At 43.8% G+C, this 60,948-nt stretch overlaps 3 protein-coding genes across 3 annotated transcripts; 1 reads left to right on the top strand and 2 right to left on the bottom strand.

Moving 5' to 3' along the window:
• Nucleotides 1-883: 883 nt before the first annotated feature.
• Nucleotides 884-20,880, bottom strand: SRPX2 (sushi repeat containing protein X-linked 2; the record flags this gene model as incomplete). The annotated part of the gene is made up of 11 exons (XM_081336425.1): nt 884-2,143; nt 3,035-3,156; nt 3,279-3,412; nt 4,782-4,961; nt 5,544-5,665; nt 5,753-5,879; nt 6,958-7,134; nt 8,153-8,344; nt 9,930-10,016; nt 18,120-18,290; nt 20,865-20,880. The coding sequence occupies 11 exons, from the start codon at nt 20,878-20,880 to the stop codon at nt 1,963-1,965; spliced, it is 1,509 nt and encodes a 502-aa protein (XP_081192551.1). The 3' UTR covers nt 884-1,962.
• Nucleotides 20,881-21,398: 518 nt separating this feature from the next.
• On the top strand, nt 21,399-34,402 carry TSPAN6 (tetraspanin 6). Its single transcript, XM_081336562.1, has 8 exons — nt 21,399-21,566; nt 25,304-25,492; nt 26,188-26,262; nt 27,116-27,214; nt 28,357-28,512; nt 29,486-29,569; nt 30,514-30,616; nt 31,403-34,402. Exons 1-7 carry the CDS (start codon nt 21,480-21,482, stop codon nt 30,580-30,582), a joined length of 759 nt encoding a protein of 252 aa, XP_081192688.1. The 5' UTR covers nt 21,399-21,479; the 3' UTR covers nt 30,583-30,616; nt 31,403-34,402.
• A 1,151-nt stretch (nt 34,403-35,553) lies between these two features.
• TNMD (tenomodulin) lies at nt 35,554-48,288 on the bottom strand. The gene is made up of 7 exons (XM_081336857.1): nt 48,231-48,288; nt 47,732-47,869; nt 43,256-43,396; nt 42,075-42,176; nt 39,442-39,595; nt 37,394-37,563; nt 35,554-36,164 (listed from the first exon to the last, which is right to left on the bottom strand). Exons 1-7 carry the CDS (start codon nt 48,276-48,278, stop codon nt 35,955-35,957), a joined length of 963 nt encoding a protein of 320 aa, XP_081192983.1. The 5' UTR covers nt 48,279-48,288; the 3' UTR covers nt 35,554-35,954.
• Nucleotides 48,289-60,948: the final 12,660 nt, after the last annotated feature.

Raw genomic sequence — 60,948 nt, 5'->3', positions numbered from 1 at the left:
TTGTATTGTGGTTGCTAAGTCGTGTTTGACTCTTTGCAAACCGAGGGACCACAGCATGCCAGTCCCCCCCTGCCCCCCCGCCCCTCCCCCCCCCCGTCCTCCACTGTCTTCCAGAGTTTGTCCAGATTTATATTCAGTGTCAGTGACACTATCTAACCATCTCACCCTCTGCCATCCCCGTCTCCTTTCGCCTTCCCTCTTTTCCCAACATCAGGGACTTTTTCCAAGGAGTCCTCTCTTCCCATTTTGGTGGCCAAAGTACTTGAGCTTCAGCTTCAGGATCTGCCCTTCCAAAGGGTTGATTTCCTTGAGAAAGTTTGTAGGAACACAAAACCCCCTTCTTAATATGTAGATATTTTCCTTGAAGTGGCCTTCTGGCCCAGACGGTTTTTAATCTAGGATTAAAGGATGCCGGGGAGGCATCCTCTGCTTTCCACATGTTAGTCTTCCAGTGTCTTCAAACCCAGACAATGTGACAGAAGTTGAAGACTTAAAGAGGCAGAGTCGCCTGTAAGAGCAGAAGGGCCCCAGTTGTCCCTTTTGTGCTTTAAAATAGCAATAACACATAGTCTTATATGCTGCTTCCCAATGCTTTACAGCCCTCTCTAAGCGGTTTACAGAGTCAGCATATGGCCCCCAACAATTCGGGTCCTCATTTTATTGACCTCAGAAGGATGGAAGAGCGAGTCAACCTTGAGCCCTGTCAGGATTGAACTCCAGACTGCGGGCAAAGTTTGCCTGCAATATTTCACATAACCCCTGTACCACCGGGCCTCCTACTGCTCTTAAAAGCCAGCACTCTTACAAATTCATGGGTTTACCTGATTTTTAACCTCCTTCAATCTTGTGATGCTCAACAATCGCAACGTCGGAATAAGAACAACCACATTTTTAAAAAAGCATACAATCCAACTCTCCCAAACAATGAGAAATCATAACAAGAGGCACAGGTGAAGCTATTGAAATGTGCTTTTAAAAAGCTCTTGTTTTTGATAACTTCCTAAAAATTAGCTGGGGCGGGGGAAATCAGTCTGGGCTCTGGGAAGTCCATGCTATGTTGTCAGTACTGCTATGGAGAAGCATGTTGGAAAGGTCAGGCTAAAAGAGCCTCTCTTTCGCACTGGTTTTCTTCTGCCTGTAGCCTTGATGTTCTCATAGCAAAATAAGCTCCTGTAACTAGATTTGCTTCCTTGGTTTCCACTCGCTCTGTCTCTTGGAAGGTCTCTTCCCCTGACATCATATCCAAGTTGCAAAATCTTCTTTTTTTATAGTAGTAGTAAGCTCGACTACTTTAAGAAGCTGGAAAGCCCTGTGATTTTTAGCCTTGGTTCATCTCTGATTGAAGAGCCCCAAACTCAGGAACGTTGGCTTATAATTGACCAGGATGCTAGGTTAAAAAAAATGTAGTTCATGAGTTTGTAATTAAACTCAATTTTTGGTGAGCCCTACCTTTGGGGCATGTGCCCAAAGAAGAGCTGAGCTAAGAAGAGAGCAGAAAGGACAATTCAGAAGATCTTGTTCTTCACCAGTTATCTTGGTTATCTCATTGCTAGAGCTGGTCTTGCACTGAAGTGCTCTAGATGTGAAACCACAACTCTGGAAATCCTTGCTCATGCTGGCTGAGGTTGATGGGAAATGGAAACTACACCCATCAACGTCCGCCCATCAACTTCCTACTTTACGAGGGGAAGAGAATTATCATCCAGGCAAGAAGAGCCTTTATGGGGGAAAAAATGTAGATTTGAGAAAGCATCTCCTTTGAAACAGTCCCTCCAAGATTGATAGATATTAACCAGGCATGAGAACGCTGCTTTCCTGCTGACAGGATCAGAGAAGAAACGTCTGCTGCCACCTTGACTGAAATCCAACTGCTGCTTTTCGGTTTCACCCCTAACCAAGGCCAATGGGAAACAAGGCCACCTGGCTGAAGTTGGTGGCCGAAGGCAACCAGGCAGTTCCTTGTCACTCGCACGTGTCCCTGTTCTGTTCTTGCTGTAGCAGTTCTTGAGTGCTCAGCAGGTACATATCCACAAAGGAGAACAGCTCGTCAGGCGTCACTGGCTGAATGTAGCGGTCACGGTCTACGCCGTATTTGTCAATCAACACTACGTTGAAGCGAGAATGAGTGAGGTGCAGGAGCTGCCTGCAAGAAAAAAAAAAGTGTTTTGCAGAAATATCGATGAGGTCAGCTGCTCTTTTGCTCAACCGACACTTAGAGAAGATAGCAAACCATCAAGAGAAGATGTTGCTGGAGAAATTCAGTTGCTGGGGGCAGGAGGGGGAAGTGTCAGACCTGCCTATTTTGTTCCTCTTGTCCTTCCTCAAGCAGCGCCTGCAGGCTGAGCCAAATCTGTGCCTTATCCTCCACAAATCTGCCTTGCCCCCCCCCTTTTTTTTTTTAGATTAAAGGCAAATTGATTCCCCGGATGGGCTGCTCTCTCAAACAGGGTTTCTTAACCTCGGCAACTTAAAAGATGTATGGACAGCTCAGAACATGTGGACATCATAGACATGCTGGCTGGGGCAATCTGGGACTTGAAGTCCACATCTCTTAAAGTCGCCAAGGCTGAGAAATGCTCCTTGAGCTGGACGGGAACAAAAATAGACTGCACCCTTTTGGAGAGCCAGATGTGGTTCTTGAGTGGTCTTCAACCTTTCTCACTATACCTAGTGGGAGGGAGTTCCATAAGTTGATTGTACCATATGTGTTGGAGTCCCTGATGATCTCTGAGCTTGGTTGTTTTCCTGCAGGCCCTTCATTTCTCAACTAGGGAACATCTGAAGATGTTACCTAGCTGCATAATGAAACATCTGCAAGAAAACAACCAAGCTCAGAGAGCACCAAGAACCCAATTTAACCCTGAGCTGCAAATATTCTCTTCTGCTGGTACCATCTCATTTTTTTTTAAAAAAAAAAGCTTTTTTTTTAATAAGTTCTCACTTTTCTGATAACTCGCAAGAGGGCAAATGAGATTTCTAATTGGTTCCTGTGGCTACGCAGGACATATTTTGTCGTAGTTTGGTTCCCACTCACCTCAGTTCTTCAACTATCTTTTTGGAGAGTTGGAGCTCCCGGATCCTCCCCACGTCATGAGGTGGCAAGCCCACCAGTTCGATCACAGTCACGTGACGCACCTCCAGCCCACAGGTCGCTTGCTGCAATGGAGAAACAAGCGAAATAGCAGCTCAGAGCCTTGGGGCTCTGGAAGGCAGCAGGGACCTGGGGAAGATCATAGACTCATAGGGCTGGAAGGGACCAACTCCTTGGTCAGCCTTACTTGCAACATGGCATTCTGCATCTTGTAGTAGCGGTCCGAGGCGTCAGGAGCCGAGACAACCAGCAGCCGGCGCTTTTCATAAAACTGATCCAAAAGTCCTGTGACCGAGTTGACGTCCACGTTGATTTGCATGGCTTGGAGGGGGGGGTGTAAAAAGGACAAAGTAGAGCAGGGGTGTCAAACTCAATTTCATTGAGGGCCGCATCAGCACTGCGGTTGCCCTCAGGGGGCCGGGTGGGTATGGCCAGGGTGGGCGTGGCCTACTGGGTGGGCGTGGCTAGTGCGTATGGCCTACTGGGTGGGCGTGGCCAGCTCTACATGGTTGGCATCAAGGGTGCCTATGGGGGCCTGGGCAGGAGTGGGACAGATCTGAGGGTCTCTGGCAGAAGGAGGGTCTCTGGGCCAGGGCCAAGGCAGTGGGGGCCGTTCCCTCACTGTTTCCAGGATGGCTTCGCGGGCCGCATGAAACCACTTCACGGGCCGGATCTGGCCCCCGGGCCTTGTGTTTGACATGTCTGAAGTAGAGGTTGATTCTTTTGTTCCTTTCATTTTTCCTTCCTCTGCTCCATCTCAAGTTACCTGAGCGGCTCTAATCCAAATGGCACCCAAAAATGTTTGACTAGCTGGGCCGTGTTGGAAGGGAAAGCTTTTGTGGGAAAGCAAACCAAAAGCCACTGTTGTTTGCTAGCGGTGGTTTAGTGTTGAGTTGTCCAACAAACCATTTTTATTTTTTTATTTTTTTAACAAAAGAGCACAAGCTGGCAGGATGGATGAAATTGGACCCTTTTGATGCCATCAATTTTGGCTTGGCTTAATTTCTATGGAGAGTCTCAGTCCTCCAGGTCGTGGTTGTCCCAAAGGTGGTATTTTTTTCAGGAGGCAACTGGACTTTCTCGTTTTTCTTGGAAGACATTTCGCTTCTCATCCAAGAAGCTTCTGAACCTTTGAACTGAAAAAAGCTTCTTGGATGAGAAGTGAATGGTCTTCCAAGAAAAGGAGCCTTGGTGGCGCAGTGGGCTGATGCCTCCTTAAGTAACACCAGCTGCCTGCAATTAGTGCAGGTTCGCATCCCACCAGGCTCAGCCTTCCATCCTTCCGAGGTAGGTAAAATGAGGACCCAGGTTGTTGGGGGCAATAAGCTGACTTTGTAATAATGCCTCTGGGGGGGGGGGGCAAAAGCCCTAATAAGCAGGCATATACATAGAATGAAGGCTATTGCTAAGCACATTAATTTGTGCTTTAAAATTGTAAGCCGCCCTGAGTCTTCGGAGAAGGGCGGGATATAAATGGGATTAAAATTTGAAATTTAAAATTTAAAAACAAGTCCAGTTGCCTCCCTTTGGGGGCATGGCTTGATTGTTTTTCCTGCTGCCAGGACTTCTGCAACAGACTGAAGTTGAGAGCAGGATCAGAGCTGAATTCAGGCTCTTAAAATTGAATCACCAAGAATCCTTTGTGTTGTTCTGCACGGCCCCCTTTGTCTCAAATCCTAGATTTACTCACGGGTGCAGCTGGGCTGAGAACCAGACCACTGGCGGCTGGACAGGCAGACCCGTGAACGGGTACCCTCTAGTTCGTAGCCTCCATCACACTGGTATTCGCAGACGGCACCATAATTGTTCCCTGCTGAAGTGCAGCTGAGATAGGCATGTTCGGGCGCCTTCAAGGTGGGACAGCGACTCACTGGAGAAGGGAAAGTCAGTGGCCTCAAATGAGAAGGACTCCTGGGCTCAACAAAAACCCAACCCTTCAGAAGATCCCTGGAGAAGCTGTAGAGATGCCTGCCCGGATGGTTACAGGCAACTCCCTCTAGTCGTGCTCTATCTCTTACGGAAAGTGTAATCAAGGAAGCTACCAATGCCAGGTTGGGTTCCTATTGGGTGGGCCAAAACCAAATCAACCATTTTATTAGCATCTTCGTTCTCAAGACAGACATACCCTTTCCCATAGGAGGTGGTGTTTAAAGCACTCTCTCTCCCATTTTTTCCCCTGATAGTGACAATCCTATGAGATACAGGCTAAGTTCTTGAGAAGCTTAAAGTCACCATCCGTGAGATGGACCTGTTAGCTGGATTTCCTACTCCAGTATCTTCACTGTACCCTACTAGTAGGCTATTCTATCATGCTATACCTTAACACGGTGTACGAATCCAACTATGGGACCCCACAAAACACATGACCACAGGCATGTTGGTAATGATAGCAGCCTGAAGGAAAAAGGGATGTCCTGTCAAATTTTAGACCATTGCCCTCTCGTGTCCTCACCTCGGACCCTCACCAAAAACTTGCAGGTGGCTCGATTGTGCGCCCGGTCATAGACAGCATAGCGAATAAGATGGTCTCCTTCTGAAAACTCAGATCCTGGTTCTGGGCCCCGGCGTTTCAGTCTGGACTCCAACGACAGAAAGGCTTTTAGCATAGGGTCACCACAAAGCAGACTTCCTTGAACCCTTTAGTGTCCCCACTGAGCTCACTTTTTGATGACGCCGTCAGCCGAATCCTTCGCGCGGGGTGGATCCCAATAAACTGTGGTGGTCAATTTGCCAGGCTCTGCTGTTCGTTCTCGAGAATCTGGGCACCGGATTTGAGGGGGGTCTATGTCTATTTTGGAAGAATGGGAGAAGAATTTCATGGAAAGAGGCAGGCAACAGAATTGCTAATTATTTCCCTGCTGTTTCAATCCAAAGACACCTCATTTAACAACTGCCTGTTTAGCAGTAAAAATGGCAAGTTGCGATCAAATGACCTCTCGGTGAATGATCCGCAGTGACTTGCTTAACAACTGAATGGGAAGTGGAGTCAGTCTATCATAATCACAGGATGTTTTGCTTAGTGACTGCATCACTGGTGCCAAAATGGTTGTTGAGTTAGGATTGCCTTTACACGGAACAACGGAATCATGTCATGATGGTTTTGCAGCTCTCCCCAATGACCAACACTCAGGTATTTTAAGGATTAAAAAAACAAAAAAAAATTAGAATAGATATTGCTAGGCAGGACAATGTGAATGTTGTGCCTCTTGGATCAGTGAGCGAGCCCACCAATTGTTTCATATGGTGTTTCTGTTTTGAGGATGACCATGACCAACTCAAAGCTGTTTTTGTGGATTTGGAGAAGAGAAGAGAATGATACGGTAGATATTCAGCATCCTCCCAAATACCCCATACCCCAGCAGTCACCATTGTTGTCTTTTATATACTAGAATCTGGGGAGATTCTCAATCATCCAAGTCGTGGTTGTCCCAAAGGTGCTTTTCCAAAAGGCAACTGGTGTAGATGACCAGGCTGAGCCTGAGGGAGGGGGTCAAACGTGTCAGCAGTCTCGAATCTCTTCATGCCTACAAGAGATCTAAGCTCCACCCACATTGAATTCAACTGACTCTTACCTAGCATCAATTTGTTTGGACCATTAGTAATTCAGATTCTTGTAGAGAGCTTAAGTTTGCAACAAATCTTTATATTCATTTGAGGAGCAAAATATTTTCAAGGAAAACGCCCAAGAAAGTCCAGTTGCCTTCAGAAAAGCACCTTTGAGACAAGGGTGGCTTTGGAGAAATAAAGATGCTCGGCTCCAGTTTGGAGCAACTGTTTCACATTTATGAGCCGTAGGTGGGCCAAGCCGACTTCTCCTTTTGGACTTAGGCTGGAAGGAGGACAGCCCTGGAAGGGTGAGAATTTACCTACACAAATTGGCACGCTACCGCTCCAGCGCCCGTCTTCCATGCACGTACGCCTGTGGTCACCTTCCAGATGATACCCCAGTTGGCAACTGTAGTCACAGTGAGAATCAACCTTCACTCCATTGGAGCAGTGGTATGACCCATGCTGAAGTGCTGGCAATGTGTGACACCGCAACTCTGCAAAGAGATAGAATCTAAACATTATTTACTGAGTTATATCCCACTTTATAAGCAATTCCGTAATCTCCTCTCCAATTGCTATAAAACAGACTGCATTGAGACTGAACAATTGAGCCAGCATCGCTCAATGAATGTCGGGTGCAAAGAAATCAGAAACCAGGATAGAATTAAAAAGTACTGCAAGTTTATTTCATACAACCATAAACAAGAATCTGAACTGCTAATGGTGAAGGCGAATTGGTGCCAGAAAAAAAAAACAACGGATTTTGGGGTGGGGCTGGACTTAAGGGGGCGTAGAGACTCCAGACTGATGGTGCATTTGACCCCACCCTCAGGCTCAACTTGTTCATCTCCTATAATGAACTTGAACTGGGTCCTAATTTTTTGTTGGAATACCTCCTTGATTGTTTCTTCCCTGCTTTTCAGGATGCTTTGCACCCAGAGCTAATGCCTTCACTTTGTAATGAAAATGTAGTATCAATTCAAGGTTGTTTAGCACTTCACTCTATAGTTGGAAGAGAGACCATTATTAGAGAAATTTCTTCCAGGAGTTAGGCAAAATGGACTGGCTGAAATTTTCATCCAGTTGCATAGTGCTTAAATCTTGTCCTTTAAGAGTCTGGTGGCATGGTTCTGTAAATGGGGGCTCTAATCCAATTTTCCAAAAAGGCCAAGAGACTACTAGTCCTTCTACAGTGAAAATTTAGGCCAACGTATTCCTGGAAAGATTGGAAAAAGGACGAGTTCAAGTATTTTTTCTAAAGAAATCTTGTCCAGACATTGCACTATAGTATGATTTTAGATATCCATTGTGATATCGTAGTGTGTGAATCTGGGCTATTTTCCCAACCTCTCATGTGGCATAAATTATGGGCTATTATAATCCATAAGCCAAACTCTTGTCTGCTTGATTTGCAAAACCTCAAACTTTGGATACATATACAGCCAACTGATCATGGGTTATTTTGGTTTTGGTGGGGACTGTTTTCAGAGGGGAATTTCAGTGAATACTCACGTCTACAGTAGATAATCCCAGACCAGTGGCGGTTCAATAAGCATTGCACAGACCTCGGACCGATCAGGCGATACCCACGGTTGCAGGAGAGGGCACAGCGTGTCCCCAGGCTACTGCGGTAATTTCCTCCACGGGGTGAATAGCAGGTGGCCTCCCCATTGTAAATGATTAATGGATGACACCACTGAGGAACTAGAGAGAGGAAAAGTGAAGCTAATAAAGAAGATCTCTTTATGATCTCAGGCAGGGGTAGGCAACCTTGGCTCTTTTATGAAAGAGCCAAGGTTGGCTACCCCTGATCTCAGGCATCACTTGCTTCTGTAGAATTATCTGTTCCAGTTTTGACAATAAGATGGAGGTGAAAAACGAGGCCGCCTTTACAGTAGTGGCCATCCCGTGTGGGTCCATTGTGTCCCATGTTGTCAACTAATATTAATAATGGCTTGTTGTTTGGTTCTTTGTCTGGCATAGCTTCATTTCATTGCAACTTATGGATGGAACGAAAATTGGAAAAGGTAGCATGTAGTGTATATAAAATTAAGTAGATCAGACATGTCAAACACAAGGCCCGAGGGCCGGATCCGTCCCGCGAAGTGGTTTCATGCGGCCCGCGAAGCCATCCTGGAAACAGTGAGGGAACGGCCCCCACTGCCTTGGCCCTGGCCCAGAGACCCTCCTTCTGCCAGAGACCCTCAGATCTGTCCCACTCCTGCCCAGGCCCCCATAGGCACCCTCAATGCGAACGATGTAGAGCTGGCCATGCCCACCTAGTAGGCCATATGCACTCTAGCCACGCCCACCCAGTAGGCCACGCCCACCCTGGCCATACCCACCCGGCCCCCTGAGGGCAACCGCAATGCTGATGCGGCCCTCAATGAAATTGAGTTTGACACCCCTGAAGTAGATAATGGTTTCACCATAACACTAGAAAAAGAGAGGAAGGATTGCCATCATCATAATTTCCTTGCACTCTGTTTGGTTTATTGTCTATTCTGAACAGAAATTCCTGCAAGAGGAGATAGTGGATTTGACTGAGTCTATGAATCATGCCTATAGGCTAATCAAGGAGCAAACTCCTGACCACAATATGTGGAGACATGTTGTGATGTAATGATAAGTGGAAGGTGCTCCCTGCCTGTTAAATAGATTTCTCTTCTTCTTTAAAAATGTCCCTGGTCTGAAAATAAAGATCTACAGAAGTGGCTATAGCTTTGACATTTCCCCAACCATCTGTCCCTAATTAGACATTTCATCCTGAATTTGAGAACCACAGTAAATGACTTTTGTCTGGATTATTAGTTTCTCCTCTGAAGATCAGTTCTACTTTTCTGCTGGAGCTTCCCAGTCACAAATTGTAGCTACTAATGGTCCCCACAGGATCCCATGGGTGGCCAGGGGGTTAGTCTTTTGGGGGAAAGAAGGAAGTCTACTGATGGTGGTTTTGAGCAACCGTCCTATTTTGGTCTTCCAAGAAGGAAATTCCAAGTGAGAACTTACATCATCAACAGCTATAAGAGAAAGTCACCCCAACACTGTAAACTTGGGGATAAGACCAGCTTCACGTTTTCAGGAGCCTAAATCATGTGTCCCCTAATAGATCTACTTGATTGGCACAATGTTGCAAAGAACTTTAAATGGCCAAGTCTACGTGCAATTTAGTTCCTTGCAAGCATCTCTTGATGACACCACAAAGAAGGTACACTCCAGCCAGGTGGAAGGACCAGATCTGACCCTGTTGGGGTCTCAGGACAATAAAGCTCAGAATGGCAGTGGGTACCTTGATGATCTGGAGCAGGAACATTGGCGGCTTCTGTAAGATACACGTTGTCGTCCGTTTGACTTTCTGTAGGGGCATACCTAGACCCTGGGGGAGAAAAGTAAACCATTAAAACCTACGGAAAGATCTTCGTCAAAATAGTCCATGTCCAATAACCACGTATGATTGAATGCTACTGGGGATCTGTGTCACTGGAATGTCTCACTACTCAGAGGAAAGACATAATTTATGAGTCTTGCTGAATAAATGAATTTAACAGATTGAAGACCAACCATCAGCAGTCAATATCTGGGAACCAGGAGATGCTATCCTGAAGGGAGAGAGCAAGGCAGGCTGTCTCCCTTCGGATATTCACAATGACTATCTCCCATCAGAACAGTGGTAAATAATAGGATGGAGCTGAACTGGGTAACGAGCAACAGAATGTGGCCAGACCAGATGTGAAAAATGCATTTTTTTAAAAAAATTAACTGGTTTTGAATTGGAACTGTTGTTAGTTTGAGGACCTCCGTTCTTGATTTTTTGTTTAGTTTCCCCCCTTTTCAAAACCAAAGGAAAGGAACATAACCCAAAGTCTTTTACTTTTACTTTTCAACATTTTGTGCCGTAATCAAGGTGACTTTGTAAAGTTACGTTTTTGACCACCCAAGGCAATTGAGTAAATTTCATATTAGAGAGCCAAAATGAATATGTTGCATGTATTGGTGTACTAGTTTCAAAAAGGGAAAACAGTTCAGAACAGTTTTTGCTGTTGCATATCTATGCAGACAAAACTCAAATACTTTGGCCACCTAATGAGAAGGAAGGACTCACTGGAGAAGAGCCTCATGCTGGGAAAGTTTGAGCGCAAGAGAAGAAGGGGACAACAAAGAATGAGGTTGCTGGATGGAGTCACTGAAGCAGGAGGCGTGAGCTTAAATGGACTCCAGAAGATGGTAGAGGACAGGAAGGCCTGGAGGAACGTTGTCCATAGGGTCACGATGAGTTGGACACGACTTCGCAGCTAACAACAACAACAATCTACGCAGAAAAGGAGGAATACCATTTTCCCCATCAGCAACCGTAGATTAAGCGCATTCTTATCTATGAAGCCGCAGGAGTCACTTGGAAACAGAGTTAGCCAAGGCAGAACTTAAATCTATTCATGGAGCTCACATTGTGGGCCCATGACTTTCCAAATGGACTTCTTCCAATGCCTGGAACTGCTTGCTGTGCCAAGGTGTGGTTTGCTTAACCATGGCTGATTGATCCAGTAGGCTGGATTCATACATTACGCAAAGCCACAAACCACGAAGGGGTTAGCATGTTCTGCAAAACCAGCTAACAGGAGGAGAGCTTTTTATTCATGGATAAGGAAGTCCCAGTAGGATCCTTTGCTCCTCTAGATGACTCCACAGTGTTGTGGTGGTCAGCACAGTTAGCCCAAGGCATTTCTCTTGTATGACTATAAACTCCATCCATGGAAGACCTGAAAATACTGTAGCAATAGAAAATACCCCCCCTCACCCTCATTAGTTTAAAACTCAGTACTAAAGCAATTTCTGGTATTGTCTGCATAGATGAAGTACCTTCAAACTTCTCTTAGTCTGGGAAAACTGTGGTCCTACTTAATGGGATTTCAGTTTGGGGGGAAAAGAGAAGCTATAGCTGACACACACACCCGGTCTTTTCCCAGAGTGTTCATCCCATCACTAAAAGAAGGAACACTCCTAAGAATGTCCCAGGATTGATCTGAAGCCCGTTTCTTTATTGTTTCCTTTGCCACTTTTGTGAAGTTTCAGCAGAACACGAGGGAGAGAAATAATTTCAGTGGCAAACTGCAGAAAACTGATTTGGACCCTGAGTGGATTAGGAAGCACCGGTCGATGGAATTTAACCCAAGGAGGTGACGCTTCTTTTGGGTTACTTCCCATTCTACGTGATACAAGTCATCTTTTCCATGGCTGGTTCTATTTTCTGAGTCATTGCGATTCCCTCTTGCAAGTAATCCTGTGCTTTTTCATCTAATTTTAGTTACACGTGATTGAAATGAGGCCTGTTTTATTTTTGTCCTGAAACTCTGTGTCTGCTAAGCCAAATGCCAGATGTTTGGCTTGCTTTGAGAGTAGTCTCATTGTGCTCCTAAGTGGAAGGACGCGGAGGCTCGGTGTGGGCTGGATGCCACAAACCCTAGGGTGAGCATCACAGTGCAATTCCACAAGGGCTACAAAGCATGCTACTCAGACCCCCTAAAAACGGTTTGGAAACTCTTGAAAACAGGCCATCTTGCTTCATCTGAATAAAAGTATTATTTTATTGTTTGGGGAATCTGACTGGAATGGGCAGTTTTGTTTTTCTAGATTGTTCTGGTTAAGATGTTCTCCGTGGCTCTGAGAGAGAAGCAGATGAACCCAGGGCTTTTTTTCTCATAGAACGCTCAGAACGGAGTTCTGGTAGCTTTTTTGAATGGAAACGTGTAGGGTAGGCAAGGCGGGTTGTATGACATGTGTGAGTTCCGGCACCTTTTTCTTTTACAAAAAAAGCACTGGATGAACCAGTTCTACTCTAGATACTAAGAGGATCAAAGACCTTAAAAAGTGCACGGCTTATTCGTTTCCCACTCAAAATTCCTCTGGCATTCAATTTCCAGGCCACCAGCCTCAAGGGGATGTCTGATGTCTGCTTTACCACCTTCTGCAAGGAAAGGGTTGAGTCAGCCTTCTTGAGAAATACAGTCGTTGTGTTTGTAGAATTCATAAATACGGTTGTCACAGAGCCGCCTCTGTGGAATGCAGAAATTGTTCTCTCCTATTCGGCTCCAGCTTAGCGTTGGAAATCTGTGCACAGTGCTGAATTGGTCCAGGCTAAAAGCAGGATCTCTTCCTTAAGGTTGCAACGAGCAGACTCAGCTTGCTACGACAATAGACCATCAGCTGTTTGTAATGCAACTTCGGCTAAGAAGAGGACACAAAAGTCAACATCCCCAAATGTCAGGGATGTCCCTAGCACACAATGCTGGCAAACTCTGCTCTCACCACCTAGACTTTATGCACTACTATTGAAGCAGTGGTACCAGGGCTTATGCTCTCATGGGTGAACTGGGTCAGTGTCGGATTCAGAGACCAGTCATCGCAGGGTGTCCCAAAATGTCTGTCTGCCTGCGCAGAGTTTATTGTCTTTTATACAGTTTTAACAAGCAGGAAATAACGCACAGCAAAAGCATTGTTTATTGGTGTACTCCCTAGTCAATCTTAGAGAACATCTGAACATCCCAGCCAGGGCAGAGTCTCTCATATCTAGCTGGTTCCTGGCAGTCCTTGGCAAATTGGAATGAGCTCATAGACATGCGGATAACAGGATACTAAGGCAGGCAGTTTGCTGCACACGGTCCCTTCATATCCTTGACCTCCATCTCTACAGGTCAGAACACTTTTTTTTAAAGTCCACTCCTTAAAGCAGCGGCAACTTTTCTGGCATCAGAGACCGGTTTCATGGAAGACACTTTTTCCACAGATGGGAGGGGAGGGACAAGGAGCATGCCACCTAGATCCCTCACCTGCTCAGTGTCCAGTAGGGTTTGCGCTCCTATGATAATCTAATGCCTGATGATCTGAGGTGGAGCTGGGGCAGTGATGTTTTCATCAAGATGGCGGCGCCTGGAATGGCTGCGGCTGCATTGGCTCTTGAAGGCAAATAGTTTTGGGAGGGATAGTAAGGGCTATAGGCCACATGATCAGGAAGATTTTAATGTGTTTGAGCAACATGGTGGAACTAAGGTAACATACGACATACGACCGACAATCTTTTCTGGCATGGTGAGTTTCCAGTTGTTTTGGAACTGTTGGTGAGACCGTTAAAAGTCGTTGGCGCTGTTTGAATTTGTTCTACCAGCAGCAAGATCTGACTGCTGGCCTAGTGATGGATTGTATTGCAAATCAGGGCTGTTTCCAGAGGAGGCAGAGGAGGAGAGGACCTGGAGCTTATGGAGCGAAGGAACTGGATGAGGCTGTCGGCAGGCCCAGAGGAAGAGAGAGAGGCTTTTGGAGGAGTTGGTGGTGGCGGCAGCGTGCTCCAGGGGTGAAAAGAAGCAAGGCCTCTTAAAGGAAAAGGTGGAAGAGTCAGCATCAGAAAAAGGAAAGAAGGCGAGGTTGTCAGAATACAAGCGAATTTGAGGGCTAATCCACATGGAGCCCCATTTCCATCTGTCCTGTTTGCCATCGTTCACTCCCTAGAGACTAAAATGGACAATGTGAAATTTGAGCGGGCCACGAACAAGGAGTATATATCGGAGGTGGTGACCCTTTGAGAGCTGTATGCAACGAAATTTCATTTTGATGTATGCCGATTGGTGTACATTCAAAGTGACAATAAAGTTATCATCATCAACTGGGGAGAAGCTGTAAATAGAGACGAACAACAGCTGTGTGGCCCAGGGGTTCGGGACTCCTGGTTTAGAGTCAAAGAAAGGGACAAATATTGTGCCAGATCTGAGGCTAGCTAGACTAAAGGTTTGTTGACAATTGTCAGGTGGCATATTTGGAATGACCGTGCTCTTTGCAGTGACTCAGAAATTCTGTTTTAAAGTATCTCGGGCTATCCTACTTACTTGGCAGAGTTTCTACTGAATTCCACAGCCATGGTCGAATTTCATCCAGCTTCATTTGAATATTCAGTGAATTGATTAAGGATCATTATTTCATCATTAGTCAGTGAACTGATTAATCATCATCAAGAATCAATGGATGGACACTCATCAAGGAGAGAAGCAGCCTAGAACTAAGGGGACATTTCCTGACAGTCAGAACAATTAATCAGCGGAACGACTCGCCTCCAGAAGTTGTGGGTGCGCCATCACTGGAGGCCTTTAAGAAGAGACTGGACAGTCACTTGTCTGGAATGGTACAGTGTCTCCTGCTTATGCAGTGGGTTGGACTAGAAGACCTCCAAGGTCCCTCCCAACTCTGTTATTTTGTTATATTCTGTTATTTAACCAGCTCTCTGTTAATCAAAAGAACACAGCTTGGATACAGAGTATGACGGAGCTGCTTTGACCCAGCAAACTCTTTCTCAGTCTAGAAAACTGGGACTTAAAAGAAGAGGCAAGGTCTTTTAAGCCTCATGTACAATGAGCCAAACACATCGGCAGCAATGTTTCCAAAACCTTGAAATCCACCGAAGAGGGAAAAAGGGCGCCCCTGAGAATATTTGCTTGTTAGCTGTTGCGAGCAAGCAATGGATGGATTTTTAATAAGGCATACAGGCAAAATTTGCTAAGGAAGGGGAAATGAGCGATTCCCCCTACACACACACACACACACACACACTTGTGTCTAACCGCTGTAGACTGGCCATTTGCCAAAAACTCTCCCATTGGCCTGAAGTGAGGCATGGAAACTTTTACAAAAATATAGCATCTGATCCTGTGACCACAGGAAAGCTGTGGCGTGGGAAGAACTATATTTACTCATCTGAAGAGATGGCCCCAGACCCATATGCTTACGTGTTTCTGTCTCTCTTATCCTGTCAGAGTAGTATTCCAGATTTAGTTTGGGGGCTAAAGAATGTGTGATGCCTATTTGAAGCTACCCTTCCATTGCTTAACTTCTCGAATTTCTTTGACTAGCTCCTTTGGAGCAGAAATACATCCCAGGTGTTCTCCAGGTAGATGTGGCTTTGCCAAGACCAGACAGAGTTGGGTCATATATATACTTTTGTCCCATTGTAAAATTGGACAATTGATTCATTTGGTTAATCTTGACCTATTATCCAGCAGGGAGAGACTACCATGTGGTCATCTTATTTATACATGACTGGTTTGTACATCATGCTAAGCTAGGATTCGTTATAACCATGCTTTGTTAAAATTTACGTTGCAATAAGTGTTCCCCATGCCGCCAAACAACCAAAATTGCACTGCTGTTTCATTGTTATCAGTAGCATTATTTCAAGAGGCTTGGGGTGTTGGTGGTTGCAGAAATGAGACTGAGGCTCACGTGTGGTCCAGTTTGTCCACCCTTGGTCTCTGCATCTGCAGCCGTAAGAGAATTGAAAGGGACCTTGGAGGTCTTCTAGTCCAACCCCCTGCTAAGCAGGAGACCCAATACCATTCCAGACAAATGGCTGTCCAATCTCTTTTCAAAAATTTCCAGTGATGGACCAACCACAACGTCTGAAGGCAAGCCATTCCACTGGTTAATTGTTTCTCACTGTTAGGAAATTTCTCCTTAGCCTTAAAGATGGCATCTCTGTACATAACAGAAACAGCGCCAGGATTGATCTGAATATGTTATCATGGACTCCCCCAAGACATTGGGCTGTTGTAGTCCTCCATCTCCCTCCACAGTTGTGGCTACTCAGTACTCGCCTGCATGCCATGTGGAGGACACCAATTTGGGCCAGAGAAGCAGGAAGACGAGCGATGCCTCTTGAAACATCTCTGCGTTCAGAGGAAGGTTGCAGCCAGCATAGAAATATCAGCATGCCTTTGTAGTTGGTAAGTCAATCTAAAACCAAGGAAAAAAAAGGCTTGAGGTTACTACAAGAGAGGGGCAAGGAGAATGACTGTGTAAAAGATGTAAATTCGCTCTGCACATTTACTCATGTGACAGAGGGAGAAGGGAGGGAGACACGCAAAACCAAGGATCTTTCCTGAACTTTTTAATAGTTTACCTTTTCAAGTTCTGAATTTCAGATCTCGGCTAGGTGGGTATTGAAAACAAATCCCAACAGGTTCTGTTGGAGAGACTCCATCAAGCTGATCCCCTCCTGAGAAAGTAGGAAACCCACCCAGGACCGAAGAGTTACCCACCCAAATGGTAGATCATTACCGCAAGTTAAAGCACATGCTTACTCCATGCTTAAGGGGGCAGCACACAAGCAATTGCATTAAATAAATACTTGCACGTAAAGAGGAAGGCAGTTTGAAAGGACTTCTCCTATAAAGAGGCTGCAGGAAAAATTAAAGGGCAGAAACTCAAATGGATAAAAAAAAACGCCACACACAATAGCTCATGATTCACATTATTATCCAAAGAGGAAATGCTCCATGAGAATATTAAATCCACTTTCTAAGTTAGCTAGAACCAACTAACTCTTTGCCTAAATTCTGGGATTGTTGGTGAGGAACAGGGCAGAGAACACAAATCTAAACACGTTTGTTTTCCTGCAAAGCCTTTGATCTGCTCCAGAAGACATAATTGATTTTAACTTCCAATTGTTTTTCTTTTTTTAAAAACAAAAAAACCGTTGCTCCTTCTGATTGCCTTACTGTGAGTAACAAGAGTATTTTCCTGTCCACCGCAAAGCTCATATTAAGCTGCATTGCGAAACGGACTTGGAAAGCACCATTTGTCCCATTGCATAAATAAACCAGCCTGTCTGGACTCCAAGCCCTTTATTTATTTTATTTTTATTACATTTATATCCCGCCCTTCTCCGAAGACTCAGGGCAGCTTACAAGCTTAGCAGTAGCCTTCATTCTATGTATATGCCTGCTTGTTAGGGCTTTCACACACCCCCAAGCGGCATTATTACAAAGTCAGCTTATTGCCCCCAACAATCTGGGTCCTTTAGTTGGATTGTACCAAATGGGCTGGACTGTACTCGGACATTTAGAGAATCCAAGTTGGGGAAAGGAGAAACAAAGACTCCAGCATTTTCTAATCCAAGGTGATAAACCCATTCAGCATCACTACACACCCGCACCTCAAAATGGGTAACACCCACCAAACTCACACTAAAAAAAAATGACACTATCACATAATTCTGAACAATTCTCTAACCAGCCTCACTAGGTCAGCGAGTCTTACAGGATACAGAAGAACAGTGTTGGAAGGGACCTTGGAGGTCTTCCAGTCCATCCCCCCTGCTCAAAGAAGGAAACTCTAACCCTATTCCGGACAAATGGCAGTCCAGCCTCTTCTTAAAAAACCTCCAGTGTGGGAGCACCCACAACTTCTGAAGGCAAGTCGTCCCACTGATTAATTGTTCTCACTGGTAGGAAATTTCTCCTTAATTTTAGGTCGGGTGTCTCTCTGTTAAGCTTCCATCCCTAATACTGCCATAGGTTAAATACTGCCTTCTTTCTGATTTTAACCACGCCGCCTCTTCCGAAAAACGTCTGAATGATGGACGGCTTTCTTAAACAAAACAAAACAAAACTTTGACTGCAGAACTTTGTACAGGAAGAAAAGTCACCCCCACCACCCTTACCCGTCTCCTGTAGCGATCTTTCCTCGTTCCTTTCTCTCACGCCATCCAGGAAATCCGTCTTAACTCTCTGCAAACTCGCCTGCAAAGCAAGCAGCAGCCTGTTCTTTGACAGGTCAGAGGCTGGGCTAATGCTGCCCAGATGTGGGGGCAGCCGAGGCTGTCCAGAGTCTGCTTTAAGGAGAGGTGGGGGGGGGGGGCGAAAGAGCGAAGTGGCGGCGCGGTGGCTGAAAAACACACTTCCTAAAGAGGCTCAAACAGCTGCAGGGTTGCAAAGGCAGGCAAGGACCGGTCGGGAGTCTTTCCAGATGTGCAGCCCGGAAGATGTCTTGACGTGTGCCAAGGGATGGTTGCAAGATCAAAGCGGCCAGCCGGGCGTGCTTCTTCTTTGAACTTTTTAAGTACAACAGCGTGGGAAGCTTGACAGCTCAGCTTTCACGTTTGGGAGAAACTCTAAGCGCCGAATGGGATAATAATAATAATAATAATAATAATAATAATAATAATAATAATAATAATAATAATAATAATAATAATAATAATAATAATAATAATAATAATAATAATAATAATAAGTTGGAAGGGACCTTGGAGGTCATCTAGTCCAACCCCCTGCTCAGGCAGGAAACCCTATACCAGGGGTAGGCAACCTTGGCTCTTTCATGACCCGTGGACTTCAACTCCCAGAATTCCTCAGCCAGCATGCTGGCTGAGGAATTCTGGGAGTTGAAGTCCACGGGTCATGAAAGAGCCAAGGTTGCCTACCCCTGCCCTATACCATTTCAGACAAATGGCTGTCCAGTCTCTTCTTAAAAACCTCCAGTGTTGGAGCATTCACAGCTTCTGGAGGCAAGTCGTTCCACTGGTTAATTGTTAGTTGTTCTAACTGTCAGGAAGTTTCTCCTTAGGGTTGCTTTCAGATGGTATGGGTGCTCCAACACTGGAGGTTTTTAAGAAGACACTGGACAATTATTTGTCCAAAATGGTATAGACTAGAGACTGTCTCCCGTTTGGGGGGGGGGTTGGACTAGAAGACCTCTAAGGTCCCTTCCCATTCGGTTATTCTGTGACGAAACCACCGCCTCCAACCTTAAGAGGCAGAAGGACGGAGGAAGCCCGGGAGGAAATCTTTATTTATTTGTTCGCTCGCTTGTTTATTTAAACGTACGGGCTGCCCAACTCATCCTGGACGGCGTACAAAACGACAAAGGGGGGTGGGTGGGAGAAACTAGCTAAAAGCAATAAACAAAACAAGTAGCCCGGACTACTGTAAGATGATCTAATCAAGAACAAAATAAAGAAGACGGCTCATGAGACGAATAATTGCAAAAAAATGCCTGGGAATCAGGTCGGGACAGGCGCTCTTTTGAAATTTTAAAGGAGGAGCTGGATTCTGCCAAGAGGGGGGAAAACTCGGCAGACCCGAGAGGAATTTTTGCAGCTGTTGATGCAAAATACCTTGCTCAATAGTAGGAACTGTGAGAGGGATCTTAGAGTCCTAGTAGACAATCACTTCAATATGATCCAGCAGTGTGTTGCAGCTGCCAAAAAAGCCAACACGGTGCTAGGCTGCATTAACAGAGGGATAGAATCAAGATCACGTGAAGTACTAATACCACTTTACAATGCTTTGGTAAGGCCACACCTGGAATACTGCACCCAGTTTTGGTCACCACGATGTAAAAAAGATGTCGAGACTCTGGAAAGGGTACAGAGAAGAGCAACAAAGATGATCAGGGGGACTGGAGGCTAAAACATACAAGGAACGGTTGCTGGAATTGGGTATGTCTAGTTTAAGGGAAGCGGTGGCTCAGTGGGTTAGGACGCTGAGCTTGTCGATCGGAAGGTCGGCAGTTTGGCGGGTCGAATCCCGAGTGCCGCGTAGCAGTGAGTGCCTGTTACTCGTCCCAGCTTCTGCCAACCTAGCAGTTCGAAAGCACGTAAAAATGCAAGTAGAAAAATAGGGACCACTACGGTGGGAAGGTAACAGCGTTCTGTGCGCCTTTGGCGTCTAGTCATGCCGGCCACATGACCACGGAGACGTCCTCGGACAAGCGTTGGCTCTTCGGCTATGAAATGGAGATGAGCACCGGCCCCTAGAGTCGGAAACGACTAGCACGCATGTGCGGGGGAACCTTTACCTTTTTAGTTTAACGAAGAGTAGGGCGAGGGGTGACATGATAGCAGTGTTCCAATATCTCAGGGGCTGCCCCAAAGAAGAGGGAGTCAAGCTGTTTTCCAAAGCTCCTGAAGGCAGGACAAAAAGCAACGGATGGAAACTAGTCAAGGAGAGAAGCAAACTTAGAACTAAGGAGAAACTTCCTGACATTTAGAACAATTAACCAGTGGAACAACCTGCCTCCAGAAACTGTGAATGCTCCAACCCTGGAAGTTTTTAAGAAGAGGCTGGCCAGCCATTTGTCTGAAATGGTATAAGGTTTCCTCCCTGAGCAGGGGGTTGGACTAGATGACCTCCAAGGTCCCTTCCAACTTCTTCTTCTTCTTCTTCTTCTTCTTCTTCTTCTTCTTCTTCTTCTTCTTCTTCTTCTTCTTATTATTATTATTATTATTATTATTATTATTATTATTATTATTATTATTATTATCGAGCCCCGTTTGGAAAACAAAACAAAACAAAACAAAACCGAGACAAAACTGGTCTCCCTTGGGGTCCCTGAGCCCGTTTTGAACTTTTAAAGCGCCGAAACTCTGAAATCCGCCGCTGCTGGTGGACTGGCGCCATCTCACGGTGCAAGCAAAGCATCCTCGCCTTTTTTTTCCCCCGCAAACCAGCCTCGGGCAGCTGCTAAAACACGTTAAAAAAAAAAGGCAGGCGAGACGTCGGAAAAAGCCGAAGGAGGCTCCTGCCTCCTTTCGGGATGTCCCGGAAAGGCCCGGATGGTTCCGATTGGGCTCGCGAAAGGAGCGTAGCCTTTCGGAATCCTCCGGAAAAAGAAAAAAAAAACCACTCGCCACGCTCGAGGTTGGACCGACGTTGGCTTACCCTACGTCAGGGGTAGGCAACCTCGGCTCTTTTATGACTCATGGACTTCAACTCCCAGAATTCCTGAGCCAGCTATGCTGGCTCAGGAATTCTGGGAGTTGAAGTCCATGAATCATAAAAGAGCCGAGGTTGCCTACCCCGGCCCTACGTGGTGGGGGGGGGGGTTGTCCCTCTTTCGGCAATTTCCGGAGAGCTTCGGCAAGTCCGCCCGGATTTGCGATTGGCCGGGAAGAAGACGCCTCTCGGTTTCGGCCTTTTCCGGAAAGGCTCGGCTTGTTCCGCTCAGGCTGGCGGCTGGAACAAGTTGGGAGTCTTGGCTTCGTCTGGGCGAGCGGCGGAGCGCCTGGTCCGGGTCGGGGATGGCATCCCCATCGCGGAGGCTGCAGACCAAGCCGGTCATCACCTGCCTGAAGAGCGTCCTCCTCATCTACACCTTCATCTTCTGGGTGAGGAAGGGTCTAGGGAACAATGGGGGGCGGAGAAGGGGGGTCTCTTCCCCACCCCCCACCCGCCCCTCCACCCGCCCTGGACAGAGGGACAGGGTTTCTTGGCGTTTCTCACCCCCAAAAGTTGCCTCTTGCAAAGAAAGGGGCGCCGTTTGCAAAAAGAAGGGGTGAGGGGGGGGAAGACTACAAGCCCCATCATGTAGCACAGCCCGTGATGGGGCCTCTGGTCCCACCTGCCTGGAGGTGAGCTTTGCCAATAGCTTACAGCTTGTGCAAAGACGATGTACAGTTCTACCCCGGCAGTTTTTCCAAACTTGGAAACTTTAAGATACGTAGACTTCAATTCCCAGGATTCCTCAGCCAGCATTGGCTTAGTAGTTGTTTAGGCCGGGGGGGGGGGGGTAGGCAACCTTGGCTCTTTTATGACTCGTGGACTGCTGGCTCAGGAATTCTGGGAGTTGAAGTCCACGCAAGTCATGAAAGAGCCAAGGTTGCCTACCCCCGGTTTAGGCGTTGCATGTGATGGGAATGCAGTAGCCGAGTTTTTCCTTGCATGAATGCAACACTGCACCTAATATTGTTGGACGGAGGGAGGCTGTTCTTCCCATTGCCCTCCAGTACTTTGCAATTCCCTGCCACGCCTACGAGCTTGCTGCATTTAACCAAAGCTCATTTAACCGTAATACTTGAGGTTGTGCGAACGGGACCCAGCCACTGTGGCTCGTGGCTTCAACGAGTGTCAGCACTCAGCCATTGTAGCTTCAGAGCTTCCTTATTCTGCCAACTTTGAAGTTTGAGAATTCTTTCCAAACAGGAAAAAAAAATAAGAGGAAAGGTGATTGATCTCAGGTGAAGGTGGGGCTGTTTTAGTTCTCTATCTACTGATGAGATAATCTGGTTGTAATCAGGGTGCCAAGTTCAGTCTCTTATTTTTCCTCTGCCCTTGTGCCTTGATCAAGAGTCGTTGGAAAGTTATTTAAGTTGCAGTGAGCTTTGTAAACTTGTGAACACAAGGAGAGACTCTTGCAACTCCTTTTTCTACACAGCAGGAAGAACCATCTCCTTCCTCTTGCAGAATTGGTCTCTAAAGACATTCAGAGAACAGAAGCAAAGTCTCGAAGGAATGTGCGTCCATGCGTCCTCTTTCTTTTCCTACCTCTTCTGGGATCAGTAACAAAGGCATTTCTTGCAGATGCAATACAGCCTGATGAAATAGACACCCCAAAAGAACAGAGCATCCCCTTGTCTCTCAACATTCCCCCCCTCCCCATCTAAAGAGGACACATTGAAATCAAATCAAATCAGTTTTTATTACAGCCATATGGCCAGAAACAGTAAAATATCCAATTGTCGGCTACTAAACATACATCATGCATATATAAAAGTGCACTGAGCATGATCTAATGATGAATAAGAACACAGATAATAAAGTTAATTTTAAGAAGCATTATTTAAAAAGATGAATGTGTCCAAACAAATGATGGTACAGTGTCCTTGACCTATAGCCATTTGCCACTTCATTTGTATTACATCTACAGTATATTTTGCTGTTAACCAGCAAAATACAATGCCTCATCAGTAGTTAATACAGTCCTAGTAAAGTCTGGATATTTTCCACCGACATCGAGTAAAGAGTGGCATCAGGACTTTTTGCAATCTCCTGTAAGTTAGGTTATAAGTTATTAAATGATTAAACAGATGTTACTGCATTGAGGGTACAGAAACGTGTTCCTTCTTACTGATAAGAGAGGAAAAGAATAAAATAGATCCAAATGGTTTGTAAATTTTGATAGAATTTGAAACAAAGTCTTTAGACACAACTACCTCTATAAAAATCACCATATACAAAATCTAAAGACAATACTTTCAAACATGCTTGTCTTATTTCTGTTTCCGACGAATCCCCAGTGAAATATATTTTCTCTCCCAACTACCAAAACTCCTCCATATTGTAATCAAATAACATTGCTTGGATAAGGTAGAGAACCCCTTCCTTCAAGGAAAGGGGTCAGAGAATATGGTAAGGAATATAGTAAGAATATAGTAAGGAATGTAGTAAGAATATAGTAAAGAATATTGATGTTCTCTGGTAGGTGCCAGGCCTAAGGTCTTGAGTCTTTCTGCTTTTTTCTTTAAAAAAAAAGTTGCCAGTTTGCTTTTCAGGATTTTTTTTTTGCTCTGTGTGTGTGTGTGTGTGTGAATAGCAATGTATGGAATGCAGTTAGTAACCGTGTCTTTTCCTTTCAACTCTGCTGCTCCAGGCTTTGGATTCAGGTGAGTGTGGTTTTTTCCCCCCAAGGGAGTTGCAGAATTGGTCTTTTGAATGCAGGTATTGTTGTTTTTATTTGTCTCTTTCTACAGAAGAGAAATGGAAGGGGATCTGTGAACGTGGGGGTGGGTGGAGAAGTGGGATCTGGGGTGGGAGGGAAAATTCCCAAGGGCTCACTTCTGAAGGACGTGGTGGAAGCTGGTTGTAGAGTGAGAAAAATACCTGCTTCTGAGATAAAGAGGCTCAGTGTGCAGTGGGAAGTAAAAGAGAAAACAAAACTTCACAGAGGCTGGATAAATCCTTACTTTGGTGGAATGATCTATTGTGCCGTTCAGCTGCACATGTCCTATAGCATGGTGAGCATTGTTTGTCAAAAACTTCTAAAAAGAGTTTTAAAAAGTACAGCCTCATTCTGAACCCTTAAAGCAAGATGATGGGCTGCATAATTTTAGGAGGAAAGACCATCGTGGATCATCAGTCAGTTTGGTCTACTTCAGGGGTAGGCAACCTTGCCTCTTTTATGACTCGTGGACTTCAACTCCCAGAATTCCTGAGCCAGCTGGAAGGTTGCCTACCCCTGGTCTACTGGTTAAGGCACTAGGTGAGAAACCAGGAGACCTGAGATTTCTAGTTTCCACTTTAGGCATAAAAAACCATCTGGATGATTTTGGGCCAATTATCAGGAAACAGTGAGTTCTAGTCTCGCCTTAGCCACGAAAGCCGGTTGGGTGACTTTGGCCCAATGACCAGGAGATGGTGAGTTGTAGTCCCGCCTTATACATGAAAGCTGGCTGGGTGACTTTGGGGCAATCACCAGGAGACAGTGAGTTATAGTCCTGTCGTAACCACGAAAGCCAATTGGGTGACCTTGGGCCATTCTCTCTCAGTCCAATCCCCCCCCATTGGATTGTTGTGGGGAAAATAGGCGGAGGGTGGAGTATTACGTATATTTGCCACATTGAGTTATTTATAAAATAATAAAGGCGGGATATAAGTAAATACTAAACAAATTGTACGCAGCCACAAATCGTGAGCAGGGATACACCTTTTTGCTTTCTCTTATGCCGTCTCCCTCTTTTTCAGCCCTTTTGGGGGAAAAAATTGACGGTTTCCCTTTGCTAGTAATCTGAACCAATCCTTGCAACCCATGTTTGGAATTCGTTTTGGGGAACTGTAAAATTTGATTCCTCTCCCCCAATAAGGAAAGGTGGGTCTCCCATCCCTCAAACATTTCTACATGCATGCTTGAGGAGCCCAGCAGTGATTCCGAATGAAAGGGGTTATATGTACTCTTGACCTAAATGTGAATGAAATCGGCTCAAAGCGGAGTTGGCCTGCATCAGTGCAACGGAGGCACAGAACCACGGAGAAGTCTTGAGTACGAGGAACGGCTCGTTTGCAGGGGAACGTCTTCTGAGATGTTACCTTTTGACTTATGCATTTTTTTCTTCTTCTTCTATTCTTCCAGTTCTCCGGCATCCTCCTCCTGGGCGTTGGCATTTGGGGCAAGGTGAGCCTGGAAGTCTACTTCTTCCTGCTGAACGAGAAGGCCAGCAATGTTCCTTACGTCCTGATTGGGGCGGGGCTGGTGGTCGCCCTGCTAGGCACCTTTGGCTGTTTTGCAACCTGTCGCGGAAGCACATGGATGCTGAAACTGGTAATTGTTCCAACAAATGGCCTTTGTTTGAACTGCAAGAAGCTTGGCTGGGATTTGCGATTTCAGTCCGTGCGGAACACCTTCAGGCTATCCTGTTGGTTTCTTTGATTAGCAATAGAAAATGTATATTCTGTTTTTTATCTAAATACAGGACAGAATTTTAACTCAACTAGACCATACTTTATGATTTGGCACTTTCCGCCCCCCCCCCCCCTGCAAAGCGTCTTGTTATAGCTGGGGTACAGGTTCTCCTTGACTTACGACAATTCTTTAACCACTGAAGTTATGACAGTACTGGGAAAAAAAGACTCGTGGCTAGTGTTCCCCCCAAATGACCGTCGCGGTGTCCTTACAATCACTTGATTGAAATTTGGGCGCTTGGCAACTGGCATGTATTTATGATGGTTGCACTATCCTGGGGTTATGTGACCCCCCGCTTTTGCAACCTTCCCAGCCGGCTTTTGTCAATCAGAGTCAACGGGGAAGCCAGATTCGCTTAACGGATGCGTGACTTGCTTAACAACTGCAGCATTACAAGTTGTAAAATCAGGATTGGCTCAACAACCGTAGCGCTGAGTGACAGAAGTTCTGGTTCCAATTGTCATAAATTAAGGACTACCTGTATAATATTGTTTACTCTTGTACCACAAGCAATGAGGGTCATTTTGATATTCATTCCTGTTTTCTGTTCACAGTATGCTATGTTCTTAACCCTCATTTTCCTTGTGGTGCTGGTCGCTGCCATTCTGGGTTTTGTCTTCAGACATGAGGTGCGTGCTGTATCTTCGATAATTTGCTGTTTTAATGGAGTAAAAATGGAACTTCCTGTTGTTTTTCCTCAGGAAGTTTGCAGTATGTTCCCTTTTTGCTTTCATTGAAAGCTGGAGCTGGCCAAACAGCAAAGATTCCTGAAAAATCCTTCCAGCAAAGGTTATTTCGTTCATATTCGATCTCCATTTTTTAAACACAGTTTCCTAAGAAACTCCATTCATTTATCCAGAGTCCAGCTGGATTGAGATGGTATGTAATTTCCTAGTAAAGACCTTTGGGGATAGTGTGTGTAAAATTGCCCTTAAGTTGTTCAAAGCTTCTCTTATGTTCTGTAAAACTTTGGAATTTCTTTCCAAACGAGCTTGTCTGACTTTTGATTGAAATTTTGCATAGCCAATGTAGGGTAGGATTGTGTGTAGAAGCCGTTTGAATCCAAAGCAAAATGTGGATTGTAATGTAAATCCTTCCAATTCTGAGTTCTTTATATTTTTAGCATCCACGGTGGCTTAATGTGCCAAAATGCATTTGAAAACATCTGCTCTGCCATTTTTTGCTGTATAAAAATATGCGTGGATTCTCAGTTTTTTTAAGAATACAATTTAACACGCTTTGAAACTGACAGAAAATTACACCTCTCATTTGAACGATATCTTGAAAGTGGTGCGTTTCTATTTTCCACAAAGTCTTTTCTAAAAATCCACCATACTGATATGTTGTTAGGCCTTGTCATTTCCCTGCTTTTATTCCTCGGCATCTCTCATTACTTTTAACTCATTCAACTGGCTGGAGGTGTCTTTTGATTATGTGACAGCCGCACTTGTGTATAATGGAACTTTCTCCCTTTCCCTACAGATAAAGGATAGTTTTAAGAAAAACTATGAAAATGCTGTGAAGCGTTACAATGGGACCAAAGACGATCCTAGCAAAGCAATTGATGACATCCAGAAAACAGTGAGTGGAAACCTTGTATTTTTCTGTGTGTTTTTTTATAGCTTATATACTTATGGTTTGTTGTAATGTATAAACCCATAGCTTGTTTGTCCCTGAAACACCTTTGAGCTGGAGTCCAGTGTACTCCCTAAATTAATCTTGAAAAGTAGGAGAACCAAGGTTATGAACTCTGGTAAAATTGGACCTTTACCTATGGCAGGGGTAGGCAACCTTGGCTCTTTTATGACTCGTGGACTTCAACTCCCAGAATTCCTGAGCCAGCATGACTCAGCTCCGAAACCTCTCCCTTTCCCCTCAGCGTGGCTGGCTCAGGAATTCTGGGAGTTGAAGTCCATGAGTCATAAAAGAGCCAAGGTTGCCTACCCCTGACTATGGAAACCAGGGAATGGGATCTTACCAGATGAATTTTAAAAAAAACACCCCAAAAACATTTATTGGCTTCTGGCCCGTCACACTTGGCATCTGAAAAGATCCCATACTCCTATTGACCAAAATATTTTAAATGCATCGTTCAGTATATTGTGTGATTTTCCATTTAGTAAGAAAACCGGGAATTTAAGATAGGTCCCTGTACTTCCAACCGCCTGCTACAGGATGTGCCAGCTTGGCGTTGTGGAAGTTAATAATAATCTGATTAATCTGGGATATAAAATTATAAGCAGAGGACAGGCTGACAAAGACTGGAGTGAAGTCTTGATGGGAAGACACATTGTCGATCCTGTGGTTTGGTCCTGGAGTGGTAATAATAGAATAATAGAGTTGGAAGGGACCTTGGAGGTCATCTAGTCCAACCCCCTGCTCAAGAAGGAGAACCTAGAGCAGGGGTAGGCAACCTCAGCTCTTTTATGACTCATGGACTTCAGCTCCTAGAATTCCTGAGTCAGCTACCCTCCAGTGATGCAGGACCCACAAGTTCTGGGCACAAGCCATTCCGCATCCGAGACTCTGAAATGGGCTTCTCAAAGGTATTGGATGTCAGTGTAGACTACTTCCAAGCCAGTTCTAGAAAAGATCCCTTTCAAAGTTAGAGCACTGGAAGACCTGCAATAGGCTGTTTGGACCCAAGAGTGTCCCATTTTAGGGTGGTGGTACAGTTTGTGTGTCTTGCCGTGGTCATCAAGCGCTCATTCGGTTTTGCACAGTTGCACTGCTGCGGTGTAGAGAATTTCATGGACTGGAAAATGAGTGACTACTTCAAACAAAAAGGCATCCCCATCAGTTGCTGCAAGCCTTTGGAGAACTGTACCGACGATGACTTGAGGAATGTCACCAAAGCAGAAGGCAAAGTTTATGAGCACGTAAGTGAAGGCCTGCTGACCTTTCTAGATTTTTCTAGAATCTGGAAATTGGCCAATGCCAATTTGCTAGCAAACCGCTTAGTGGTAGTTTGTTGCTGTTGTTGTTTTACTACCTTTTACTGAGAAATAGATGAAAATAACTAGATTAAGCCACTCACAAAGTTAACCAATTTTTCGGTGAGAGAAATAAGGTGGCAAATCGGTTCCCCGTTTCACCTTTTGTCTCTCGTTGACATCACGATGTTGCCATTTTGACCTTTTTTCCTGGGCTGCAACGAAGGTGCCCACCCTTGCATGAAGACATGGCTGGTCTTAACAGAGTTTATTGATAAGCCATGATGGATGGTTCACCTGATGCTGTGCCATAAGACAACATCTGTTGGTCCAAGGGCCACGTTAGGCTTTGCTTGGGCCAACAGAAGGTCTGTACTCCCAAGAGGGAATGAGGGAGGATGTGTTAGGGAGTTTTCAAAGCTGTTAAAGCAGAACATGGGAGTCTTGGGTAGAAGGAATGAAGCTGGAACTTCCCTAAGCCTCAACCTCACCTTTTCATTGTTTCCATGTCTATGAAATTAGTTTAGCTCAAGTCACAGTGATTTTTGAGTGTCCACGATCGTGATATGGAGCACGGTGTGAGATAACAAGGAGTGTGTGGCGTGGAACGCAAACACCAGATTGTGAAGAGGTCCTGGCTTTTATTCTCTGAATCTCCCTACTTCCTGTTGGGCTGAAATAAAGAGCAGGTCTTGGTTATTAATCCTTGCAAAGTCCACGGCAATAAAGCAAGAGCGCAGATTGTGCTGCACAAATATTGACACATGCTGGAGGGTCTTTGCAAGTCTTCCATCCGGTTGAAAGAAATCGGCATGCGGTCTTTTGATTACAAGGTTAAAGTCAAGTCGAGGTTGAAATGGACTGGGTGTGGGTGTTTTTTGGTTCCTTGTGAAAAGGCGTCTCTCGTTTGTCTCTGAAGGGTTGTTTTAGCCTGGTGATACAAACCATGGACTCCGAGATGAGCATCGTGGCTGGGATCTCCTTTGGCACGGCTTGTTTCCAGGTGAGCCTTCCTTGAGGATCTTCCTCTGTCCTAACGCCTGTGATTTCCCCCCCCTCCTCTCTATTTGATCTTTGATTACCTTGTTAGCAAAGGCACTTGGGGACCCCTGGCCAGCTGTGGCTGAGTTAAGACTCTCTTTCTCCTTGAGCAGTGCCAACAGCTGGCTCCTGTCCAGGAACCCCTTTTGTTTGTCCAGATGCCCTCCAGCCCCCAAATGATTTTTGGACGGAGAGGGATTCTCACCTTAACACACATCAGGCCTTACAGAAGATGCCTAGAAGTTGTTGGGACCAATTTTACAGTAAAACCTTGTTGGTTATGCGGTAATGGGGGAAATAGGGGGTGCATCGGAGCTAGAAGTCCATTCGAGGAAATTAATTAATGATCAGTGCAAAGATTAATGACCATTTGTGTAACTTTAGAATAGTTGCAGAAGTGTGCTATTAATGTCATTGATAGATGATTTGATGGAAATGGCAGGGATCACTGGAGTGATATGGAAGTACATACCTCCAGCCCCAAAGTCCCCAAGCTTAAAAGTAGCTAAGTGAGACATTCATTGTGAGATTTGCCCTTTTTTAAACCACCTTTCTTGCCACACTTATTAAGGGAATCGCCGCAGTTGTTAGTAATATGGTTGTTAAGTAGATCTGGCTTCCCCATTGATTTTGCTCATCAGAAGGTTACAAAATGGGATGACACAATGCTGGGAAACTGCAACCATGTTATATATGAACCGGTTGCGAACTACCTAAATTTGGATCACGTGACCGTGGGGATGCTGGAACAGTTGTAAATGTGAAAAATTGTCATCAGTCCCTTTTTAGTGCCGTTGTAACTTGGAATGGTCACTAAACGGAAAGGTTGTAAGCCGAGGATTTATCTGTACAGATAATTTAGCTTGATGCCATCCGGTTAATCCCGTCTTTCCCTCTCTCTCATAGTTGATTGGCATTTTCTTGGCCTGCTGCCTTTCCCGATCTATCACAAGTAACCAGTATGAGATGGTGTAACGCTGCAAGACAGGAATTTGCCCAACACTCCAAGGTATAAATACATTGCAATAAAGAGCACTTGCAGCTTGCATTGCCCTGTGTTGGAAAGGAGCCTTTCCTTTTTTGAAATCAAAGAAATGGCCCAAATCCAGGTAAATTAATGGAACATCTTCAATGTTTTTAAGTGGACATATTATTTAAATTCATATTAGCCTATTCTTGCTATTGTAGTATAACTTAACCAACAGCTGCCTCTTTTAGTTAAAGGCCCTTTTTTTCAAGCTTGGCAACCTGGATTTCAAACTCCCAGAATTCCCCAACCAGCATAAACACTGATTTAAATGATCTGAAGTGCTTCTTTTTGGGGTTTCTCTCCACTGGGTTGAGTTGCAGTTTGTGAGATGAGATGCCAAGGATTGGCCTAGGGCAGGGGTCTTCAAACGTGGCCCTTTTATGACTTGTGGACTTCAACTCCCAGAATTCCTCAGCCAACGTGCCTGGCTGAGGAATTCTGGGAGTTGAAATCCACAAGTCATAAAAGGGCCAAGTTTGAAGACCCTTGCTTTAGACATATCAATGGTAGACGTCCTTTTTGATACCTGCTTTTTCTTCAGAAATGATGATTGCAGATTTGGGAAATAATAGGAGGGATGGTCATCAGCCGGATGTGCACGTTGCACTAAGCCTGACACATAACAATAAGGTGTAAACCATTTTTACAAACTATGATGATTGGTTTGTGTAGCAAGGCCCAGACCAATTATGGCTTAATGTGTAATTTCTTGGCATTTAAAAACAGCTGTCTCTTAATCTCTTATTTTCTGTTCTTCATTTGCAGGGTTTATTTAAACAAATAAAAATAACAAAAACAGAAGATTTTTAGGAGCCACCTCCCTGACGACTTGAGCTTTGGAAAACCAGTTTGATTTGACTGCTGTCTTAGGGATTTTATTTGAATTTTGTTTGAAAATAAGGAGCTTTTCCTTTTGAGATTTGAAACTACTAAGGACCAGTAGTTTTAAAATAGATTTTTTTTAAAAAGGGAGGCTATTCATAGTACTATTTACTGTTAGTTTCATTATCTTTATTTGTGTCATTAATCGTCAATCTATTTAAGTGGACATATTATTTAAATTCATATTAGCCTATTCTTGCTATTGTAGTATAACCAACAGCTGCCTCTTTTAGTTAAAGGCCATTCCCCCCCCCCTTGAATAATGCTTCTCATTCTGGATTATTAGATCCTACCCAGAACTTTCCAAAAATACATTTGAGTGATTTCAATCCAGAGTTCCATAGCTCTTTAGCCTGGGGCTCAAATACTATATTTTGTTTCAGTTGGATCCATATCTGGAGGCTCCAGCTAAGGATTTTTTTTCTCTTCAAACTTGGCATCTTGAAGATGTGTGGACTTTTAACTTCCAGAATCCTGGAAGTTGAAGTCTGCAAATCTTAACGCTGCCTAATTTGAAAAAAAAAAACTCTTCCAATTTTTAAAGCTTTCCAAGACTTGCTTGTTGGAAAAGCTCATCCGTAACCAGTTCTCCATCTTGGATCAAAGGGCAATGAAGATCTTAGTAGCCTGTACCAAACTCGCATCTGGAGTTGCCTTTTGACCTTTAGACTTGGCCCCAAGGGATTCTCAAATGCATTTTGTGTGGTTTAATCCCAAATTCCGATGAGAAGTCAAAAATGTTCAGAGGACACCTCTTTTCTTTTGCATCCTCTTCCTTTGGGGTCATCAGCGGACCCTACTTTTTTTTGGTAAAGAGATAAACGTTCTTTCTTTCTGGACCCTTGCTTTTAATGGATAGGGACGGGATAAAATAGTAAGGTCCTGATATAAGCCCCCAATGAGACTGTAGCTTGCGGGGGCGGGGGGGGGGGAGAGGGAGCAGATGTTTTGTGTTGTCAAATGGCCTCTGGTCCAATTCACAGGATCTCCAAATATGGTGGAACATGTTTTTTTTTTTTAAAAAAAGCTTTTGGTAACGTTAATCTAGATGGACAGATATTACGAGTTTGTATAAGCTAGTTTCCTGTGCAGTGGAATGGAATTGTAGCCCCCGTCACCAAACAGGATAGATTAACTAAAAAATAAATAAATGTGCTGATTTGCAACAGCAGGAAATTGATCGCCCTATCTTTGAGATTTCTGTGGGAGAATCGGATTCGGCAGTAGATAGGACACTAAGGCCCTCTTTGAAGAGGCTTCACATATCGTGCCAAGACAGATCTAGTATATGAATAGTAAATGGCTGGCTCACACTACGTGCTAAGCTATAAAGCTGTGGTTATGCAAGGGGTGGAATTTGCACACTATGCAAAGCTGAAGCCCAGCCATCTTGTTGCTTAATGCTATATGTGAACCCCAGCCTGTGCAATGAGCACTCCAAAATCTCTTTTATCAGACAGTTACTGTCTTTATGTGATATTTACCCAGCAGTTTGGACCATGGTTGGTCAAGCAATAAGGGTCCTGATTTGTCCTTAACACCAAAACATGACAATTGGGTACCTGCCTCATAAAAAACCTTCAACGAAAAAATTATGACTTGGATATGACTTGTGTTCCAGGCTTCTTACTATAGGTAGTCCTCGGCTTACAACAGATCGTTTAGTGACCATTTGAAGTCACAGTGACGCTGAAAAGGTGACTTAGGACTGTTTTTCACACTTAAAGACCGTTCCAGCATCCCCAGGGTCACGTGATCAAAATTTGGACGCTTGGCAACTGGCTCATATTTATGACGGTTGCAGCATCCTGGGGTCACGTGATCCCTTTTTGCGACCTTCTGTGAAGCAGAGTCAATAAAGGGAGCCAGATTGACTTAACCACCGTGTTGCTAACTCAGCAACCGCACTGATTCCTTTATCAACGGTGGCGAGAAAGGTCGTACGATGGGGCAAAGCTCAGTTAACAAATGTCTCGCTTAGCAACGGAAATGTTGGCCTCAGTTGTGGTCGTAAGCCGAGGACTGCCTGTATAGTCTTCTGAAAGACACTCCTGATGATTGTGCAGTGTTACTTCGGTACTCGTTAATGACTGTAGTTCCGGAAGGTGCAAGGAATACTTTAAAAATGAGTACCAAAGAAACCACGTGACTTATCCACTGATGCTTTCTTTCTGCTGGGAATGACTTCCTGTCTGCTCTTCCCGAGCTGTCCCCGCTTTTCCTATGTCGGCAACCTTCCCAGCCTGGCTGACTTCCCATCTGCCCTCTGTGGCTGTCCCCGTCTTCCTATCGCAGCGCATCGAGAACCAGACGACGAGGACCGAAACGACCTTTTTGTGTCAAAATGCATCAAGTACCAAATTTGACAAGTTTTAGAAGTAGTCGGGTACCGAGGTACCGCTGGATGTTTTATGTACCACTGTGCATAAATAAGTACATACGTGGACAACACCTTGGCTTGAATCAAAGTCGAGTTGTGGTCTGAAAAATAAATCTCTTCTTGGACTCCTTTCCGCTTTCTTCGGCCCGCCTCTGCCCTTCCACCCCAAAACTGAATGGTATTTGGTGCTAATTCCTTGCATTCGGAAAATCCCTGGTATTCTTTGGAAAGGAAGGTGTTTTTGTCGGCGTTGCTTGTCTGGGGAAACACACTGAAAACAAGCTCAGATTTCAGCGATCCTTTTGAAGTTGTGTCGTAGTGATTTTTGTGTCTCTGTGTGTATTTTTAAGACTCAGTGGGAGCGTCCTTAATCTTAGCTGTCGCTCTGCATCCGTTCGAGTATGGTTTTTATCATCAGTATTATGTGATGCTTTGAATATATATATTTTTTGTATTCAATAGAGGAATCTGCCTGGACCCATAATAAACCTTTATACATTTTTTATTCTGAAAGCTCTTTAAATACATCACTCGGGTTGTCCTGATTTCTTGAGAACAGTTGTAATGAAGCAAATATTTGATTTCTCTGGCTATTAACGACTTAACAGTGTGATGTGTGTCTGGGGACGAATTGCTTCTTTTGTTGATGTTAGAAATATATACAGCCTTATTTCTAACCTTCCTCCAAATTAACATACAGATAGTCCTCAACTTACAACTATAATTGAGCCCGCAATTTGGGTCATAAGCCATGATGTTTGGAAAGAGGGCCACATGGTGACTATACCTGATTTTATGATCTTTTTTTTGCAGCAGTGAAGAGAACACCATGGTCAGAAGCAAACTCTGGCTGTTAAATAAGTCCATCGTTTGCCATGGGGCAATTTTTGCTAGAAACTGGAAATTTCCTTGCTTAAGGGAATTCTTAAGCACAGTTGTGGTCTTACTTAGCCACACTTTGCTTCCTGACTGATTTGCCGGCCCAAATATGGGCTCCAAAGGAGGATTGCCTAAATATATTTGGGTGTACACCCTGAGTTGCTGAAATTAATTTGCAAATCTCGTGTGTGTGGGGGGGTGTTATACGCAGTTTTGGGGTTTGGGGCAAAATAAGATCCCATTGAAACTGCAAAAGCACAGTTTGGGGCATACTTTGCAAAATGTACTTCTAGCTTTTTCTGATATTGAGCCAACCCTGTTTATTTCCAGTTAAAGAATGCCCTCTTGCGGCTTTTTAGGAGAATGCTGGCGTAAGATACTTGTTCTTTTCAGCTATGGCAGGGGTAGGCAACCTCGGTTCTTTTATGACTCATGGACTTCAATTCCCAGAATTCCTGATCCAGCTTGGCTGGCTCAGGAATTCTGGGAGTTGAAGTCCATGAGTCATAAAAGAGCCGAGGTTGCCTACCCCTGAGCTATGGGATGGCCATGCTTGGTTCTAGTTTGGCAACATCAGCAGACCCTGAATGGCCTTTAATTTTCCCTTTTGTGTAGGGATCAATCTGATTTGCAGTTTGTGAACCAGCAGACTAAAATGAGCTAATGCTTGCATTCCAAAAAACAAACAAACAAACCCCTTCACTTAGATTGCAGTGCACTTTTTGCTGCTTAAAAAACAGTCACCCACTTGAGTACTTTGCAGAAAGGTTTACACCGAACAATATATCCGAGGGGCAAAGGCACAGGGGAAAAAAAAATGATCTGGAGAAATGGCTTGCGTAAAGCATACAGTTTGGGAAAAATGCAAGAGAGGATTATCAGGAGATAATTGCATCTGGGCCACCCAGGTGGTTGTAGCAGAAACGTACACATACATTATGCTAATGGCCTTTAAGAGAATTACAAGAGAATTCTACAGGGAGACGGCCAGAATGGACCTGGGACTGCACTAAGCTTATTTTTATTACTTTTATTTTTTTATTTTTATTTTAATTCCATTTATATCCCGCCCTTCTCCGAAGACTCAGGGCGGCTTACAAGCTTAGCAGTAGCCTTCATTCTATGTATATGCCTGCTTATTAGGGCTTTCATACACCCACCAAGCGGCATTATTGCTTACACTCGCCCTAACATCCGCGCTATCCACCAGTTGCAAGGCATGATTGTACGGCAGATCACCCGCCCTCCCTGATAGCAGTAGGGATATGGGTAGTATCCTAGTAGCGGCTCGCATATCCTGCGACAGTAGCGGTGGGCTCGGCGGCAGCGGGCGCAGCAGTATCCTCTCTCATCCCAAAGGGGGTGGAACTCGAGGCCGTTCTCGGTCTAGGGATGGTAAAGGAGGAAGGTTCATGCGTTAGGAACAATGGCCTGAACTTGTTGACCAGCCACAAGCTAGAAGCCGGCTTGCCTAGGAAAAGTTAGAAGTGGGGCCACAATGATCTACGGCAGGGCTCTGCAACTTGTAAGACTTGTTGACTTGCAACTCCGAGAGTTCCTCAGCCAGCCACGGATTTGCACTTTGTGGGAATCCATCGGCACATCCCAAAGGACAGGGGTCTCCAACCTTGGCAACTTTTAAGACTTGTGGACTTCAAGTCCCAGAATTCTGCAGCCAACACGGCTGACTGAGGAACTTTGGGAGTTGAAGTCCACAAATCTTAAAAGTAAGTCTCCAAGGACATCCCTGTCCTGTGCGACGTGCTGATGGATTCCCACCAAGTCCAAATCTGTCAGAAAGTCTTTGGTTGAGGTTACACAAGGGGCTAAGCCAATCAACAAATACACTGTGGCTAAAGAAACGCACCGAATGTGAATCGGAATATAGTGCTAAACTTCACATCATGCTACTTTTTTGATTCTTGCTTTGGTGTCTTACATTCACTAGTTGCTCACTGCTGAAGCCAAGCAGATTTCACAATGATTTAACTGCCGTCTGTAAACCCAGTTATTGGGACGACATCGTAATTGTTGCTCCTGTTCTGTGGGCAGGAGGACCAAGATGATGGATTATATCTACCCTCTCCAAGATTAGCTAGAGAGTCCCAGCTAGTCAAAATAGGGAAAGACTGAGCTTGCGAGGTAGATAATTGGATCTGCTCTAAGGCTGCTTCCTTTATTCCTTACGAGAGTCGTGTCCTTGTATGTCACCGCAATGCTGCATCTGTTCTTTCACCTTTCCCCCCTCCATGTCAGTAGTTTCTGGAAAGGGAAAGATGCAACATACCCCTCCCTCTCCATCGCAACAACTCTCTTACTCGTCCCTTTGTTACTTCCTTCCCCTACTCTTGCTTTCTGGTGCAAATTCATAGCGCTCATCTTTTGCTATTCTGGCCTCTCCCGATGGCTGCGTTCTTTCAGATTTCACAATGCTTTGAAGCAAGGAATTTTGAGCATACTTTCCAAGGATTGTTGGTGGTGGTGGCGGGGAGGACTGCTTAACTGAAGGAGCGGGACCTTCTAGCTCTGCAGAAAAGATTGCTAAAAATTCCACTTGGCTGGAGGCTGGGCACAAATTGTGACAATGCCTGTTTTTTTTTATGCCAAAGACTTACATAGTCGTTCACTGGTAAGTCTTCTTCAGTCAGCTGCCGAGTGTGGCGTTTGGGGCCTTGGCTTTCTTCCTTGCGCGATGACTGGCGTCCCTGCTGACCCTCCACTTGGTTTTGCTCATTCATGGGAATCGGATCCTCATTTCCTTTTTCAAAGTCAACAAGGTCTGGATCTAAGTGTGAGAGATCCATAATCAGAATAACAAAATAGCAGTGTTGGAAAAGGACCTTGGAGGTCATCTAGTCCAACCCCCTGCTTAGGCAGGAGACCCTATAACATTTCAGACAAATCCTTGTCCAGTCTCCTTCTTAAAACCTTCCAGTGTGGGAGCACCCACAACTTCTGGAGGCAGGTTGTTCCACTGATTAATTGTTCTCACTGCCAAGAAATTTCTCCTTAGTTCTAGGTTGCTTCTCTCCTTGGTTAGTTTCCATCCATTGATTCCAAGCCTTTGGGTGCTGAATAGAATAGAATAGAATAGAATAGAATAGAATAGAATAGAATAGAATAGAATAGAATAGAATAGAATAGAATAGTGGAATGGAATGGAATAATGCAATGGAATAATAAGAATAAGAATAAGAATAGAATAGAATAGAATAGAATAGAATAGAATAGAATAGAATAATCACTGCTGCTGCTCATAGGCTGGTCAGTTTCTTAATCCAGAGCATCTCTGCTGTTCTGGATTTAATTTTCGCCTTGACTAAGCTCATCCAGCCCTCCATGATTCCAAACGCCACTTCAGAATATGATGGAAAGCATTGTTGGCTTAATGATGCAAAGCCTTGCTGCATTTAAAATATTTCTGGCAGCTTTGTTGCTTAAATTTTTTCCAAGCAATTTACAGAAATCATCAGAGAGCCACCAAGGGTGGCTGGACGTGTCTGTCTCTGCTCTTGTCAGTTTCAAATCTTTCAAATTACCTTAAACTTGGTGATTTAAGGTGATTAGGTGGTGTTTGAACCCCACAATTTACCCAGCAAGTAATATGAATTCATCTGTGATAGTACTTTACGATTCAGTGTGTTAGGCAACCCTAGGAAATAGGATTAAACAATGAGAGGTCCTTGGTGCTGTCTGAATTTGGTTGTTTTCTTGCAGTTGTTTCATAACCCAAACTAGGTAACATCAGAGCTAATAGGTACCTTAGCAGCACTGATGATGTTCCCTAGTTTGGGTAATGAAACATCTGCAAGAAAAGAACTAAGTTCAGAGAGCACCAAGGATCCCATAGTCCTCCTCCTCCTCCCCCAAACCACACTCCCTTCTAGCACTGATGATGTTCCCTAGTTGGGTAATGCAATATCTGCAAGTTCAGAGAGCACCAAGGACCCCCCATTTCAACGCTGAGCTACAAATATTTTCCTTTATAGGGTTAAACGAATAAAATATAGTCCGCTTAAAAAGGAAAAGGTAAAGGTTCCCCCGCACATGCGTGCTAGTCGTTTCCGACTCTAGGGGCCGGTGCTCATCTCCGTTTCAAAGCCGAAGAGCCAGCGCTTGTCCGAGGACGTCTCCGTGGTCATGTGGCTGGCATGACTAGACGCCAAAGGCACACGGAACGCTGTTACCTTCCCACCGTAGTGGTCCCTATTTTTCTACTTGCATTTTTACGTGCTTTCGAACTGCTTAGGTTGGCAGAAGCTGGGACGAGTAACAGGCGCTCACTCTGTTACGTGGCACTCGGGATTTGACCCGCCAAACTGCCGACCTTCTGATCGACAAGCTCAGCGTCCTAACCCACTGAGCCACCGCGTCCCTTAGCCATGCTTAAATGTGTTCTGCAAAAAATATCCATAAGGTGGGTGAGAGGGGAGGAAGGAAAGCTACAGATAGTCCTTGACTTATGACCAGTTGCTTAGGGATGTTTGAAGTTATGACAGACCTCCCAGGGCGCCTTATGACCGGCTTCCAAAGCTCTGACAGCTGGCCCCTCCATGCGGTCACATGACCACATTTTCCTACCCTTTAGAAAGAAAGGTCTAGTGGTGAAGGTACCAAGCTAGAAACCAAGAGACGGTGAGTTCTAGTCATGCCTTAGCCTTACGTCTTAGCAGAGTTGGATGGATCCAATATGCAGTAACGTTTTTGCAGAGGTCAAACATCTTGGAATCCTTCAGAAAATCTTTATTTTCAATGGCTTTCTCTCCTGGAACCCAGAGCACCGACTGGTCAAAATAGGTGGCTGCTATTTCTTCTGCCTGCAAGACAGGACATAATTCTCATGCCAAATGTATTACGCTGGTGCAGCGCTTCGGCCAGATCTTTCCTCTCCAGGATATTCTTTCTTTTTTTTTTGTCTGGAGTACCATTCCTTCTTCCTGGACTAAAAACAGAAGTATGCCACACTCACAAAAGATGATGGCGTGCTTTCTTCATCCATTAGCTCCCAAACAAGAAAGACAGAATGAAACAAGCCGTATTCTCTAGGTAAGGCAGCCCAGCGATTCTGGCTTAATCCTCAGCAAAATGAGAATGGAAGACACATCTAACGAAGTGTCTCAGAGCCAGCCAGATTATTGCAGGAATGCAAAGATATTCTTTTCTTTTCTTTTCTTTTCCTGACCCCCCCTCAATTTGCTGTGTGATGCCAGAAACATGAAACCCTTTGCGATTCGACACACCAGTTTGAGTGTGAAATAGGATGTTTGGTTCACCGTTGGAGGCGTTTTTGAGATTGGAAAAGAGGAATTTTTTTTTTCCACCTCAAAACGCTTCTGATGGAAGCAACCCACCGGAAGGGCTGTTTTGCTCTCACAAGGTTGTCGCTTTGAACTCTGAACGGGGATTCAACTTTTTTTTTTTTTAAAAAGGTGGGATCCTTAAAATCTTTGCACATTTTTGAAAATAGAGAGGTTGCATTTTAACTAGCGTGCCTACTTATTGGTGGACGTAAGGAAAAGTTCCATTGTATCTTCCCTTTCCTAAAAGTTCTCTTCTTGTGTTGTTTGCAGTGAGACACCATTATGGCTAGGACTGAGTTTACTATCGGAATAAAATAATTAATAATAATAATAATTTAAAAAACAGGAGAGAATATCCAGCCTTGTAAATCTGAGTTATCTTTGAGGCATCTTGTGTGTCTCAAAGCATTCATCCTGGGAAGAAAATAAACTCAGACTAACAAATGTTGCCCGCGCTAAGAACCAGATTGGGGGAGGCTGGGAAAAGAATGGAAGGGAGAATACACATGAAAGGATCAAGGGACAGGTGAGTCTCCTAAATGGCAACTCAGCCCAGGTGACAGGTAACCTGGGTGGAAGCATTTCAAATTCTTCAAAAAGATTCATACGGCCTTCCTAACTCACTATAAGGCTGGGGAAATTCTCTTTTCCTTTCCTTACTGAACTGTGTATAATTCTTGCTTTCTGATCTGGCTCAACTTCGTATCTGCCTTGTGAAAGGCATGTAGGGAATTGCAGTCTCAAACCTGGGGCCAGGCCAGTAAATAAATTTCATTTTAAGTCGATTCATTGCAGAAATGAAATGAATTCAAGGCGGATAACACAGATCAACAAACGATTAAAGGAACGGAGGCATCACACTGACAACAAAGGTCGAGGCCACGGTTTTCCCTGTTGTCACACGTGTCTGTGCAAACTGAACGATCAAAAAGGCTGAAAGAAATGAGAAATGACCACAGATGTTGGAAGAAATGGTTGACAGGCCAGCCCTAGCTGAAATGAAAGCAGACTGTTCACCGGGAGACCAATTAAGCTAAAGTTTAGATGTTTTTGATGCTCTCTGAGCTTGCTTGTTTTCTTGCAGACATTTCACTACCAAATTAGGTAATGTCATCAGTGCAAGTAGGGAGTGGGGTTTGTTCTTGGTTTGTAGTGGTGTGCCCTGTCAGTATTGGTGGGAATGATCTTGGAGGGCTTTTTACTGTTAGCTTGTTTGAAACGTCCTTGATAGGGGTATTTTTTAATTTTTGATTGTTAGCCTAATGTTAATCTTGGTGTTATACCCAACACTCTCACCAACACTGACAGGGCAAGCCACTAGAACAGGGGTCTTCAAACGTGGCCCTTTTATGACTTGTGGACTTCAACTCCCAGAATTCCTCAGCCAGTGTGCCTGGCTGAGGAATTCTGGGAGTTGAAGTCCACCAATCACAAACAGGCCACGTTTGAAGACCCCTGCACTAGAATATGAGAGCAAACCCTGCTCCATACGAGCACGGATGGCGTTACCTAGTTGGGTAATGAAACGTCTCCAGAAATCAAGCAAGCTCAGGGGCCACAAAAGACTCCTCATTTCAGCCCTGAGCTATAAATATTCTCCAACTGCTTAGATGTTTTGCAGACCAAGTTTGAAGGCAAAACATCATTGGAAAAGACTGGGATGCTTGGAAAAACGGGAAGGCAGTAAGTCCAATTAAAGGGACACAGACACATTGAAAACCAATTAATGTCATGTGGATGAGATTTCACTTATTCTTTCCTTGCTACCATCATCTCAGCTGGGCTGCGTTTGGCCTTACGGTTGAGTCCATTTTCCCTTTAGGGAAGACTCCGCTCAGCTTTAGCATATGTCGAACCTCATTCTCTCTCTCTCTGGTCTGCGAGTGATTTAAAAACCAGTTGGGGATTACTCTCCTCTGTCCTTTCCAAGCTGCTATAAATCTGCTAGCTGGCCAGAGTCTTTATTTAATTCAGCACATTCTTTCCTTCTGCATACCTCGGGCGCCTCCATCTCCATCTCCGATGCTTCTGGTATCCCTTTAATCTGGTTTTGGAGAAAGCATTTAGGATCACCCCTGAAAAAGAGGCCAGTTATTCCCTGCAAAGAAAAGCAAAAATATAACCAGGTAAAGGTGGGAGAGGAAATGAATGCAACAGAGGTAAATCTGCAAGCCCACGATTATTTTAATTCAGGTATCTCTGTCTGTCTGTCTGTCTCTCCCTATCTCCCTCCCTCCCTAAAGGTAAAGGTAAAGGTTCCCCCGCACATGCGTGCTAGTCGTTTCCGACTCTAGGGGCCGGTGCTCATCTCCGTTTCAAAGCTATAAATATTCTCCAACTGCTTAGATGTTTTGCAGACCTTAGACAAGAGCCAGCGCTTGTCTAAGGACGTCTCTGTGGTCATGTGGCCGGCATGACTAGACGCCAAAGGCGCACGGAACGCTGTTACCTTCCCACCATAGTGGTCCCTATTTTTCTACTTGCATTTTTATGCGCTTTCGAACTGCTAGGTTGGCAGAAGCTGGGACTAGTAACAGGCGCTCACTCTGCTATGCGGCACTTGGGATTCAACCCGCCAAACTGCTGACCATCTGATCGACAAGCTCAGCGTCCTAACCCACTGAGCCACCGCGTCCCTCCCTCCCTATATACATATACACACATACATTTTCAGTTGCAATAAAAGTGGGGCATGAATAAAGATTCTCGGTAGTCTATAAATACTATAAAATCTATAAATACTTCTATATGCCTCTGATTTGTCATCTGAATGTAAAGTAAATAAAAAACGCCTCGGATTCAGAAGATTCACCGCGGGCACTTTGCTTTAATGCCTTCTGTTATAATGAATATTTTCTCCTTCCTGCTGACTTCTTATTTTTGTTTTAAAACAAACTGGCATTGCATATTAGTTAAGAGACTCCACTATGAATCAAGAAATTCCAGGTTTGACTCAGACCTGTTGGGTCCACCGATTGACGTAAGCTGTAATGTAGTTTAGTGGCTTAGTGCACAACATAAAATTGGCCAGTTTGCTTTATTCTGTGCAGAAAATTGACACCTTGCTTTTTTTCTCTTTTCTTTTTTGCCTTTAAACAAGGTGGATTATTCAGGCAGACTGTAGCCAAGATGTGAATCAGGCTGACCTAACTAAACTTTGGAAATAGATATACATACATTCTTAAAATCATGTATTTCAAGGACTTCCTCACGATCCTTGCCGGTATAAAAGGTCTCTGTCCAGGTGAGGGGATCGATCTTGAGTAATATTTTCTGTTTTTCCATGTTGCTGACAAACATATGCTCCAATTCATAAATCTGAAAAACAGATTGGGGGGAGTAGGAATTCAGTGCAATGGTTGATCACATTAAGCCTTGCATAGTTTGGTTAAGAAGTTATGGGCATCCTGCCAATTGTGGCTTTTTGAACAAGACCCGGTGAAAACAAACCATGGCTATATAATGTACAGAGTCACCCACTTTGTCCCAAAGGCAGCAGGATTTTCTTGTTTCCCCCCCCCCCTTGAAAATGTTTCGTTTCTCATCCAAGAAGCTTCTTCAGCTCTAACCCCAGTTCTTCAGATAGAATTGAAGAAGCTTCTTGGATGAGATGTGAAACATTTTCAAGGGGAATAAACCCCCCCAACAAATTCATTTTGAACTTAGCAGGCTACAAGGAAAGAAGAAAATATTCTATGCAAAGATTCAAACTGGCATCCTTTTCATCAGAACTGCAGCCTTTGTTCCCTTCAGACCGTTAGTGAATTCTTCAAAGTCCAAACCAACAGGTTTTACAATATGGAAAGTTGAAGGTAGATTCTTGGGGGGGGGAAGCAGTTAGGTTGCCTTATCAGATAATCCCTGAGGACAGATTGTGCTTTAGACCAGACTTAGTGGCATCTGAAGACAGACTGGAAAAAGATCTTGAAATTCAAACTTTCTATGCAAGGAACTTTCTTTTTTGTGGGGGTTACTTTTATGGCTAACTTGATTTCATTCTTTTTCTTTTGGGTCCTGCTAAAGCAGAATTGTGACCAAGCTCTGAGAGAGAGGATATATAAGCTGCAAGAAGAACAGTTTTTGTACAAACCCTATTTGGTTCTGAGGCAATAAAGTTGCTGTTATCCTGAGCAGCAGGAATTTTGTTTATGGCCTGAACACACAGCACCAGTCCCCAGGGACCTCTAAAAATATCTCCCCCAAATTGCAATGTTTAATGCATCAGAAAGAGAAGATGATGAAATGCATAGGGAGTTGTCATATTAATGAGATTTAATTAGCTTAATTCAATGCTAATTAATTAGAAATGAAAATGAAAATGGATTTATTATCCTGGGTGCAGTGTTATTCCTAGCTCTGCTTGCCGGTCTGAAGACTGTAACATGTCATTCGAAGGACACCTGCTGCTCTTGTCCTGAGAAAGGTTGGACACCCCTGATGTAGACTCTTCCTATCAATCAGAATAGAGCTGCAAGAGACCTTGAAGATCTTCTAGTTCAACCCCCTGCTCAACCAGGAGAACCTATACCATTTCAGAGAAGTAGCTGTCCAGTCTTTTCTTAAAAGCCTCCAGTGATGGAGCACCCACGATTTCTGGAGGCAAGCTGTTCCACTGGTTAATTATCCTCATTGTAGGAAGTTTCTCCTTAATTCCAGGTTGCTTCTCTCCTTGATTAGTTTCCATCTGTTGTTTCTTGTCCTGCCCTCTGGTGCTTTGGAATGTTTTTTTGTCCACTGCCCCCCTCATAAATAGCCAAGTTACCAAGTGTCTGAATTTTGAGCACATGATCAGGGCGATGCTCTGACGGTTGTGATCAGGGCGATGCTCTGACGGTTGTGATCAGGGCGATGCTCTGACGGTTGTGTGAAAAATAGTCACAGTGCTGCTGTAACTTTGAACGGTCGCTAAATGGAAGTGTTGTAATTGAGGGCTACCTGTATTGTGCAAACCCAGCCCAGTTTGCTTTAGTCAATGAATTGTGACTGACAATGTAATAGAGCATTTTCCTGTGACCTGTGAACCAAGTCTGTATTTTGGATTGATGGGATTCGCTACTTTCTTGTGCAAACCACTGATGCTTACGACCCTACAGATGTCACAGGGCAATTAACATAAACGGAAGAAGCCTGAATGAAACACTGATCTGTTGGGTTAATGGTGGATATCTTCTTCCTGCCCTTCACTTCAGCATTTTGGCCAAAGTCCACCGTTCTCCGGAATGAAAGTATGAAGTTCTTCTCCTTCTCTCTATATTTACTTTTTGGGACAAGGATGAAAGTGATTTTATTTTCAAATTGTTCGGCTGTCCCTTTTTTGTGTGCGCGTTGTTTGCTTAAACGACACTTGAAACCAGACTTTCGTGCAATTTGTTTTTTCTGGAAAGTGCTACAGATGGCTGGGCAAACAGTAGTTTCCTGATGCTGAGATGTGACTGTTCCACTGGGATGATTTAAAGCAGGGGAGAGGAGCTGGCCTGCTAGATGTTGCACCACAACTCCCATTATCCCGGACAGCTGGCTGGTGATTGGAATTAGCGTTCAACAATATCTGGAGAGCCAAAAATCCCCCATCTTTGACTGCAAGCACATTTGCAAGGATGCACTTAACCACGTCAGTTCTGAACTACCCAATTTCCTGGATTTGCATGGAACGTCGAACTCTTCCGTGAAAGAAGACAACATGGAGGAAGATGGAAAAAGGTATGTTGTGTACAAGATAAGATAAGAAACAAGGGATGGAAACCAATCAAGGAGGGAAGCAACCTGGAATTAAGGAGAAACTTCCTAACAGTGAGGACAATTAAGCAGTGGAACAGCCTGCCTCCAGAAGTTGTGGATGCTTCACCACTGGAGGTTTTTAAGAAGAGACTGGACAGCTACTTCTCTGAAATGGTGTGGTGTCTCCTGCTTGAGCAGGGGGTTGAATTAGATCTAGAAGATCTCCAAGGTCTCTCTTCCAGCTCTATCCTGATGGATAGTAAAAGTCTACAGCAGGGCTGTCCAACCTTTCTCAGGACAAGAGCAGCAGGTGTCCTTTGAATGACATGTCACAGTCTTCAGACAGGCAAGACCTGATTGATTGATTGATAACATACTGATTACTGAATAAAAAAAAGGAACAGGCAATCGATTATGCACATGCAAATTTGTCTATCTCCTAAGATCTTTTTGATTTTTCTTTTTAATTTGCTGGCACCTACGTGGGTACACCAAGTTACCAGTGCGGCCTCTTCTCTCCAGTAATAATAGCACGGGTTGCAGGAGTCTGGAATGCAAATGGTTTTTGCAGACCTGCCTCTTGAACAGCAGCAGCTTATTGCAAACAGATGCTGGACTTGGACAGGGAAGCCAGCGGAGGCAGGACTGCCCAGCCAGCCAGTTTTTGGACATTTCTCGGCTGCCTTTATGGATAGTAGCAGAACTGACTTGAGAAGAATGGGCTTCCAAATTAATTAAACTGGTTTTATCTTTTTTTTTAATAAAGAGCTGCATCACTTCATAAATACTCTGCAGGGCTATAATACTTTGGGTGGTGTGCATATATATTGGAAAGACCTTCTGAGGAAAAATGGCTAATTAAATTATGAGACCATGGTACATTTGATATCAAAATAGAGCCTTGGTGGAGCAGTGGGCTGATGCCTCCTTAAGTAACACCAGCTGCCTGCAATTAGTGCAGGTTCGAGTCCCACCAGGCTCAAGGTTGACTCAGCCTTCCATCCTTCCGAGGTAGGTAAAATGAGGACCCAGATTGTTGGGGGCAATAAGCTGACTTTGTAAAAATGCCGCTGGGGGGGGGGGGGCGAAAGCCCTAATAAGTAGGCATATAAATAGAATGAAGGCTATTGCTAAGCACATTGATTTGTGCTTCTTAGATTGTAAGCCGCCCTGAGTCTTCGGAGAAGGGCGGGATATAAATGGGATTTTAAAAAAAAGAACCTTGTATTTAAAAAGGAAATCTGATGGCAGAATTCAGGTCTAACTGGAAACCATTCCTGGCTAATTATTTGCTCTGCAGATTTTGTACTGCAGCCTAAATTTGGGCGTTTCTACATGTAGAGTTTGGCATATAGTATTTCATTGTTCAATTTCCCCCAAAAAACCTACCCTCTGAGGTAGATTCTCAGAGAATAACTGTCTCCCGTTGACCCAGAGAATTTCTGTGGCTCAGGCTGGATTAGAACCCAAGTCTTTTTAAGCAAGCCCAGTTCCTTAGCCACCATATCCCCAATGCCGTTGGGGTAGTATTGGCAGAAAGTAATTCTCATAATTATTCCATAAAATGACTGAATAAATATAGCAAGTTCTCAGCCCTTTCAGCTGCAAACTCAGGAAAGTCCAATTTAAATTGGCTAGAGATCAGTCACTTTCCCCAAGCAAGTGACTTCTTTAATGCCTTGATGGAGAGGGCTTCTTCTCCAGTTCCTGGCAAGTTAATTGAAACAAAATGGAAAGGAACTTCTCACAATTAAACTGTGCTGAGAAAGAAATCTCTGCCTTTCCACAGCTAAGATCCCACCGCCAAAAGAAACGGCAGCACAGCATAAAACTTTGACAAAGTTTCTCTGCATCTTTTTTTAAAGCGTGGGATAGAAACACCCCCCTCCCCGCTTTAAAATATCTCTTCGATATAATCCTGAGAATAGAACGTACCTTTTTAGGAGGAGCAGGTTTCCAAAAATAGGAGACACCCAGAACGGTCAAGGTGAGGGAGAGGAGCAGAACGAAAGTTAACGCAGCCCAAACCTGGACTCTTTCGGAGAACCCTTTCTTGACATTTGAAGTGTAAGCCTGAGACACAGAAGGAGGAGAGAAGTCTTCAGGCAAAGCTAGTTTCAGACAAGCCACACCATCGAATTATAGAATCAGAGGGCTAGGAGGGACCTTGGAGGTCCTCTAGTCCAACCTCCTCCTCAAGCAGGAGACCCTATACCATGGCAGACAAAGGGCTGTCCAGTCTTTTCCTGAAAACCTCCAGGGATGGAGCAGCCACAACTTCTGGAGGCAGGCTGTCCCACTAATTAATTGTTCTCACTTTCAGGAAATGTCTCCTTAGTTATGGGGCACCAAACAATCGCTCTTTGGGTGCATCTCCCCCAAGACCTGCCCTCCCACCCCCACCCCACCCAAAAAAGCCAAGGAATGGACTTACATCTTCCTTGCAGGATTTTTGGGAGCCCTCCGGGAGCTGTTGCCCCATGCTGCTTCCCCCTGAGTGTCAACTCTTTCTTTTATGTCACAAAGAGTGGGACGGGAGAGACAGAGGGACTGGGGTGGAGTCAGGATGCCTTTGAATCCTCCTTGAGCCGAGTGGAGGGTTCCCTTTTTTTGTCTCTCTCCTTCCAGCTGGCTAGGCTAAATGTTTGGCATTGCCACATCCAAGTCTGCAAACGTGCCGGAGAGGCTACGTTTGAGAAGGAGACAAGGATGCTCTGTTTCTTCTCTGAACGGATTGTCCTTGCAAGCCCGACTCTAGGAAAAAAAGACTGTCGTTTTATTTCCAATGCTAATTCCTCCTGAGTCCCGGGGTTTTATTTTGCTAAGTGTCTTTCTAGCCTGGCTAGATTCTTGATGGCAAATGCTCACCATGTTGACCCAAACACGTTTTTTTTTCTTTTCCAAAAGGCAAGTGGACCCTTTTTTTCTCTCTCTCTTTCCTTTGAAAATGTTTAGTTTTTCATCCAAGAAGCTTCTTCCATGAACTGAAGAAGCTTCTTGGATGAGAAGTGAAGGGTTTTCCAGGGAGAAACCAAGAGAGTCCAGCTGCCTTTTGGAAAAGCAGCTTTGGGGCAATCGTGATCTGGATGATTGAGGATCTCCAGTAGACATTCCCCATCCTGATTTGCCTTTAGTAGGATCTTGAAAGTTAGAAGTGAAACTTCTTCCTCAGGGAAAAAACAATCCAGTTGCCTTTTCAAAAAGCTCCTTTATGAGACAGCTATGACCTGGATGACTGAGAATCGCCATAAACATTCTCCTGAGGAAGTTCCAAACATCTCCTTCATCCTATCTATTCAGCTCATCCAACTTTCCTTTCTTCCACTCCCATCAACTTGGTTTAGGATACTTGTCATTTGCTAGCAGGAGAACTCATATTCTGTCTATATAAGTGAGTCTTTTACAACCTTAGCAATTTTAAGATATGTGGACTTCAAATCCCAAAATTCTCCGGGCAGCATGCTGGCTAGAGAATTCTGGGAATTAAAGCTCACAACTCTTAAAGTTGCCAAGGTTGGATAAGATTTGCCAATGTTCTGGTTGACAGCTCATCACCTTCAGTAGAAGTGAGGGGGCTTCAGAAGTCCGTCTTAACTCGGCATTCTCCAGATGTGTTGATGTAGAACGGGTGTCTTCAAACTTGGGCCTTTTATGACTTGTGGACTTCAACTGCCAGAATTCCTCAGCCGGGCATGGCTGGCTGAGGAATTCTGGGCGTTGGTCCACGAGTCATAAAAGAGCCAAGGTTGCCTACCCCTGGTATAGGGTTTCCTGCCTGAACAGGGGGTTGGACTAGATGACCTCCAAGGTCCCTTCCATCATCATCTTCTTCTTCTTCTTCTTCTTCTTCTTCTTCTTCTTCTTCTTCTTCTTCTTCTTCTTCTTCTTCTTCTTCTTCTTCTTCTTCATCATCATCATCATTGTTATTATGCTTTGAAGAGATCTTAACCGTGTTTGTTTACCGAATGATTCTTTATTATCGTCTAGTCTTTAGAGTAGACTAGAAGAAGGCTTATTAGTAATACCGACAGATCTCCCTAGTGGTTAGGACGTTCGTGGAACTGGTTATTTATTCTGTTCTGGAATGAAAACAGAACAAAACCGATTGGTGTGTTGCTGCTGCCATCCTGTGGTCTGTGGTGGAAGAGCAAATAAGAATTTCTGGATAACCTTTCCAACTTCTGCAGAGGTGAACCAGTACCATTTCATTGTATTCTTAAGAGTGTTTCAGGATAAGATTTGCTAATCTGCTGATTGGCAGCCCATAATCTTCAATAGAAGTGAGAGGATTATGCCATGTGGGATTTGTAAGAGGGCTTCAGAAGTCCGTCTTAACTCGGTGTTCTCCAGATGTGTGGAACTTCTCAAAATCTCCTGCCAATATAGCCTTGGGCTGTAGATGAAAAAGGCAGTGATTTTAATTGCTTTGCACAACCCACAGGCAGCTTTTCAGAAAACAACCGTCTGCAAGAACTATTTGTTGGCAGTTAAAAGCACGGATATTGTTGCTATCCTCCGCAACTGAAAATTTAAAGCTAGGTAAAATTGGCAGAATGCTATGAATATCTGGAAGGTTAAAGACATAAAGATTGGATATTTGTTTGTTTATCCATTTGCACAGATTTAAAAAGGCTGTTTCTTGCAACAAACGTTCTCGAGTACATGGTTTTTTTTTGTTGTTGTTTTAATTTCAGTCAGATTGTGATGGTTGGAACAGTGGTGGGATTCAAATAGGTGAACAACCGGTTCTCTGTGTGGATGCCACTTTCGGAAGTCCATTCTGGGCCCGGGCAACAAAAAAATAGCTACTGGTTCTGCCGAACTGGTGCGAACTGGCTGAATCCCACCACTGGGTTGGAATAGCCGTGGACTTTAGTTGAGGTCGCTAAATCTTTACTATAAAGTCCCCTTCCTCAAATTGGGCATCCTCAGAGATTGGCCCAATTTGGTCCCAGGCCCCACATCTGAAGAGTGCCAAGGCTAAGAGAAAAATCCCCCCAAGACTGTGAGAAGTCAAATCCAGACTTTACGATTACAGTAAACCGTGCAGTTTCTCTTTGCTGCTTGACGGCAGCTTCGCTCATGGTAACTTTTGCTTAAACTGCAAAAATGGAATTAAAATTTCCTGTTTTCCAGGATGGCGGCTCTCCTTTCTGAACGGCTGACAGCCGTTTCCCAGGAGGTGAGATCCCATAATGTTGCCATAAAACAAAATGAAGGCTTATATTTTCCTGTGCATGTTCACCTCTGCAAAGAATCAGCAATAAAAAAAACAGGTTGTTATTGCCTCCCTGCTCTACTGAGTTAGATAAAATTCTTGTTTGTCATTTTAATGAAAAACAGCATTAGTAGGCCTAATTATTGCCCTTATGGGGCATTAATGGGGGCGTGATGGCTCAGTGGTTAAAGACACTGAGCTTGTCAGCTGGAAAGCTTGATAGCCTGGGTTTGAGTCCTGAGCGCTACACGATGGGGTGAGCACCCATCCCTTGCCTCAGCTCCTGCCCACCTAGCAGTTTGAAAGGATGCAAATGCGAGTAGACAAATAGGTACCACTTCGGTGGGAAGGTAACAGCGCTCCGTGCACCTTTCGAGTATAGCCATGCTGGCCATATGACCAGGGAAGATGTCTTCAGACAATGCTGGCTCCCTCAGCTAAGAAACAGAGATTAGCCCCGCCCCCTAGAATCAGACGCAGGAGGACAGGTAGTCCTCAACTTACAACAATTCACTTAGTGACCGTTCAAAGTTACAACAGCACTGAAAAAAGGGACTTATGACCATTTTGGGACCGTTGCAACATCCCCACAGTCACGTGATCGAAATTCAGACTCTTGGCAACTGACTCATGTTTATGACGGTTGCAGTGTCCCGGGGTCACGTGATCCCCTTTTGCGACCTTCTGGCAAGCAAAGTCAACGGGGGAATTCACTTAACAACCAGATTACTAAATTAACAACTGCCGTGGTTCGCTTAACAAACGGGGCAAGAAAAGTTGTAAAATGGGGCAACACTCATTTAGCAAATGTCTCGCTTAGCAACATAAATGTTGGGCTCAATCGTGGTCGTAGGTCGAGGACTACCTTTATTTAAGCACAGTACAAGAGCTATTTTTGCCCATCACAGCCCTGTGAGGTAGGTTGGGGGAAGAGTAAAAAGCTAGTCCAAAATCACCCAGTGAATTGGGAGGGCTGAGGGTGGATTAGAACTAGGCCTCCTTTGTTCTTAGTCGTCCCAAAGGTGCTTTTTCAGGAGGCAACTGGACTTTCTTGTCTTTCTTTGAAGACGTTTCGCTTCTCATCCAAGAAGCTCCTTCAGCCCTGACTGGATGGTGGGGGAATGGAAGAATTTATATTCCTTGCAGACAGCTGGTCATTTGCATCCTTTTAGAGCAGGGGTGTCAAACTCAATTTCATTGAGGGCCGCATCAGCATTGCGGTTGCCCTCAAGGGGCCGGGTGGGTGTGGCCTGGGTGGGTGTGGCCTACTGGGTGGGCGTGGCTAGAGTGCGTATGGCCTACTGGGTGGGTGTGGCCAGCTCTACATCGTTTGCATCAAGGGTGCCTATGGGGGCCTGGGCAGGAGTGGGACAGATCTGAGGGTCTCCCAGGGCCAAGGCAGTGGGGGCCATTCCCTCACTGTTTCCAGGATGGCTTCGCGGGCCGCATGAAACCACTTCACGGGCCGGATCTGGCCCCCGGGCCTTGTGTTTGACATGTCTGTTTTAGAGAGTAATTGAGGCCCTTGGAGGTTTACCTGTGACCTCAGGGTCATCTGAGTAGCGCAAATGGGTGTGACCCTGAGGACACAGACAAACCTCCAAGTGGCCTCAATGACTCTCTAAAAGAACGCAAATGACCGGCTCTCTGCAAGGAATATAAATTCTTCCGTTCCCCACCATCCAGTCAGAGCTGAAGAAGCTTCTTGGAAGAGAAGCGAAATGTCTTCAAAGAAAAACAAGACAGTCCAGTTGCCTATTGAAAAAGCACCTTTGGGACAACCATGACCAGGATGACTGAGAATCTCCATAGATACCTGTTCTTAGTCCAGCCTTAACCACCATCTCATTCCAGTTCTCCAAAGCTGACCAACATCTTGAACCTGGATGCGTCTGCACATGCAGGTAGCCCTTGACTTATGACCCCAATGGAAACCAAATTTTCCATCGCTAACCAAGACAGTTAGCCCCTACATTACCACCTTCTTTGCCACCGTTCTGAAGCGAATCCCTGCAGTTGATTAAGCGAACCCTGTGGCTGTTAAGAAACCTCTGGCTTCCCCATTGACTTCGCTTGTCGGAGGCCAGCTGGAAGGTTAGCGAGCGGCGATCACAGGACTCCAGTTGCCAGGCAACCAAATTTTGATCACATGATCATGGGGACACTGCAAGGGTTGCACGGGTGAAAACCGGTCGTAAGTCACTTTTTTCGGTGCCCATGCCACTTACACGAACGGTTGTAAGTTTGAGGACAACCTGCAATTGTGCATCGTGGATACAGGGTGCGATCCAATCTGGCGTCCTCCGGCTCTCATGGCGTGTCAGAAAGCAGGTGGACAGGCAGCCCCACTTCAGGCTTCTGCTGAAAGAGCGGTGGGAGATATTTACTGGCTGAGATCGTTAGAGCCTCTTCTAATGGTGTGGAAAAGCGGCTTTCTGCGCGATCAGCACTCGCCGATAAACAGTCCATGGGGACCGATTACGACTAGTTCGCATCAACAATAGGGCAGTGCAGAGCTAAGGAGATTAGATGGGATTGCTGGGTGTGCAAAGGAGTGCCGTTTGTGTGTGCAAGCCTTCTGTGCAAACACGCGTGGATTTTCGCTCAGTGCTGGGGAAAACCACTGGGCATTAAAGGGCAGAGAAGAGAGCTGCCTTGCCTTTAGCTCCCTTAGGAGATTTAAGTGACAGGTCGCCATCCTTTTGAGGTCACAGGTCGTCCTCAGCTTATGACCAGTATCAGGGTTGGAAAATTCATCGTTAAGAGGTGCGGTTGTTCAGGGGCCATCAAACGGATGGTCGTTTGAGTGAGACATCACAGGAATGTGACTTGTGACTTTGCCTCTCGGCTTCCCCTTTGATTTTTGCTTGTTTGCAAGCTCCCCAGAGACGTTTGCAAATGGGGATCATGTGATTCCTGGACACTGCAATTGTTGTAAGCACCAGCTGGTTTTAAGTGCCCAGATTGTGATTGTGTGATTGCAGGGATGCTGTGAGGGTTGCAAGGATGAGGACTAGACATAAGTCACTTTTTTCCATGTTGTTGTACCTTTGAACGGTACAACAGCTAAATGAATGTTCGTAATTTGAGAACTACCTGTGCAGATTGCTGGCATAAAGATGCTCAATCTCAAAAGTTGTACGCAACCCCCAACGTCTTAGGCGTGGCCTCCGAGGGTCCTTCCAATAAATGCTATTTTAAAAAGTCTCTTTTCTACATATTCTGTCTCATTGGCCCTATTCATGGGCTGACTTGCTATTATTTAATAATAATAATAATAATAATAATAATAATAATAATAATAATAATAATAATAATAATAATAATATAATAATAATAAAATAATAATAATAATAATAATAATAATAATAATAATAATAATAATAATAATAATAATAATAATAATAATAATGTAGTAGGAAGGGACCTTGGAGGTCATCTAGTCCAGCCTTGTCTCCTGTTGGATGTTTTTGGCCCAGGGATGAAAAGATTCTCATCAGTCTCTGGATTTACAAAAAAATGTGGCCCATCGTACAGTTGGTTTGGTTTGGTTTGGTTTAATGTGTCGTGTGAACCAGGCCAAGGGTAGCACATACAGTAACAAACAAGCAAAAAGTGGTTTAACCATATTGTGAACAGCCAGTTCCGGCCTGCTCCTTGCCTGTTGGCCGTTGAATAGAGTGCCAGTGATCTGTTCTGATTCTTGCAGAGCGCTTGGTAAATGTACACTAAATCAGCATACATTAAAATGAAATTTTGTTGCATTCAGCTCTCAAAAAAAAATAGCATTATGCATATGCCCACATACACGCAGATATACGACACAAGAGAAATGTCACACTCTAGTTCGAATGTATACATATACATGGCGAAAAAAAAAAGAGAGAAAAGAATCCTGCAAATTTACAGGACGGGTGGCATACGGAACGATGACCATGGCGCTTAGCAGCAGAGTTGTGATTGCAAAGTGAGGACAATGTCCAGCTCCTGGATGTGTGAATGAAGGCATGGAGACCGATGAAGTCCCACCCCAAGGGATTGACTTTCATCATCTCTTGGATGTTTCCTTTATAGCCGTTCCGTGATTTTTTTTTATGAAACAAAGCTTTTAGGGATTGCAAGCTGGCAAACGGCTGCACTTTGGGAAAGGCTTATGAGTTGAAATTGTTTCCTTTCCACTTTTCTTTTGGAGGGAGAGATGATTTATCGGGCTGTATTAATGATGCGTTTACTTCACAAGAGAGTGGAACTGTAATTACGAAAAGTGATTCTGGCTGTTGATGGCCATCATCTGCAGGACCATCTTGCAGTCTTTTAGTGCCATGTCTAGCATAGGGTTGCATTTACCTGAAATATATATATATATATATATATATATATATATATATATATATATATATATATATATATATATATATATATATATATATATATATATATATATATATATATATATATATATATATATATATATACACACACACACATACATACACACACACACACACACACACACACACACACATATATATATATATATATATCTTTTACTTAAAAAAAGAAATAAAAGAAAGGGCTGTGATTGTAATCTCACAATAATAAAATAAAAACCACTTTTGCAGGGATGAAGGGCTGTGCTGATGGAATGGCAAATGGGTCGCTCTCATTTTTTTTTCCTTTGAAAAAAGCCAACTTCAAAATAAGGACAGAAGGTGATATCCAAATTCGTACGGTGACTTAACTATAAGGTATTACAAGGTGCAGAGGAAAGAGAAGGATTGGTTCTACAAGATTTGAAACGGCACTTTGCTGCCTGTTTAGCTTGGATGAAAGAGAAGACGTTGTTAATAAATAGAAGGCTGCTGGATTGAGAAGGACATGATCTAAAATTTGGATGGCATGGATCTTTATGGAATGACAAAGCTAAAGTTAAGGTAGATTTCCAAAAAAATCATTTTGTTAGGCAGGCCATTTGCCTAACAAAAGTCTGCAATAAATATAAATCTAGGTTGTGCACAAGAGGCATGGAAAAATAGTGAAATACCTGACGAGAGTGAGGTGATAAACAAAATATGGGCATGCGCAGAAATGGATATGTTAACTTTGGAAATAAAAAAAAAGATCAGTCAGAGTATTATAAAATTTGGAATAAGTTTTACCTATGGTGGGAACAGAAAGGAAGGTCTTAATAGAGATATACAAAATGTTGAACTTAAATAATATTAGAATAAGGTGGATGATGAAGGGACGCGGTGGCTCAGTGGGTTAGGACACTGAGCTTGTCGATCAGAAGGTCGGCAGTTTGGTGGATCAAATCCCGAGTGCCGCGTAACAGAGTGAGCGCCTGTTACTCGTCCCAGCTTCTGCCCACCTAGCAGTTCGAAAGCACGTAAAAATGCAAGTAGAAAAATAGGGACCACTCCGGTGGGAAGGTAACAGCGTTCCGTGCGCCTTTGAGGTCTAGTCATGCCAGCCACATGACCACGGAGACGTCCTGGGACAAGCGCTGGCTCTTCGGCTTTGAAACGGAGATGAGCACCGGCCCCTAGAGTCGGAAACGACTAGCACGCATGTGCGGGGGAACCTTTACCTTTACCTTAAGGTGGATGATAAGATTGAATATTGTATAATTGTATATAAATGATGTGCATATAAAATGTATATAACATGCAAAAAATGATGTAAGACAGGAAGGTATGTCAGACCGATAACACCATGTCCAAAGTTTTTAAATATTTTAAATAATAAAATTTGTATTAAAAAAAGAAGCACAACCAGATCTCTGCTGCGCTAATCTTTTTAGATGCTGAAAAGGCTTTTGATCAATTGAACTGGCAATTTTTGTTGAAAGTTTTAGACAAAATGGATTTTGGGGAAAAATTTTTACAACCGATTAGGGCATTATACCAAAAACAAACTGCCCGAATTATAGTTAACAATAGTTTGACAACAGTATGTAATATTGAGAAGGGCACAAGGCAAGGCTGTCCGCTATCGCCCTTGTTATTTATATTAACATTAGAGATACTATTGGTTAAGATTCGGAATTCGGAAAAAATTAAGGGGATACAAGTTGGAGATCAGGATTACAGATTGAGAGCATTTGCAGATGATCTGGTTGTTACAGTGACCCAGCCAGAGAACTCTGTTGTGGACCTGATGGAGATAATAACACAATATGGGAAGGTTTCTGGATTTAAAGTAAATATACAGAAAACTAAAATTTTGGCTAGAAATATGACAGTTTCGCAGAAGGCTCTCTTAGAAGGATTAACTGGATTTGAGATTGTTAAAAGGGTTAAATATTTGGGGGTGATTTTGTCGCCCTCTAATACAAAGCTATATAAAAATAATTATGAAAAGTTATGGGGGAAAATTCAAAAAGAACTGGAGAGTTGGGAAAAATTGCAATTGTCTTTGTTGGGACGGATCGCAGCAGTGAAAATGAATGTCCTGCCCAAATTTTTATTCTTATTTCAAATGATACCGATTCTTAAGAAAGACTCTAACTTGGAGGAATGGCAGCGTGGTATCAATAAATTTGTGTGGGCAGGGAAAAAGCCACGAGTTAAACTTAAGATTATGCAGGATACTCGTGAGAGAGGTGGCCTTAAAATGCCTAATTTTAAATTATATTATGAAGCTGCTGCACTAGTAGGAATAAGTGATTGGATTAATTTGACACAATCGAGGTTATTAAATCTTGAGGGCCATGATCTGTTGTTTGGCTGGCATGCATATTTGTTGTATGATAAGAAGGTAGATACTGTGTTTAGGATGCATATTTTAAGACAGGCATTGCTGAGAGTTTGGAAGAAGTATAGACATAAGTTAAGCAGCAAGATACCATTGTGGGCAATCCCAAAACACGCAATAGAAAATATACATGCTGGTTTCAAACATGATGAGACTACTTACAAGGAAATTTTAAGTTTGGAAAGGAATATTTGGTGCTTGAAATCATATAGTTTCTTGCGAGAAGAGAAGGTTGTTCAGACTTGGTTTCAATATATTCAGTTACAGGCCAGGTGGAAAGAAGACCAAAAAAATGGATTTGCAACGACTGATGAAAATTTGATAAAGCAAATTAGAAATCAAGGACCAGCACATATTAAACGGATATATCTTGCATTGATAGAGATCGATTCAGAAACAGAGCTTGTTAAGGATTGTATGATAAAATGGGCCCAAAACATTCAGGAAGTTATTACAATGGACACGTGGGAAAAGATCTGGGTGAGGAATGTAAAATTCACTCAAGCTCAAAGTTTAAGAGAGAACTTTTACAAAATGTTTTATAGATGGCATCTAGATCCTAAAAAGCTTGCAAGTATGTATCCGAATTATCAGCCTAAATGTTGGAGGTGTGGTGATGAAGAGGCAACATATTTTCACATATGGTGGACATGTAAAAAGGTCAAGGCTTTTTGGATAAAAGTCTGGTGGAATATGCAGAAGATTTTTAAACGGAGGATAAAGTTTTGTCCGCAATTTTTTTTGTTGGGAATAATTGTTGACGCTACAGTTGTGGACTCTAAGTTGATGCTGAATTTAGTTACGGCAGCAAGACTTTTGATAGGTCAATATTGGAAGAAAGAGGAACTGCCGACTATACAAGAGTGGATTTTAAAGGTTTCCGACTTGGCAGAGATGGCGAAGATTTCGGCCTATTTGAAAGATTACTCGCAAGAACATTATATTATGGAATGGAGAAAATGGATTGAGTTTATCCAGAATAAGTATAGGGTTAAGAAGTTTTATCTAGCATTTGAATAAGTCTTCTTTCGTTTTCTTTTTTCTTTTTTTATTTTGTCTTCTATATATATTTAATAATGCTAAGTTTTGTTTGATCCTATATAAGTTAGAGAGTGATGGATTTTAGAATTTATAGTTGTTAGTATATGGTTGTTTATGATTGCCTTTTTATATATATATACCTTGTATTTAGCTCTGGGAAGTCCGGGGGGGGGAGGGGGGTTAGGGGGAGGTGGGGGGGGAGGAGGGAGGGGGGGAGGGGGGGGAAGGGGGGAGGTAGGGAGGGGAGGTAGGGAGGGGGAAGGGGGTTTTTTAAAGGAAAACTGTATTTTTAAAACTTTTCAATAAAAAAAAAAAAAAAAAAAAATAAAAAAAAAAAAAAAAAATAAAAAAGAAGCATTTTATGTACGAGAAATGATAAGTACCGGTAAACCTAAATGGTTAACTTATTGTGATGTACTGCAATTCTTTCAAAGGAAGAATACAACAGAAGACCTGAGAGCAGAAGAATATGCTTCTTAATAGTTTGCTTCTATCAGATTGCATACAAATAATTACACTAATTCAGAAGATTTTTAAAGACTAATATACAACTGAAACCAGAGACTTTTAGGATTAATGGACGGACAGTTAGATTTTTTTTTTTGCATGAAACAGAAAAAAAAATGCACTTATGACTTGTGGTTTTAATGATTAGAAAAACAATGGGATAATAGGAAAAAAGTGAGCTTTTCTTTTTTTTATAATTGTAGAATGAGAGATAATTTTGTAATCATACCTATATTTGCTGCAAAGGATCTATGAGAAGCTTCTTCCTATTTCTTTTTATCCTTACTTTCTGTACTTGTGACTTCGTTTCTCATTTTCTTTTTAAAATTTTTGTTATTTCTGTATTCGTTTGCATTCGTTTTTATGTTCCATTTTAAACTTTTAATGAAAAACTATAGAGTACATATAAAAAGACAAAATCAGAAAGCTGAGGTTTATTTCCTTTCCCCCTTCATAAAAACAGTCTCCAGAGAAATAGGAAATGGGTTTTTGATGATTTGATGATTCAGAGAGGAAAAATGGAAAATCTTCAACTTGAGATCGAACCCTTTGATGGCTGGGTCTACCTCACATGATTAGGTTAATTATGGAAAGAGAGGAATTATGGTATCGTGCAATCTCCCTAACTTAGTTAATTAACTTCAACAGCTATCCCGGAAGGAGTTAATGTTAGCCTACAATGGCTAGATATTGTCTCTTCTTGATTCCCAGGTACAGAGTGCTAGAGAGGCCTTATGAAAACCAAGCTACTCTAGGAACACAATCTCTATTATCTTTTGCCTCCATTGGCTAGGATGTACATGTGTTTAAAGGGGAATGAAGAGAAAGGGTAGATTAGCCCCCCCCAACTTGGTGACATTTGGGAGAACTGATATTTTAGGGTGCTGAGAAGACAGGTTGCAAGGAAATCAGATGAGGTCAACAACAGATGCCATCTTGCGATCTGTCGCAAAGGTGGAAAATTAAAACACAAATAAGTGTTGATAACAATTCTCAAGGGGCAAGCGCACGCTGTTGATCCGTGGGCTTTTGTTTGGAAGGAAGACACCCACCCACCCCCAAAGTACAACCGATTTTTAACCTGGATAACTAGGCGCCAGAGTGTCGCCCGAGATTGTAATGCCAGTCACAACTTCCTAGAACACAGGTTTAATTCCAGTCAGTAGGGCTGCTACTTCATAACCGTTTCTTTAAAAGAGGATTTCCTTTAAGTAAACATGCATCAGACTGGAAAGTTACTTCTGAGTAAGCCTACAGGAGATTGGGCTGTAAATGAATATCCATAACAGGGTCATGATGAGATTAAGTTGGATTCCTCTAAAGGAAGGTAGTTAGGCTGGATTTCCAGGGATTAACTTTAAAGACAGATGGAGTGCAATAAACTGGGTAATTAGACCCAATGGATCAAGGAACAATTTTGGGATTTTTTTTTCAGGCAGACTGTTTACTGCATGTTCAGGCTTTGTAATTCAGGCAGGGCTTCCAAAATAACTGTTAAGAGGCTCTTTAAAAAACTGGGGGCTGGAGAGGGGAGGGGAGAATTCACAGGGGCTGCCGCATCAGGCGGAAGAAATCTTTGAAATTGCTATAGGATTGTTACTCATCTCTGTTTTCTAATAAATAGCAGAAT

This window comes from Vipera berus (assembly GCF_964194415.1).
Source record: "Vipera berus genome assembly, chromosome: 11".
In the NCBI taxonomy this organism is placed as follows: Eukaryota; Metazoa; Chordata; class Lepidosauria; order Squamata; family Viperidae; genus Vipera; species Vipera berus.
Note: the sequence above shows the minus strand (reverse complement) of the source record. Positions and strands in the feature narration are given on the sequence as shown.

What these genes read in the sequence shown, in the direction of transcription:
- TSPAN6 (XM_081336562.1), top strand. Translation starts at nt 21,480, where the DNA reads ATGGCATCCCCATCGCGGAGGCTGCAGACCAAGCCGGTCATCACCTGC. An exon ending in TTGATGACATCCAGAAAACA is followed by an intron (nt 27,215 to 28,356) that starts GTGAGTGGAAAC and finishes GGTTTTGCACAG; the next exon opens with TTGCACTGCTGCGGTGTAGA. An exon ending in AAGGCAAAGTTTATGAGCAC is followed by an intron (nt 28,513 to 29,485) that starts GTAAGTGAAGGC and finishes TTGTCTCTGAAG; the next exon opens with GGTTGTTTTAGCCTGGTGAT.
- TNMD (XM_081336857.1), bottom strand. Translation starts at nt 48,278, where the DNA reads ATGGGGCAACAGCTCCCGGAGGGCTCCCAAAAATCCTGCAAGGAAGAT. An exon ending in AAATACATGATTTTAAGAAT is followed by an intron (nt 42,177 to 43,255) that starts GTATGTATATCT and finishes TTTTCTTTGCAG; the next exon opens with GGAATAACTGGCCTCTTTTT. An exon ending in TGGAGATGGAGGCGCCCGAG is followed by an intron (nt 39,596 to 42,074) that starts GTATGCAGAAGG and finishes CCTGTCTTGCAG; the next exon opens with GCAGAAGAAATAGCAGCCAC.